At 40.5% G+C, this 72,089-nt stretch overlaps 1 protein-coding gene and 1 long non-coding RNA gene across 2 annotated transcripts; both read right to left on the bottom strand.

Moving 5' to 3' along the window:
- Positions 1-2,630: 2,630 nt before the first annotated feature.
- On the bottom strand, positions 2,631-4,777 carry LOC148195244 (uncharacterized). Its single transcript, XR_015780950.1, has 2 exons — positions 3,724-4,777; positions 2,631-3,309 (listed from the first exon to the last, which is right to left on the bottom strand). It is a non-coding gene; the product is annotated as an uncharacterized LOC148195244 (long non-coding RNA).
- An 82-nt stretch (positions 4,778-4,859) lies between these two features.
- Positions 4,860-33,919, bottom strand: LOC148195245 (uncharacterized). Its single transcript, XM_088095135.1, has 3 exons — positions 33,896-33,919; positions 26,796-29,069; positions 4,860-4,979 (listed from the first exon to the last, which is right to left on the bottom strand). The coding sequence occupies exons 1-3, from the start codon at positions 33,917-33,919 to the stop codon at positions 4,860-4,862; spliced, it is 2,418 nt and encodes an 805-aa protein (XP_087951261.1).
- Between the last annotated feature and the right edge of the window lie 38,170 nt (positions 33,920-72,089).

The following is a 72,089-nucleotide window of genomic DNA, read 5'->3' on the forward strand; positions in this document are numbered from 1 at the left end:
TTAGGCAATCATTGGTTCTTTATGTGGCCAAGGAGTTGTGGAATTTCTTGCTAAGGGTAGTTCATATCCTTAAAAAATATTATCCAGTTAAAAATATTTTACTCTCAAATCTGAACGTGTAAGGAATGTGTAATTTTGACATTGTGCTTTTCAAGTTGGAACAAATAAATACAGAAAATAAGAGAACCCGAATCTGTTGTTGACTCCATAGTTGCGTATGCAAATTTACTTTTAACTTGAGTTGAGTATGGCAACCCTAAACCGTTATCAGAGAAAGCCTGTTAATTGCCATTTTTTCAAAATAAAGGATTAATGGTGTTCATAAAGATAAAAACATAAGAAACAATATTTAAAGTTATATTTGGCTTGTATCTAACTGCAATTATTAATTTTATATCATGTTCATTTACATGTTCTCTTTATATCTTGTAAATCTTTATACTTGACTAGGCTGGAATTATATATCATATATCTACTTCGTTAAGAGTTTTTTGAGGTTCATTAGTTGGGCAGTATTAACCGATATTCTTCCAATAGGTTTTGCAAGGCTTGAGAAGGCTAAAAGGTAACAGTGACAGAAAGGCAAAAATGTCTGCTGAGACTAAGGTTGTATTTTACCAGCTAACTGAGGATGCTATGAAGCTGATGGAGAATGGTGAATACAGTTGAGTTAATCCCTCCGGGCTTTGTAGATATTATGCATTGTGTAGACATGTAATCATTTAGATAGGCTGATGAGACTCTATGTCATGCGACTTGTTTTGATTCACTGTTTCTTTAGTTGCTATGCCTACATTATGCTTAACTTTGGCTCCTTGACCTTTTTCGCAAATGTTTATCATGAAAAGCGAGAGGTTTTTGATCGTGAAGCGGGTTAGTGTTATACACTATGCTTTATTGTACTTATATTATATTTTGTTGTTTCATTATGTTTACATTGTTAACAACATGATGTAATATGTTGTTTGATTTTATAATTTATTTGATTTAACTACTTGGTTTTACTATTATAATACTGTTCAACTTATGTTGTTATTATGGTCATGATGCAAGATAGAACTTATTGTTCTATTATCAATATCATACATGGTGTTTGTTTATTCTTAGTGTTTGGAGAAACCATCTTTGGGCCTCCATATTAGTTAAGTGTTGGATTTTGGGGCAGGTTGTTTCTATTCAGTGTTGTCTTAATTTTGATAACATGTAATCCTTGAAAATTGTTTAGGTATATGATGTTGTTGTTGGAGACATTGCAATTGTAACTAACCTTACAAGGATTGTGGATTTTTCTCAGCCTTTTGCATCATCTAGCCTTGTCATAGTGGCTCCTAACAACAAATCAGGATCAAGTGCTTGGGTGTTCCTCAAACCATTTACAACAGATATGTGGTGTGCTACGACTGTCTCATTTTTTGTGATTGGAATTGTTATATGGATTCTTGAACACCGAGTCAATAGTGACTTTCGTGGTCCTCCTAAGAAGCAAATTGTAATTATGTTAATGTACGCCTTTGTAGCGTCATATGATAACCTTTTACGGCCAGTTTATTGAATTTGGTGCAGCAATAGGTGCCCCAATGTTAATCTTTTGTTTAAGATTCTAAATCCATTTAACGAGTTATTGATGATTTGAATTAATGCAGTATAGAGTAGGAAGTGACTCCTAGGTCGTCTCTCAAGTACTAATATTGCGGTTCAGTCATAGATCCCACACGAAAAAAAGGGGGGGGGTTTTTTGGATTCTAACCAGTGTTAAAACTGAATGGTGATATAAAAGACCGAACGGTCCAAAGCACAGAACGAAAGGTTGAAGTATAAATTGCACAGAAGTACAAACCGAGCTGTAATAACATTGAGACCGAGCGGTCTTCGAAAATGGATTTGAGCGAACGCTAAATACCGAGCGTCCTAACCGCACGGTTCTTATAACAAGGCCGATCGGTTAAGGCAGTAAATCAGAAATGAGCACAATAAAGCCGAACAGTAAAAGCAGCTTAAACAGTTAATGAAAAGGACGAATGATATTAGGTGACCGAACGGTATGAAGATAACAGGCAATGGAAAATGATATTGAAAACTAAACCAAACACAAAAACGATCGTTAATGACCGAACGGTACAAGAATATTCATTCATCAAGCTAAAGGTACCAAGACCAGAGCTAAACCAGAAAATAAAGAATCAACCGAACGGTTAAAGCAGCAAGGTAAAGACCGAACGTCCATACTGTGACCCAACGGTAGATGTAAGTATTGAAGGAGCCATTCGATCTCTAACAGACCGAACGATATGAAGATTAAGAACGAACGGTCGATAAACAACAAGCACGAACACAAAGACAAGCTGAACGTCACAGAGCAAATAAAAATCAGATGAAAGATGGACGAACGATCTCTAACAGTGACGTTAAAGACCGAACGGTTTGACAGGCAGAAACAGTAAACGTGCAGAATTCAAAACCAGCAGAAACGCAATTGCAGGAACAGTAAACTCGCACAATAAAGCTATCAGTACAAACGAACGTAAAAATTAAATTGCAAACAATGAACAACAAATGGCAGACACACAACAACACAGATCAGATTTCAGCAGAAATTTAATCGCATCAGTAGAATAAAATTGACAATTCAGTAACAGGAAATTAAATGACATTGTTCATTCAAATTAAAATTCATTACAATACAGAAAATTAAATTCGAACCGTACACCTCAAATTGGTAAACGTCTACTGTGCCAATCACCAACAGCTCCTACTGCCGTGACTTCTCCTCGGCTGGAACTCCCTATGCACCTCACAGCACCTCACGGCACCTCTACTCTCATACAACAATCTCACTACATTACATTATCTGGAGTTCAAAACTAATCTACTGAACTTGGAGGAGAAGAACCGAGAGCCTCCTCCCAAGCGTAACCCTCTCACTCACGGCCTCTCACTCTTTTAAAGCCAAATTCTCAAGTCTCGTTCTGGTGCTGCCTCGTGCGTTTCCAGCCAGGTTGCCATGCTGTTGTCTCCCATTAGCAACCTTTAATGAATTTCTTCCATCACTCTTTTGCTTCTCTGTCAGATAAAGCCATGTGGGGCCCTCCATTTTGTTTACACTTCTGCATGTTCTGCACACCATCGCTGCCCATGCTGGAATAAACAAGGTCTGTGTCAGCTTTCCACTTCTCTCCCATCTCAACATGTGCATCCAATTCGGCTGGACTTGAAGACGGTGTGTGTTGTCGTTGCTGCTGTTTGATGCAGCTGGACGTGAATGCTTCCAACGTTGCAGCTCCCAAGCTTCTCATGGGCGTGCTGCTGGAACTGCTAGACGGATGGGGTGTGAATGAACAGAAAACGGAAACTTAATACATAGTATTCATATTCAAGCACAATGAATTTAATTTAAACTCTCTTTAAGAAATGCCAGATATTTGAACTAGACAGGAGGTGACCAACATGACAGTAATCCCTAAATCAAAATAACACAGAATTCAATGTATAATAACACTACACCAACACAAAAACTGAAATTACATTACACCAACACAATCAACTAAAACAAAAAATTGAAAATCATAACAAACATTGTCAGCATTTGTTAAACCACGACAAAAAAGAGAACAAAAAAATAATAGTCATTTACTAATTCATATAATTTGTGCCACATAAAACAACATTTTCTAACACTCAGGGTACAGGAACAGAACTGGTACCTTAGGCAAAATAAGTGGGTACCTGGGTGCCAGTTTTTGCACACCAAGGCCAACTACGTCCATCACTCTCATTTTGGGGTGTCTTGTTTGTTTTCCCTCATTTTATCTACTTCTAAGTAATCTGGGAACAATTTCTTAACATTTTTTTAACATATTCGTGCCACATAAAACAACATTTTCTAACACTAATGGCACAGGAACAGAACTAGTACCTTAGGCAAAATAAGTGGGTACCTGGGTGCCAGTTTTTGCACACCAAGGCCAACTACGTCCATCACTCTGATTTTGGTGTGGCTTGTTTGTTTTCCCTCATTTCAGCTACTTCTAAGTAATTTGGGAACAATTCTTAACATTTTATTAACAAATTCGTCTCGCATAAAAATACATTCTCTAGGACCCTTGGTTCACCAACATTACTGCTACCAAAGCCGAATGAAGTGGGTTATTGGGTTGAAGTTTTTTGACAGCAAGGCCAACTAGGTCCATGACTACCAATCGAACAGAATTACAGCAATGTAAGATTAACCAAAGAACTTGTATAAAAATGAGTAACAGAACAACATCCACTTGGGAGACGTTTCATACATAACCAAATCAAATCCAAAAACAACATCATCCATGTATTCAACATTCATTGCACTGACAAATCAAAAAAGAAACCAACCTTGAGTGAAGACCACGTGTGGCGGTTGGAACAAAGACGATTGCCTAAGGTGTGGGTGGGACTGACAACCCGAAAAACCCCTATTTTTGGTCCACCGAACAACCCAAACTCCGGCGAGACTCCGGCGAACCTCCCGCGGCACTCCGGCGGCACTCCGGGACAGGGACGGAACCACCTGGGACGAAGCGACACCTTCAACGCCTCCCTAAGTCGCTGGGCCGGAACGGACGGAACACGATGCCCTGTTCGCTTCGAGCGCTCCACGTCGGACCTGCGGCGCCGTGAAACGGAACGGGCTGGAGGGGTTCGATCTCTCCGACACGGCCTTCAACGTTGAACGACGGCACTCCGGCAACCACTCCGTCTCTCTCTCGCTCGTGAACCCTTTCTCCAACTCTCTCGTCTCTCTGTCTAGGTCACAGCATCCGTCCCCAATGTTCACGCCGCTTCTCTCTCTACGAAGTTCGAATATGAATTTCAAATTTGAATCGCAATCACTTACTCTGCCCGTGCCTGTCCCTCGCCACGTCACAATTGAAGCAGGTTTTCTCAGATTTCAGCAGCTTTTTCCCATCAAAACGTGGACCGCTCACATGCTGACACGTGGGCTGTGTCTAAATGTTGTCAAATTCAGTTGTTCAAGTATCATTATCCTTGGCCTAAATTGATTGAATAAATTTTGCAATGGAACACATGCCACACGGCCATTCATTTTGGCAGCAAAACACATGTCTTAAGGGGCCACCATAATGCAAAGGAATTTGGCAAGGGTTCCACGTGAAAGTGGAAAATTTCTGCACAATGAATGACTTGCTTGGAAGACATCACTCACGGCACTTTGGCTTAGGATGTGCAAATTTCTTTAGCTCTTCCACTCCACACAAAGCTCATGGGTTCTTCATCCAAGAGCACAACATGAAGCTAAATTCAGCAGAGAAGAAGAAAGCCCATGGCTGAAAGGAGCTCACATGATTTAATTAGCTGGATGGAAGAAACCACAGCACACAATTCTCGGTCCAGCTGCCACCAAAAAGAGAAGAGAATGGTTATGGAATGAAAGGGAGCCCACGGCTGGAATGATATTGAAGAAGAAGACAAGATTAGTTGGCAAAATGGAGGGCCTCACCTTCTTTTCTCACGTACACAATTTGGTCAGCAAATGCAAGGAATTAATTTAAAGAAGCTACAAAACAAAACCAACGTGAAAGCTGGCTGGAAAGATGGAAGTACACAGTAGCTGGTCGAAATTTTTGGCTATAACAGAAGGGAGAATTCCAGAGAGAAGGCACGGCCTTGGAGGCCTGGAAGAAGCTCACGGCTCTTTCTCTTCCAGTAGCCTTATGGATTTTCATTTTAAACAGTGCAATGATGTAGTTTTTTATTTCTGAAAGCTTGTAGTGTGTTACAGTGTTTTGGATCAGTTTACTCGTTTTATTTTTTACCTGTACTGTTCAAGAATTTTATTTCAAGTGCTGAATCTTTGATAAATTTTATTTTCAGTTAAGTGTTTTATTTTTGTTGTCTCTTTTATTTTACCGTTTACTATTTTCTGTACCTTTAAATTCTGTCATAGTGTTTTACCGTTCGTTTTATTTTCAAACGTTTTCCATTTTTACCGTCCAGTTTTTACGGTGTTTAAAATTTATTTCAGTGTTTTTAAATTCAGTTGTGTTTAAATTCCAGTTTTAATTTATTTTTCCGCAACCAAAAACAATCACAAACCCCCCCCCCCACTTCGTGTTAGATCTGAGACTGAACCCAATTTGGTCCCTGAGAGACGACCTAGGAGTCACTTCCTAGTACTGTACTGCATTCTTTCGTGCAATCAACTTTTGTGGGAGGCGCGACACTCTCGTCAGTACGCTTCTCGACAATTGAAAGTTCATGAGAAGAATTATCCAACGCACGACCTGGAATTAGCAGCGGTCGTCTTCGCATTGAAGATTTGGAGGCACTACTTATATGGATCAACCTTCCAACTGTTCAGTGATCACAAGAGTCTCAAATATCTCTTTGATCAAAAGGAGTTAAATATGAGGCAGAGACGTTGGCTGGAGTTCTTGAAGGACTATGACTTTGAACTACTCTACCATCTAGGAAAAGTGAACGTTGTAGCGGACGCTTTAAGCAGAAAGGTAGTTCACGTCTCCTCTATGATGGTCCGAGAGTTGAGTTTGGTAGAAAGTTTTAGAGATCTAAGGTTGACGTTCGACCTAGGAACGAACGGTATCAGATGTTGTAACCTTAAGATATCCAGTGTCCTTGTCGACCGAATCAGAGAGAAACAATCAGAGGATGAAGAGCTAGTAAAGATCTTGAACGCGCTCGGTACAGATGATGCACAAATTTATGAACACCAAAATATGATGTCACGAACTTGTTTTACAATCGGCAAGTATGACCGAATCGTTCAAGTAATAAACTTGGTAAGACCAAGTATCGTTCTTCCCAAAGGACTCACGGCCTAGTTTAGTTGTGTGGTTTGTTGATTAGCTAAGACTTAAGGACGAAATAATTGAAGTTTAATATGCAAAACAGAAAATAAACATGTATGCATGAGGTTTTGATCAATGGCAAAAGAAAAAGATAAACACTTTCAATGAAATATATGTATGAATATGTTGTTGGGGGTCAATTTCATCTTATCCACTCTCATATATTTTTGGAATTCAACATTCAAATCATCATTGTTAATGCCACTCTCTAAAGTACCTTTCAAGAAGGCTTCTCCCTAATTACGAGTTCATACAATTCCTAGCATTCCTAATAATTAGTTCATAAGTGCAGGAGCTTAACGACAACCAATATAATATTGGGAGAAATTCCCCGGATCTAGACTTCCCCGTACTTGCCCGTATCGACAAAATCAATAATCATGCATCGAATGAGTTAAACAACGCAAGCATTAAGCAAAGAGGAAAAACCCTAACTAATGATGAAAGAAAGCATAAATATAAAAGATGTAAAAACAAATTCCATATATGAGAGCTTCAAAAGATTACATTGATTCCCCAACAAACATAGAGTTTAGTTCACCATATTCATGGTGAACCTAGATGAATAACAATGAAAGAATGAAAGATAAAACCCTAGAAAGGTGAAGAGGAAGCCTGAGCATCCAAGATCCTCCTTCAAAGGGGTGGAAGAGAGAGTGTTTGCTTCGTTTCTGCCAAAGATACCTAACCCTAGGAAACCCTAAAGCTTATATATTATTCGTAAATTACAGAAAATTAGGTCCAAGCCCATAAAAGTGCCGCTCAGCGGTAAGTGTGTGAGTCGTTTCTTCCCCTCAGCGGCCATTTTGCCCCTCAACAGACCTCCTGTGACTTCCTGAGTGCCGCTCAGCGGTAAACTGCCGCTGAGCGGTGACTTCGGCTTCTCCTTTTTCACTTTTTGATGTCTTTTCTGATTCCATCTCTCTCCTTCTTCACTTCTTTCACTAAATTCACCTTAAAACCTGCACAAAAACACTGAAATCAAGCATAAACCTGTCCAGCTCTCTTATTTCTGAAAATATGGATAAAAGCATGATTTCAAGCTAGTTTCTAAGTGTAAAGGTTGCTTTTTGTGTCAATTTTAAGCATGAAAATAACAGTTTTTCAACTGTTATCAATGAGCCTATTTGTGAGGTTTTGAGCTCCAGAGTTTTTATTGATTGAATGCTATTACTTTGAAAGCATGAATGATTTTGCCTAGGTTTTCTATGATTGAATCAATTGCTTGTTTTGCATCATATGATCAAGGACGTTTGTTGGAACCCTTTTTATTGGCCAAATTCATGAAGTTAGCCCACTAAAAGAGAACACTTTGTGTTCTATCCTTTGAACCCTTAGCCTTGAACATAAATTGAAAACCCTTGTTGAAAAGCTTTACCTTGAGTTAAGTAGAAAATCTTTTGTGGTATTGTTAAATGTTCAAGTTTGGGGTTGTTGGGAAAGCATGAAAAAGAAAAAGGAAAAGCATTGAGCTAAAAGTTAAGAATAAGAATGTGAAAAGAAAAGAAAAAGAGAAAGAAAAGAAAAGAAAAAGCAAAGCTCAATGTAAAGACAAGTGGGGAAAAATAAGAATAATTGTGTTAACTCAAGGATTTTGTGATCCAGAAAAACCAATTTTCTTGATTAGCCCAGCCACGTTATAAGCCATTGAAAAGTCCTTGTGATGATGCATGCTTGTAAATGTTTTGATTGTGGTTAAATGAAAGGCAAAGTTGATTCATGTGACATTGTGGTAGTGGAGTGAATGAGTGATTACCTCTTATACACTTGTGTGTGAGTGAAACACTTTACCTGGTGAGGAAGTATTCCGTGAGCACATAAACATCCATGCTTAATTGATTGATCATTCATGAAAAATAGCATTTGTTTGATATTAACTCACTTTGTGAACACTAAAGCATGTGCACATCTTGATTGAAATCTTGGTCAAAAGTTTGATTGAAGTCTTTGCTTATCTTGAAAAGAAATTTTTGAATGAGTGAACCATCATATGAATTGGTAGAAGATTGAGTTACATCTTGTTTGCTTGAGGACAAGCAAAGTTCTAAGTTTGGGGTTGTGATAACAGTTGAAAAACTGTTATTTTCATGCTTGAAATTGATACTAAAAGCAACCTTTAACACTTAGAAACTAGCTTGAAATCATGCTTTTATTCATATTTTCAGAAATAAGAGAGCTGGACAGGTTTATGCTTGATTTCAGTGTTTTTGTGCAGGTTTTAAGGTGAATTTGGTGAAAGAAGTGAAGAAGGAGAGAGATGAAATCAGAAAAGACATCAAAAAGTTCAAAAGGAGAAGCCGCAACTGCCGCTCAGCGGCAGTTTACCGCTTAGCGGCACTCAGAAGCTCACGGGGGATCCGTTGAGGGGCAAAATGGCCGCTGAGGGGAAGAAACCAACTCACGCACTTACCGCTGAGCGGTACTTTACCGCTGAGCGGAAAACTTATGGGCTTGGGCCTAATTTTTCTGTAATTTTAGAATAGGATATAAGCTTTAAGACGTCCTAGGGTTTGTATCTTTGGCAGAAACGAAGCAAACACTCTCTCTTCCACCCATTTGAAGGAGGATCTTGGATGCTCAGGCTACCTCTTCACCTTTCTAGGGTTTTATCTTTCATTCTTTCATTATTATTCATCTAGTTTCACCATGAATATGGTGAACTAAACCTTGTATTGTTGTTGGGAAATCAATGTAGTCTTGTGAAACTCTCATATATGGAATTTGTGTTTAAACATCTTTTTTGAGATACATGTTTTCTTTCATCATTAGTTAGGGTTTTTCCTCTTTGCTCAATGCTTGCTTTGTTTAACTCATTCAATGCATGATTATTGATTTTATCGATACGGGAACGTACGAGGAAGTCTAGATCCGGGGAATTTCTCCCAATAGTATATTGGTTGTCGTTAAGCTCCTGCACTAAAAGAACTAATTATTAGGAATGCTAGGAATTGTATGAACTCGTAATTGGGGATAGGCCTTCTTGCAAGGTAATTTAGAAAGTGGCATTAACAATGATGAAAGGATTGTTGAATTCCTAAAGTATATGAGAGTGGATAAGATGAAATTGATAACCCCAACAACATATTCATCCATATATTCCATTGAAGTGTTTGTATTTTATTTTAGCCATTGATCAAATTCATGCATACATGTTTATTTTCTGTTTTGCATATTAAACTCCACTTATTTCGTTTTTAAGTCTTAAATAATCAACGAATCACATAACTAAACTAGGCCGTGAGTCCTTTGGGAGAACGATACTTGGTCTTACCGAGTTTATTACTTGAAACGATTCGGTCACACTTGCCGATTGTTCAACAAGTTTGTGGCGCCGTTTTTCGGTGTTCATAAATTTGTCATCAACTTGCTCAGACCGTTCGATCATAAGTGGGTCGGACGTGTTGTATACCGTTCGGTTGGGATGCTCTACATGCTTTTTCTGATCGTTCGGTACAACACAGACCGTTCAGTGTTTCCTGTAGTAGACCGTTCGGCAGATGAAATGCAGCATGTTCAGTAGAGGCTTCCAGCAGTGCTTTCTCAACTCGTTCGGTTGTGACTTTGGCAGACCGTTCGTTGACGCTCGGTTTAAAGACCGTTCGGTCTCCATGCTTACCGTTCGGCCAAGTCATCAGAAGACCGTTCGGTCATGACTCTCAGATAGCTTCGGTGACCGTTCGGTATTAAGCTGACCGTTCGGTCAAGCCTATGTGTGCACTGAATTTTCAAACAGTAAGTGCCCCCTCTGTTGGTATCGGAGGGGGTATTTTTCGAAGAGTATAGCGCAGCGGAATTAAAACTCAGAGAGCGGAAAGCGTGTTCGATCACAATTAAAAATAATTTTGTCCTTTTAGTAAAAATAATTTTCTTTCAGAAAATTAATCAAACATTTGATATACGTAAAATAATATGAGTGTAGGGAATAAGAAGATCAACACAGAATTTTTATCCTGGTTCAAATCAAAAGATTCTACGTCCAGTCGTTAATCACTATAAATAGTGATTAACCTTTTTCACTAAAAATGGTTTAACAGATTACAAGATAATGAACAGGAATAAAATGAAAAGAACCACTCTACCAACTTGAAGAGAACTGCTCCAGCAATCGACCAACGATTCAAAAGCTTCTCCTTTCACAAGACTAGGCTGATAACAGTTGAAAAACTGTTATTTTCATGCTTAAAATTGATACTAAAAGCAACCTTTATACTCAGAAACTAGCTTGAAATCATGCTTTTATTAATATTTTCAGAAATAAGAGAGCTGGACAGGTTTATGCTTGATTTCAGTGTTTTTGTGCAGGTTTTAAGGTGAATTTGGTGAAAGAAGTGAAGAAGGAGAGAGATGAAATCAGAAAAGACATCAAAAAGTGCAAAAGGAGAAGTCGAAGTCACCGCTCAGCGGCCGTTTACCGCTGAGCGGCACTCAGGAGCTTACGGGAGGTCTATTGAGGGGCAAAATGGCCGCTGAGGGGAAGAAACATGACACGCACTTACCGCTGAGCGGCACTTTTATGGGCTTGGACCTAATTTTTTGTAATTTACGAATGATATTTAAGCTTTAGGGTTTCCTAGGGTTAGGTATCTTTGGCAGAAACAAAGCAAACACTCTCTCTTCCACCCCTTTGAAGGAGGATCTTGGATGCTGAGGCTTCCTCTTCACCTTTTTAGGGTTTTATCTTTCATTCTTTCATTGTAATTCATCTAGGTTCACCATGAATATGGTGAACTAAACCTTGTATGTTTGTTGGGGAATCAATGTAATCTTTTGAAGCTCTCATATATGGAATCTGTTTTTACATCTTTTAATTAAGACTTATGCTTTCTTTCATCATTAGTTAGGGTTTTTCCTCTTTGCTTAATGCTTGCATTGTTTAACTCATTCGATGCATGATTATTGGTTTTGTCGATATGGGCGCGTACGGGGAAGTCTAGATCCGGGGAATTTCTCCCAATTTTATATTGGTTGTCGTTAAGCTCCTGCACTTATGAACTGATCATTAGGAATGCTAGGAATTGTATGAACTCGTGATTAGGGAGAAGCCTTCTTGAAAGGTACATTAGAGAGTGACATTAACAATGATGATTTGAATGTTGAATTCCTAAAATATATGAGAGTGGATAAGATGAAATTGACCCCCAACAACATATTCATACATATATCTCCTTGAAAGTGTTTATCTTTTGCTCTTGCCATTGATCAAAAACTTCATGCATACATATTTAATTTTCGTCTTTTGCATATAAAGTTCAAATATCTTGTCTTTAAGTCTTAGCTAATCAAGAAATCACACAACTGAACTAGGCCGTGAGTCCTTTGGGAAGAACGATACTTGGTCTACCAAGTTTATTACTTGAACGATTCGGTCATACTTGCCGATTGAAAAACAAGTTTGTGACATCATAATTTGGTGTTCATAAATTTGTCCATCACAGGCAGAGCACCTTGCTAACTTGAAGAGAGTCTGCTCCAACTATCGATACATGATACGCGAGCCTCTCCTTTCACAAGACCAAGCAAGGGAACAATGAACAAAAAGCTCTCTAAGAACGTTCCTCTGACACACAGTGTTCTAAGCTTTCTCAATTCAAAAACGTTACCTTCTGATTTCTCCAAATCAAATTATATAGCCAAGTACACTGAGTGCCAAAGGTCAGCTCTCAACTGCCATGAATAATCGATTATTGTAAGTGATAATCGATTATTCAAGTCCGTTACAGGTTTTCAAAAATGTTATAATCGATTATATGAAGTGATAATCGATTATTCAAGTATGACTTGTGATAATCGATTATTGCTTAACCATAATCGATTATTCTAGTAAAAATTACAAAGATTAACATTTTCCTACTACATTCAAAATCTACAAGTTGCTTTTTTTAAATATTTTCCTACTACATCCAAAATCTATAAGTTGCAGCATCATCAAAATACATCTTCAGGTTTTACCAATACTCGTCCTCACATAGAGGGGGCAGGTCATGTGTGGGAATGGCAGGAGGTCCTAGTCCTTAGGAGTACTTTGGACTGATAGGGCTAACCTCGGGTGGCAGCTGTTGAGCGTATCCCAGTTATTACACCACCCGGGTGCATGAACGCCTGTAGATACATAGATTCATACAGTCCGGACGGTCGGTGTTATGGGAGTTTTGGATGATTAATGTTATGCTGATATAGTGTTGTATTTCTTGTATGTTGATTTGCATGTGTTGATTTGTATGTTGATTGTATGAATTAAATTACCTAAGCTTACCCTTGCGTTTCCTTGTGTTGTCTGCTGTTTATGTACGTCCGTCCTGTCAATGCAATGATCATCCGTGTGGATGTCAGCAGATGGAGATACCCTTTTGGAGGAAGTGGTTGAAGAAGAAAACCTGGTGGAAGTTGAAGTGAAGGCCGAGACTTAGATCGTCCAGTAGGCTTAGTTTACTTAAAATTTTTTGACATTCGGTTATTAGCTTTTGTAAACCGTTCGTCATCGGACCTTGGTTATTCCTGTATTAAATTTTTCTGAACCCTGTATTTGGTTAACGTTCAGCTTTTGATAGCTGATTTAGTTAAGACTGTACTGTTTAATCATGAAAATGTGATTAGTTCTAATTTATGGTAATTACTATATTTTGGGATGTTACAAAAGTCCTCTTGGTTGTTGATAGCTTTTAGAATCAACAGCTTGAGGTGTTTCTTGAAGTTCTGGAGGATAGTTCTCATTAGATACATATCTTCAAGAGCTTCCTTTAAATAATCCTCATCACCTGCAATAGGTTTGTTTGACTCAAGAGGGTTTTCCTCAAGGTCCACAATCTCATCAAAGACAACATGCATTGATTCTTCAATTGTCAAAGTTCTTCTATTAAATACTCTATATGCTTTACTGGTCAAAGAATATCCTAGAAAAATTGCTTCATCAGATTTTGCATCAAATTTTCCTAGATTATCTTTTCCATTATTCAAGACAAAGCATTTGCACCCAAATATTTTCAAGTGAGATACATTTGGTTTTCTACCATTCAACAGTTCATATGGAGTTAATTTCAGAATTGGCCTAATAAGCATCCTGTTTAACACATAACAAGCAGTACTAACTGCATCAGCCCAAAAATATTTTGGCACATTAGATTCATTCATAAGGGTTCTAGCTAATTCTTCTAATGATCTATTTTTCCTTTCAACAACACCATTTTGTTGGGGAGTTCTAGGTGCAGAAAAGTTATGTGCTATGCCATATTCTTCACAAAATTTATCAAATGACTCATTTTCAAATTCTCCACCATGATCACTTCTCAAAGTTTTGATTTTCAAATCTTTTTCATTTTGAATACGTTTAGCAAAAATTTTAAATGCTTTGAAAGCTTCACTCTTCAGAGTTAAAAAGAAAGTCCAAGTGAATCTTGTGTAATCATCAACAATTACAAGAGCATAGTAATTTCCACCAAAACTTTTAATTCTAGATGGACCAAATAAGTCCATATGCAAAAGTTCTAAAGGTTTTGATGTTGAAATCATGCTTTTGGATGAAAATGAAGATTTGGTTTGTTTACCTTTTTGAATGTAGTGCATAATTTGTCTTTCTCAAATTTCAGTTTAGGCAAACCAATCACAAGATCTTTTGAAATCAATTTATTTAAATGTTGCATATGAATATGTGCAGCTCTTTTATGCCATAGCCAAGGATTTTCTTCTTTAGCAACTAAACATGTTATACTATGATTAGATGCACTTTCAATATCAATCAAATAAATATTGTTATGCCTAACACCTTGCAAAGCAATATCAGCAGAATCTTTAAAGTAAACAGTGCATTTATCACTTTCAAAAGTTACCTTGAGACCTTTGTCGCATAATTGACTTATGCTTAAGAGGTTATGCTTGAGGCCTTCAACATATAACACATCTCTTATTGTTAATGTATTTCCTCCTCCAATGTCTCCGGTACCCTTTGATGGACAAATTTGTAAGCACCAAAATATGATGTCACAAACTTGTTTCACAATCGGCAAGTATGACCGAATCGTTCAAGTAATAAAACTTGGTAAGACCAAGTATCGTTCTTCCCAAAGGACTCACGGCCTAGTTTAGTTATGTGATTTCTTGATTAGCTAAGACTTAAGAAAACAATGATTGAAATTTTAATATGCAAGACGAAAATAAACATGTATGCATGAATTGATCAATGGCAAAGACATAAGATAAACACTTTCAATGGATTAAATGAATGAATATGTTGTTGGGGGTCAATTTCATCTCATCCACTCTCATATATTTTAGGAATTCCTCTTTCAAATCATCATTGTTAATGCCACTCTCTAATGTACCATTCTAGATGGCTTCTCCCTAATCAAATAGTTCATACAATTCCTAGCATTCCTAATGATTAGTTCATGAGTGCAGGAGCTTAAGGCAACCAATATAATGTTGTCAGTAAAATATTGGGAGAAATTCCCCGGATCTAGATTTCCCCGTACGTGTCCGTATCAACAAAACCAATAATCATGCATTAGAATGAGTTAAACAATGCAAGCATTGAGCAAAGAGGAAAAACCCTAACTAATGATGAAAAGAAAGCATATGTCTTAATTCAAAGATGTATTCAACAAATCCATATATGAGAGCTTCAAGAGATTACATTGATTCCCCAACAAACATACAAGGTTTAGTTCACCATATTCATGGTGAACCTAGATGAATAACAATGAAAGTATGAAAGAATAAACCCAATAAAGGTGAAGAGGTAGCCTGAGCATCCAAGATCCTCCTTCAAAGGGGTGAAAGAGAGAGTGTTTGCCTCGTTTCTGCCAAAGATCCTAACTAAAGGACGTGCAAGCCCTTATATACTAATCTAGAGTTACAAAAGATTACAAAAGTCCAAGCCCAAAAAGTGCCGCTCAGCGCCATTTACCGCTCAGCGGTGGTTACGCGTCTTCTTTCTTCCCCTCAGCGGCCATTTGCCCCTCAGCGGTTCCAACGCCACCTCTTGAGTGCCGCTCAGCGGTAGCTTGCCGTTGAGCGGTGCCTTCGACTTCTCCTTTTTGCACTCTTTCTTGTCTTTTCTAATGTCCTCTCTCTCATTCTTCACTTCTTTCACCAAATTCACCTCAAAACCTGCACAAAAACACTCAAATCAAGCATAAACCTGTCCAGCTCTCTTATTTCTGAAAATATAAACAAAATGCATGATTTCAAGCTAGTTTCTAAGTCTAAAGGTTGCTTTTAGTATCACTTTTAAGCATGAAAATAACAGTTTTTCAACTGTTATCACAACCCCAAACTTAGAACTTTGCTTGTCCTCAAGCAAACAAAATGTAACTCCATCTCCAACCAATTCATATGATGGTTTACTCATTCAAAATCCTCTTTTCAAGATAAGTAATAACTTCACTCAAACTTAAGACCAAGAGTTCAATCAAGATGTGCACATGCTTTAGTGTTCACAAAGTCATTTAAATTCCAACAAATGCTATTTTTCATGAATGATCAATCAATTAAGCATGGATGTTCATGTGCTTATGGAATATTTCCTCACTAGGTAAAGTGTTTCACTCAACACACAAGTGTATAAGAGGTAAAGTGTTTCACTCATTCACTCCACTATCACAATGTCACATGAATCAACTTTGCCTTTCATTTAACCACAATCAAATACATTCACAAGCATGCATCATCACAAGGACTTTTCAATGGCTTATAATATGGCTGGGCTAACAAGAAAATTGGTTTTTCTGGATCACAAAATCCTTGAGTTAAGAGAGTCATAACAACACAATCTTCTTATTCATTCCCAACTTTCTTTTGCCTTTGCTTTTGTATTTGCATTGAGCTTTGCTTCTTTTTCTTTTCTTTTCTTTGCATATTCTTACTTTTTAGCTCTTAGCTCAATGCTTTTTCCTTTTTCATGTTTCCCCAATAACCCCAAACTTGAACATTTAACAATACCACACAAGATCTTCTACTTAACTCAAGGTAAAGATTTTCAATCAAGGGTGTTCAGTGTATATTTAAGGCTAAGGGTTCAAAGGATAGAACACAACGTGTTCTCTTTTAGAAGGCTAACTTTATGAATTTGGCCAATAAAAAGGGTTTCAAAAACACGGCCTTTGATCATATGATGCAAAACAAGCAATTAATTCAATCATAGAAAACCTGGGCAAAATCATTCATGCTTTCAAAGTAATAGCATTCAACAATAATAACTCTGGAGCTCAAAACCTCACATATAAGCTCATTCACAGTTGACATGCACATCCTGCTTAATTTCACAATCACAATCATGATATTATGCATTTGTTCACAAAGCTTGTGAATCACCTGTATAAGCATTTTAATATGCACATCATCTCAATATCAATCAATCATAAGCATCATTCAGCATTACTTATCACACAATCACAGTTAATAGCAAACCATCATAACAAACCAGGTGTTCAATAGAGTACATCAAACCCTAATCTAAAAACAAAAACAAATAAGTTCAGAAAACTTAAACCATAAAAGCATAATCATATGATAGCATTCATCAGTAAATGCTATCTCAGCTCCTCATCAGTCCGAGCTCTCTGTATCTTCCTCTTCCTCTTCATCATCATCTTCATCAACTGCATCCTCCTCCTCAGCTTCATCTTCCTCCATATCTCTGGCTGAAGCTTCAGCTGCTCCAGCTCCTCCATATACTGGTTCTTCTGGCCAAGCTACCACATTATGGAATTCATCCATAGTCCACCTGTGTGCTGGAGGGGTATCATACATCCCCACTATCATCTCAGCCGTGGCCACCTGCCCTCTGTGGATGGACTGCAACTGAGCACCTATAAGAGACATATACATGTCCCTCATCTGGAATGGTTCTGCCTCATGAGTATCAGCAGAAGTCCTGCTCTGTGCTGGCCTTCTCTCTCTACGAGCCTGGCGTGGTGGAACTGGCTGGGCTGCCTCCTCACCTCCACAGTACTGTCTGTAATAGGCCTCATCTATAGCTTTTCTTGGCCTCTCAAATGGTGGAACAGAAGTGTCCACCCCAGCTAGCTTGCAAAGGTGAGTGATCAAAGAAGGATGTCCCAGTGGTGCTTTGTTGTTTGAGGTGTTAGCACACACACTAATCTCATCAGCTATCACCTGCCCAATATTAACATTCAAGTTTCTGATAACACAGTAGATGAATAGTGCCCTGCTGAGAGTAATATCTGACACATGTGAACATGGCTGAATGTTGGCATGAGAAAACGCCATCCAATACTTTGCAAGAGGAGTCAAATCTGTCCTCCTAATGTTAACCACTGAGCCAGATCTATTCCTTTGGAAGTGTCCTCCAGGTATACACAATACTCTCTCCACATCCTCATAATCAGCACCTTCCTCCATGCTAAGAGCAAACTGGCATTGCTCACCAGCCCACACAGTATCCAGAAAGTTATTTATGGAGTCAGGATCATACCTGATAGCATGGCCTCTAACATAGCCCAAATAATTCTCAGCTGGATAATCACCAATCTTCTTTGCATTGGTGTAGAATTCTTTCACCACAGCTATGTTGGCAGGTGATGGATAAGTGGCTAGCTTCCCCCAATCATTCCCTAACACTTGCTCTCCAAATTGAGGAGCAAAGTTAGGTATCATTCCAACCTTTCTCTCCATTAGAAGTCTCCTGTCCTGAACCACCCTAAAGTGCTTCTCATGTTTCCTAGAGAGGAACCTGCCATTATGGGGCTGCTCTGGTTCCTTTTCCTTTCTCTTGGTTGCCATGGTTTTCAATCTCTTTCCTGAAGAGGATGCCATTCTTGGGTGGAGATACTAGATGCAATGAGAATGCCTTCAAACTAGAATGCTCTCTTCCAACCCCAAACTTTGATGGCACACTAGTGAAAAAGTGAATAGAAGAGAGATTTTCTTAAGAGGGAAGAGTGAAAAGATGTGGAAAACCTAGGAGAAGGTGTGTGGAAGTGTTTGTGCAGAGAGAAGTCTGGAAATAAACCCTAAAACGCAGCTTGGGGTATAAAAATACCCTAATGGGCTCGGGTCCCGCTAAGGGGAACTTAAGCCCCTCTGCGATAGTACCGCTCAGCGGTAATTGCCGCTCAGCGGCACTTTCGTGAAGTGCTCCCCTCCTTCTTTTCTTGACCTACGTGCCTTCCCTACATGTCTCTCATAGGTTCCCTGCAATTCAATGTTAAAAATGCTTATGCAAATCCTAACTAAAAATAAACAAACAAAAACAATAAATCAACTGGGTTGCCTCCCAGGTAGCGCTTGTTTAACGTCACGAGCCTGACCCAAAATCCACCAACACCCATCAGTAGGTGTTTCAAACTTACCAGCACCCATCAGTAGGTGCAAAATCTTCTCACCAACACCCATCAGTAGGTGTTACAAACTTAGTATCCTTCAGTAGATACTTAACCACCTAGCATCCTTCAGTAGATGCTAGATCAAACAAAATAATATCCAGAATAATATTCACAAATTATAAATTACAAAACCCAATCAAAAGTTTGTAAATCCACTGGGTTGCCTCCCAGCAAGCGCTTCTTTAACGTCACTAGCTTGACCCTGTTAAAGCTCACGTTCCATCTTCTTTATAGTTGACGTAGTCCTTCCACCAACCTTTCAACTGCTTCCTTTGGACTGTCTTAGATTCTCTAGAATATGGAGACTCTATCTCTATCATCTCCTTCTCTTTAAAGCCTTTAATAACCCACAACTTGTTCTTGAGTCTTACAGGTGTGCCAAGTTGGAGTCTTAATTTTTTCCAGTCTCTAGGAACTTCTTCTCCTTTTCCAATCTCTTCTACCTTGGGTGCCTGAAAATACAAACAATGGTTATCAGAAACCTTAAGATTTTTATTTTTACCTCTAGTTATGGGTGCATCTCGAAATGCAGCTTTATAACTGGCTTCTTCCTCCTTTGCTTGTATCTCATCTTTGAACACATCCACCACCACTTTCTCCTCTCTGTCTTGGAGAACCACTATACCTTCATTCACATCAATGATAGCCCTAGCCGTTTTCATAAACGGCCTTCCAAGTATGAAAGGTATTCTCTCAGTTTCCATCTTCATCACCACAAAGTCTGCCAAGAACTGAAGTTTGCCAACACAAACTACAATGTCTTCTGCAATCCCACATGGCTCCTTTGAAGATCCATCAGCCATTACAAGATTAACCTTTACAGGTTTTATTTCAACATGGCCAATTTGCTCCAATAGAGAATAAGGCATCAAGTTAACACTTGAGCCTAAATCAAGGAGAGCTTTCTTTACCTTTTTCTTCCCTATAATGCAAGGAATAGAAAAACTGCCTGGATCTGCTGCTTTTGGTGGGAATGATTCTTTCTTAACAGTTATACACTTTTCTTCCTCATCCTCTTTACGTCTTCTTTTTGTAGAGGTTCCTTCATCTGATTTGGTGTAAACTGCTATTTTCTGTAGAATTTGTTCCCAAGGAGCTTCATTATCAACCATTTTGAATAAATCTGTGAAATTCATTGGTTTCTCCTGATTTGTTAGAAAAGGAAAAGTGTCCTTTCTTTCTTCTTCTCTTCTCTCTTCTGTTTCATCTTCTTCCAACTCAATGATCTCTTCATTTACACTCTTGACCACTTTGCACTCTTCTCTGGGGTTAACCTCAGTATTAGCCCCAAAGTTTCTGTTGGGTCTTTCTTCCAATTGCTTGGTGATCTGACCCATCTGAATCTCCAGATTCTTTATAGCAGCTTCAGTGCTCTTTTGAGAAGATTCAGTTTTCTGGATGAATTGCTGAAGAGTTTCTTCCAACTTTGTTGATCTGTCATTAAGCATAGATAATTGTTGCCACAAAGTTGGTTGCTGCTGCTGCTTATTAAACTGATTAGCCTGCCCAGCTTGTCCTTGGCCAATGCTTGGATGTGGTTTCCAACCCTGATTATAATTCCCTTGACGGTATGGAAACTGATTAGCCATGAAGTTAACATCCTCCAAGGCCTTTACTGGAAAAGCACACTGGCCATTGATGTGATAACCTCCACACAATTCGCACAACTGGGTTTGTACCTGTGCAGCAGATTTTAACTCTTTAGGTAGTGAAGCAAGAGTTTTGGTCAGAGTTTCCAGCTGTTGAGTTAGAATCTTATTCTGTGCTAGCAGAGCATCATGGGTTTGTAATTGAAGAACCCCTTTCTGTTGCATAGGGGCGCCTCTTTCATTGTGAAGCTCATTATCACTTGTAGCCATATTTTCAATAATTTCAGTTGCTTCCTCTGGAGTTTTCCATTTGATATTGCCTCCAGCTGAGGCATCCAGCATCATCTTGGTTTGTGAACCAAGCCCTCCAAGGAAAGTTAGGACTACTTCTTGATCTTCAAAGCCATGCGTGGGAGTTTTACGTAACAAGCTTTTATACCTATCCCATGCATGTCCAAGTGATTCTTCCATGCCCTGCTTGAATGAAGATATCTCTTGCTTTCCCTTAGTCACTTTAGATTGTGGGAAGTATTTATTCAAAAACTTTGCAACCACTGCTTCCCATTCTGTGAAACTTTCTTCTGGAAAAGAGTTCAACCAAAGCTTAGCATTGCCTCCCAATGAGAAAGGAAACAAGCTAAGTTTGATAGCTTCGTCTGGCACCCCATTGATCTTGACCGTGTTGCAGATCTCATTAAATGTTGTAAGGTGCTCATATGGGCTTTCATGTGATAACCCAGTAAATTGATTACTCTTTACCAGTTGAATTAATGCTGGTTTGACCTCCATGTTGGCTGCATTGACTCTAGGTCGAGCTATGCTATTGAAGTGCTGAGGTCCAGCAAGATTAGTATAATCTGCAAGAGTTCTTCTAGCATTATTATTGTTCTCCATACTCCCTGTGCTGTGAACAGAACCTTGTGGTGATGATTGTAGGAGAGTTTCAGGAGAAGGGAAAAGTTCTCTGGACGTTCTGATTCTTCTCCTCCTTCTACTCTCGTCTAGTCCTTCAAGTAGTGGTTCTGTTGTTTTCTTACTTCTAGTTCGAATTGCCTTCTGCATGCACAAGAAAACAAAACCCTAGAAAAGATTTGTTAGCACAAAAAGATATAGAAGAAAATAAAGATTGAAAAGATATAAGAAGATAAAAGATTTAGAAGATAGAATCAAATAAAATATAATAAAACCTAATCTAAAAAATAAAATCTAATCTAAAAGATAAAATAAAATAAAATCTAACCTAACCTAAAAGATAGAATAAAATCTAATAAAATAAAATCTAACCTAACCTAAAAGATAAAAATAAAATCTAATAAAATCTAACCTAAAAATAAAAAACAGAAAACAGAAAAACAGAAAACAGAAAAATAAAATAAAAATTCGAAAATAAAATAAAATCTAATCTAAAAAGATAAAAATCAAATCTAAAAAGATAAAATCTAATAAAAACAGAAAAAATAAAAACAGAAATTCAAAATCAAAGTCAAAGGTAATCAATAATCACACAAATTAACCAGTTAAACCACGAGTCCCCGGCAACGGCGCCAAAAACTTGATGGACAAATTTGTAAGCACCAAAATATGATGTCACAAACTTGTTTCACAATCGGCAAGTATGACCGAATCGTTCAAGTAATAAAACTTGGTAAGACCAAGTATCGTTCTTCCCAAAGGACTCACGGCCTAGTTTAGTTATGTGATTTCTTGATTAGCTAAGACTTAAGAAAACAATGATTGAAATTTTAATATGCAAGACGAAAATAAACATGTATGCATGAATTGATCAATGGCAAAAACATAAGATAAACACTTTCAATGGATTAAATGAATGAATATGTTGTTGGGGGTCAATTTCATCTCATCCACTCTCATATATTTTAGGAATTCCTCTTTCAAATCATCATTGTTAATGCCACTCTCTAATGTACCATTCTAGATGGCTTCTCCCTAATCAAATAGTTCATACAATTCCTAGCATTCCTAATGATTAGTTCATGAGTGCAGGAGCTTAAGGCAACCAATATAATGTTGTCAGTAAAATATTGGGAGAAATTCCCCGGATCTAGATTTCCCCGTACGTGTCCGTATCAACAAAACCAATAATCATGCATTAGAATGAGTTAAACAATGCAAGCATTGAGCAAAGAGGAAAAACCCTAACTAATGATGAAAAGAAAGCATATGTCTTAATTCAAAGATGTATTCAACAAATCCATATATGAGAGCTTCAAGAGATTACATTGATTCCCCAACAAACATACAAGGTTTAGTTCACCATATTCATGGTGAACCTAGATGAATAACAATGAAAGTATGAAAGAATAAACCCAATAAAGGTGAAGAGGTAGCCTGAGCATCCAAGATCCTCCTTCAAAGGGGTGAAAGAGAGAGTGTTTGCCTCGTTTCTGCCAAAGATCCTAACTAAAGGACGTGCAAGCCCTTATATACTAATCTAGAGTTACAAAAGATTACAAAAGTCCAAGCCCAAAAAGTGCCGCTCAGCGCCATTTACCGCTCAGCGGTGGTTACGCGTCTTCTTTCTTCCCCTCAGCGGCCATTTGCCCCTCAGCGGTTCCAACGCCACCTCTTGAGTGCCGCTCAGCGGTAGCTTGCCGCTGAGCGGTGCCTTCGACTTCTCCTTTTTGCACTCTTTCTTGTCTTTTCTAATGTCCTCTCTCTCATTCTTCACTTCTTTCACCAAATTCACCTCAAAACCTGCACAAAAACACTCAAATCAAGCATAAACCTGTCCAGCTCTCTTATTTCTGAAAATATAAACAAAATGCATGATTTCAAGCTAGTTTCTAAGTCTAAAGGTTGCTTTTAGTATCACTTTTAAGCATGAAAATAACAGTTTTTCAACTGTTATCACCCTTGATTCTACGTTTGTTGTTATCCCCATAAGTCACAAATCCTTGCTTCTTCTTCTCAAAAGAAATGAATCTTTTCTTGTCACCGGTCATGTGTCTTGAACATCCACTGTCAAGATACCACAATGACTTCTTTGACTTTGTAGATTCCTACAAAACAAATTAGCAAAAGTTTTAGGTCCCCAATCTAATTATGGGTCCTTGAGGTTAGTTCATGCAAGTATAAATCATTTTACAACTTTAACCCATGCATATTTACCATTTGGAACACCAAAATGTTTAATGTTGCATTTGTTTGATGTGTGTCCATGCTTCATACAGTAAAAACAACAAGCATTGCTTACTTTGTTTTTAATAAAAGTCCCTTTTTCAACCCAAACTCTACGAGTTCTTGATGGAAGCTTATCCATGCTTGAATGACCTGGCCTTGCAGACAAAACAGATGCAGCGGATGAAAAACAGTATTGGTGCAGTGAGTGAAATACAGCAGAGTGGATGCAGTAGCAATTGGGTGAGATTTTGGTGTATTTGAGTGGAGTAAGTATGTGTGGGAACCTCACAGCTCAGAAGGCCTTCCTACAATGGAAGGAAGCTAGAGGAAAGGGAAGAGAAAGTAGAGAGAATTAGTGACTCAAGAGCAATAGGGCTGGCAATGAATTTCAGCAGCAATTTACTAAGCTCAAAAGTAACCCAAAACAAAGAAAAGGCCCTCTTATTTATAGGTGAAGAGGAGCCTAAATTCTGTTTGTAATTCCCTCCTAAAATTCAAATTATTCAGATTTTGATCAAGCAAAATCCATGCCTCATTCCAGCTCATCCAGCAAGGTGTGTGCTTCCTTCCAAATCAGCCAACATTCACGTGGAAAATGCTGGTGCATGCCGTAAGCACCTCCTTTGCTTTTTGGCTCCTTTTCTTGGTTCTTTCTTGGATGGCTCAATCATATTCTCCAAGATTTATTAATTCCTGCAAAACAAAATATAAGTGCTTTAGTTAAGAGAAGAAGGATTTTTATAAGTAACCTTCCATAGAAGTAAAATGTTAGATGATCCTTCTTCTTCTTGAATCTTCCTAGCCATTGCTCTAGTAAGAGGTCCAATGTGATTTCTTGATGGTTTTCCATCAGACCCTCCCTCTTGAAAAAGATCTGTCCTCAGATCTGCTTCCTCCTGTTGATCATCTCCTGTGAAAGGAATTAAATCGCAGATGTTAAAAGTAGGACTGACACCATAACTTTCAGGAAGGTCTAATATGTATGCATTATCATTTATCTTTTTGAGCACCTTGAATGGACCATCTCCTCTTGGACTAAGTTTGGATTTCCTTTGAGAGGGAAATCTTTCCTTTCTCAAATGAAGCCAAACTAGGTCTCCTTTTTCAAAAACTATTTTCTTTCTCCCTTTGTTGTTGTATTCTGCATATTTTTGAGTTTGTTTTTCAATTTGGATTTTAACTTTCTCATGTAACTTCTTGATAAACTCCGCTTTAGAAGCACCTTCTTTATGAAGAAAAGAAGATGATTCTGGAAGAGGTAGTAAATCAAGAGGTGTGATAGGGTTAAAACCATAAACAACCTCAAAAGGAGAAAGATTAGTAGTCTTGTGGACTACTCTATTATAAGCAAATTCAATATGAGGTAGATGTTCATCCCAAGATTTGTTATTTCCTCTTAATATTACCCTTAATAATGTAGATAAAGATCTATTTACTACTTCAGTTTGCCCATCAGTTTGTGGGTGACATGTAGTAGAAAATAGAAGTTTAGTTCCAAGCTTTTCCCATAAAGTTTTCCAAAAATGGCTTAGAAACTTCACATCTCTATCAGACACTATAGTTTTGGGTAAACCATGCAATCTCACTATTTCTTTAAAGAAGAGTCTAGAGATATAGCTAGCATCATCTACTTTGTGGCAGGGTATAAAATGAGCCATTTTACTAAAACGATCTACTACCACAAATATAGAATCATACCCCCTTTGAGTTCTTGGCAATCCTAAGACAAAGTCCATGCTTATGTCCTCCCAAGGGGTATTACCTATAGGAAGAGGTGTATAGAGTCCATGAGGCATAATTTTGGACTTAGCTTGCAAACAAGCTATACATTTAGAACAATGCCTTTGAACATCTATTCTCATGTGTGGCCAATAAAATTTACTTTTCAAAATGTTTAGAGTTTTATCAACTCCATGATGGCCCATGAGTCCTCCTCCATGACTCTCTTTGATAAGAAGTTTTCTAATGGATCCTTGGGGTATACAAAGTTTTCCTTTATTTAAAAGATACCCCTCAGAAAGATAGAATCCATCAAAAGGCTTCTTAAGACATGATGAATAAGTGGATGCAAATGTTTCATCATTTTCATATAACTCTTTTATGTCATCAAATCCTAATATTTGAGATCCTAGGGTTACTAATAATGCATGTCTTCTAGATAAAGCATCCGCAACAACATTAGTACTCCCCTTTTTGTGTTTGATGACATCGGGAAATTGCTCAAGATATTCCACCCACTTTGCATGTCTTTTGTTTAGCTTTGCTTGCCCTTTAATGTACTTGAGAGATTCATGATCAGTGTGTATGATGAATTCTCTAGTTACCAAGTAATGCTCCCAAGTTTTCAAAGCTCTAATGAGGGCATACAACTCTTTGTCATAGGTAGGATAATTTAAGGTAGGCCCCCTAAGTTTTTCACTAAAGTAAGCTACGGGATGTCCTCCTTGTATTAAAACAGCTCCTATTCCTACCCCAGATGCATCACATTCTAGTTCAAAGGCTTTGGAAAAATCAGGCAAAACTAGAATAGGTGCATGTGTTAACTTGTGTTTCAAAGTCTCAAAAGACAACTCTTGCTTATCACCCCAAATAAAAGGCATATCTTTCTTGACTAGCTCATTTAAAGGAGCAGCTATGGTGGAGAAATCTTTCACAAATCTCCTATAAAAACTTGCTAGCCCGTGAAAACTTCTCACCTCTCCTACATTTTTAGGGGTTGGCCATTCTTGTATAGCCTTGATCTTCTCTGGATCAACATGTACACCTTCTTTTCCCACTTTGAATCCAAGGAAAATCACACTTTCTTGACAAAAAGTACATTTGTCAAAGTTGGCAAAGAGATGATGTTCTCTAAGAAGAAGCAAGACTTTTCTGACATGGTTAAGATGTTCTTGAAGGCCTTGACTATAGATTAAGATATCATCAAAGTAGACCACTACAAATCTACCTATGCATTCCCTAAGCACATGATTCATTAATCTCATGAATGTACTTGGAGCATTGGTCAAGCCAAAGGGCATGACTAACCATTCATACAAACCAAACTTGGTCTTGAAAGCAGTTTTCCATTCATCTCCTTCATGAATTCTTATTTGATGGTATCCACTTTTAAGATCAATTTTGGTGAAGAGATTTGCCCCATGTAATTCATCCAACATGTCATCTAGCCTAGGAATGGGATGCCTATACTTGACAGTTATGTTGTTGATGGCCCTACAATCTGTACACATTCTCCAAGACCCATCCTTTTTAGGGACCAACAACACAGGCACAGCACAGGGACTTAAACTCTTTTGGATCCACCCTTTGTTCAACAAGTCATTAACTTGTTTCTCTATTTCTTTTGTTTCCATAGGGTTGGTTCTATAGGCTGGCCTATTGGGTAGGCTTGCCCTAGGCACCAAATCTATTTGATGTTCTATTCCCCTCAAAGGTGGTAATCCACTTGGTACCTCTTTGGGAAATATATCATCAAATTCCTTTAAAAGTTTTTGCAACCCCTTTGGTAGAGAACCAAGTTCATGAGTGATTGAAACAAATGCCTCTTTGCAATAAAGAAGGAAATGAGGTTGTCCAAGAAAAAGATTTTTGGAAATATTCAAGGTTTGAGGTTGGACAACTTCATGGGCTGAGGCATGGGTTACCAAATTCTTTTTTTCTTTCTTATTTTCTTTTTTCTTTTCTCCATCCAACTTCTTTTTAAGAATTATTTGGTCCTCTCTTACTTGTGAAGGTGTAAGAGGACACAAAATAATTTTCTTTCCCTTGTGTTGAATGGTGATTTTGTTGGTGACTCCATCATGTAAGGCTTGTTTATCATATTGCCAAGGTCTTCCAAGTAATATGTGCCCAGCTTCCATTGGTACTATATCACAAACAATTTGATCTTCATATTTGCCAATGGAAATAGGTACACTTACTTGTTCTTTAACTACTATTCCATCATCCTCTTTGATCCATTGAAGTTTGTAAGGTTTAGGATGAGGAGTAGTGGTTAAACCAAGCTTCTCTACCATTCTAGAACTACAACAGTTGCAACAAGAGCCACTATCCACTATCATTGAACATGTCTTTTCTAAAACTTTGCATCTTGTGTGGAATAGGTTCTCTCTTTGTGACTGTTCTAATTCTACATGTTTACTTTCTAGGAGTCTCCTTACCATAAGTAAGTCACCATCACAAGGTAAAGCTTCTTCTTCTTCAGAAGTGGATATTTCAGACTCACTATATGAAGAACCCTCACTTTCACTCTCATGTTCAAGGATGTAAGTTGACCTTCTATTGCGACACTCAGATGCATAGTGCCCTTTTTCCCCACATCTAAAGCACTTAGTCTCCTTACTCTTATGATCTTTTGAAGGTTCTTTGACTTTTTCTTTTCCTCTCTCTCTCTCTCTGTCTTCATATCTTGGCTTGGTTTGACTACCCTCCCTCTTATACTCTTTCTTATGGTAAGAACTATGAGGGTAATCTTTCTTGGTGGAGCTTTTCCTCTTTAGTTGTTGCTCAACCCTCACACAAAGTTGGACTAACTCATTGAGATCATTGTAGGGTATAAGTTCAACCCTATCTCTTATGTCATAGTTGAGTCCACTTTGAAACCTAGCAATTGTTATCCTAGGTTCTTCTCTTATCCCAGCTCTCAACATGAGTAACTCCATTTTTTGTCTATATTCCTCAACACTCATGTTCCTTTGTTGGAGTTTATGGAGTTTATCCATTATCTCTCTATCATAGTAGGCTGGTACATGCCTCCTCCTCAAGGCAGCTCTCATTTCATTCCAATACCTAATGGGAGGTAAGTGTCTTAGCCTATGGTCCTTGACTAAGGCTGTCCACCAAATTAAGGCATAACCTTGAAAGCTTAGAGAAGCCATGGTGACTCTCCTTTCATCATCTATTTGGTGGCACTCAAACAATTGTTCAACTTTCATTTCCCACTCTAGATATTCTTCCACATCATCCTTTCCATGAAAAGAAGGTAGATCAATTTTAGGCTCTCTTGGGTAATGTTCTCTAACTCTATGTTGTCTTCTAGGAGGCATTTGGTAGTGGTCATCATTGTGATGACTACTATTTTGCTCAATTTCACTTGGAGAAGATGATGATTCTTCTCTTCTCCTATGGGAAGACCTCTCTTTCTTTTTATCTTGATTAATCAAAAGTTGACTAATCATATCTTTGAGCTCACTAATCTCTTTATCCCTTTGTTCAAATCTTTGCTCAAATTCTTCCCTTAAAGACATTTCACTATTGGGTTTCAAACTTCCTTGCACACTTGATTGACTCATTCTTGTCAAAGGAAAAGGTTTTCACAAGTTTTCAAAATATTTGACAAGTAATAAGTGAAAAGATTTTCACAAGCTTTCTTTGTTTTTTTGGTGAAAAATTTCTAAAGAGATTCTAGAAGCAAAAGATGTTTCTAAGTAGCTCCCAGGAAGAAGAGGTGAGTCACAAATGGACAAGCTTAGAAACCAAGTTCTTCCTTAGCCAGAGTTTCCTTAGAATGTTCTTTTACTTTAGTTTCTAAGTAGAAATTCTTCAAATTCTTTTTAAATGTTATGAACCTACAAACCAAAGAAAGGTTTACTATATGCTATGCTATCCTAAATACCACGGAGACCTAAAAACAAAAGGATTACTCAAGACATTTAAGGAAAGCAATAAAGATGCAAGAATGTAAATGCTAGACGGCCCTAAGTGAAAGTGCAAGTGACACTTGGAGCCCCTTGACACACTTCCACACTCAGAAAACGAAATTGGACTATTACAATGTTCAATTGTGAACTTGGAATTGCTTCAATAGCATTTTTCCAAGTCACTTGGCTCAAAAACAGCAAAGAAAAAAAATATACAATTTCTAACAGCAAATTCCGTGATATTTGATGTAAATAAACTTGAAATGAGGCCTAGAAATAATGTGAGCTTTGTCTTCTTGCTGCTGCAGAAAGCCACTCAAAATGTAGGTGTGAGTTGCTCTTTTTCCAGGGTTGAAATGCTGCTGTAACAGAAGTTTCCAGCTGCTGGACAGTGGTGTTTGGGCTGCTGTTGAGTCTTCCTTCTTGCTCCACTTTCAATGCTCAAACCACTTCCTAGGAGGCTACCAAAGTAGGAGAAGGATTCTGGTGCTGGATGCCCCAAACAGCTTGCACATACACTCCAAAACTCAGCAAAATCACACCAAACAGATTAAAAATCTGCACCAAATTTCTGCACACTGCACTAGTATAGGCTGCTGTATTGAACACTTTAGATGCCAAAAAAATAGACACAAACAATTGGACAACACACAAATGAAAGTAGGTACACAAAATGAACTTATCAAAGGCACTAGAATGGATGAAGAAAGCAAGAAAAACACAAGCACAGCTCAGAAATTATTCCAAATGCAAACTGTTTGATAAATTTCAGAAGTGTTTGATAAAATGCCCCAATGAATTTCAGATTTTGTTTTTGATTTTTTTTCAGGGCCTGTAATCTGGATTGGTTGGTTCTAACAGCTTTTTAACACTTGATACTTCTTCTTTTGATCATGTATTTTCATTTTTAAACATTGAACCAGCTTTTTCACAATCCAACAATGAATTTTACACTAAAATTACCAAACAGTGGCTGGAAAACAGAAACTGCACTAGAAAAATGAACTAAAATGGTGGTTTTGGAACCCAAAATGAGTAGCAGTGTTTCAGCAGCTTGGATGAATGTTCAAACAACTTTTATTCATGATATTAAACATGTTTAAACTCTTAAACAGCTGAATTAATGCTTACTACTCAAATTCACTGGTCCACTTCCAATTTTAACTCAAAATTGATGGTTTAAGTATCCAATCTGCATATAACTTCAATTTTGACCAAATGAACAGTATTAGCAACTTTTAATCATCCATTTAGACTTGTTCAAACTGTCCAAACACACAGAAATAGCAGGATTCGAAAATCACCCTTGCTATGGCCAAATTATGCAGCAAAAACCATCAATGAACCAACCAAATTTAGCTTTTCATGGAATCAAAAACTGGACAGCAAAGGAAATGACTCTAAGAAGTGTAAAAACATAGATCTAAGCTAGATTTAATGTGCTTAGCATGACCAAACTCAGATTATACAATTCAAGGAAACTTAGCACGGTGAAAAGCTTGGATTAAAACAGTAACAGTAATTTGAAACCAGATTTCAAGCAACTCAACCACTCATTTTTCAATTCTGTGATTATTAGAAGTTGCTATCACTTCAAACACATGTAAAAACAGTAAACAAACTTGTACAAAGCTTGAAAATAAAGAAATCTGGACTGCATCAGCTGATATCAAATTAATCCAGAAATGATGTTTTATGCAGATTTTTCTACTGGAATCAATATTTGCAATGCTAATTGGCTCAAATGATCAAAGCTGGACATGTTGCCATTGCTTTATATGATCAACATAGAGCTAGCAATTGCTCAGGACACACTTAAAACGAAAATGAAAGCTAGAACAGAATCAAATACTTGATGACAGAGTTGAAAAACTGCACAACAGGACATGACCATGACATTACTGGAAAATGAAAAAAATAAAGGTAGAAATGACTCAAACAAATAAAATTCACCGTTTAAAATGAAAGATGGACATAAAGCACTGTAAGAACACATAATTAAAGGCTGGAACAGGATTACAGAAGCAAAATTAAAACTGAAACAGAAATAGAAAACAGAAACAGAAAACAGAAACAGAAAACAGAAACAGAGATGGAATTCAGCAGAATTAAATTGCAGAATGAGAAGAAATGCTTAGCTCCTTGGTGCGTGGAGAACCTAAGCTCTGGATACCACTTGATGGAAGCTTATCCATGCTTGAATGACCTGGCCTTGCAGACAAAACAGATGCAGCGGATGAAAAACAGTATTGGTGCAGTGAGTGAAATACAGCAGAGTGGATGCAGTAGCAATTGGGTGAGATTTTGGTGTATTTGAGTGGAGTAAGTATGTGTGGGAACCTCACAGCTCAGAAGGCCTTCCTACAATGGAAGGAAGCTAGAGGAAAGGGAAGAGAAAGTAGAGAGAATTAGTGACTCAAGAGCAATAGGGCTGGCAATGAATTTCAGCAGCAATTTACTAAGCTCAAAAGTAACCCAAAACAAAGAAAAGGCCCTCTTATTTATAGGTGAAGAGGAGCCTAAATTCTGTTTGTAATTCCCTCCTAAAATTCAAATTATTCAGATTTTGATCAAGCAAAATCCATGCCTCATTCCAGCTCATCCAGCAAGGTGTGTGCTTCCTTCCAAATCAGCCAACATTCACGTGGAAAATGCTGGTGCATGCCGTAAGCACCTCCTTTGCTTTTTGGCTCCTTTTCTTGGTTCTTTCTTGGATGGCTCAATCATATTCTCCAAGATTTATTAATTCCTGCAAAACAAAATATAAGTGCTTTAGTTAAGAGAAGAAGGATTTTTATAAGTAACCTTCCATAGAAGTAAAATGTTAGATGATCCTTCTTCTTCTTGAATCTTCCTAGCCATTGCTCTAGTAAGAGGTCCAATGTGATTTCTTGATGGTTTTCCATCAGTTCTTCTTACTTTGGACTTATTTATTTGATGCATATTTCTATTTTCAACATTGCTTTTCTTAAGGTTTATCTTAGCATGTGAATTATTCTTGGTTTCCTTTGCAAGTAAGTTTTCAAGTATATCAATATCAAACATATGATTCTTACAAGACAAGCATTCAACAGGTTCAACAGTAGCATTTGCATCAGATAATTTTGTTTCTAAAGAACTAACTTTATTTTTTAAGACAACTTCATCATCAAGCAACTTTTCATAATTCAATTTTAATTCATTGTGCTCTTTCTTAAGTTTTTTATGTGCAGCATCAAGTTTTTCAGATTCAATCAACAATTCACAGAAGGCCTTTTGCATGTCTAATTCACTAGATTCAAAGCTGGAATCACTTACTTGGCTTCCAGTATCTTCTGAGTCAGCCATTAGACAAATATTGGCTTCTTCATCTGAATCACTTGAGCTTGTTGAGCTAGATGCATTGTCTTCCCAAGCTATGTATACTTTCTTTTTCCTTTGAAATTTTCTTTCTTTCTTGTCTTCACTTTTCTTGCTTTTTGGACACTCAGATTTTACATGCCCTCTTTCTCCACAACCGAAGCACTTTACGTTTGATGGAGATTCTGAATTTTCTTTCCTATCTTTGTGAAACTTGTCCTTTCCCTTTGCTTTCATGAACTTTGCAAATTTTTTTATCATCAAGCTCATGTTTTCTTCATCATCAGAATCATCTTCTTTGATCCTCTTAGAGCTTTTTCCTTTAGATATTTCAGACTTGAAAGCTAGAGTTTTCCTTTTGCCTTGATCCTCTTCAGCAGTCAATCTTCTCAGCTCAAGTTCATGCTCATGGAGCTTTCCAAACAAGATTGGCATTGACATTTGAGTAAGATTTTGAGATTCCGATATGGCAGTCACCTTTGGTTGCCAAGACCTGTCCAGAGATTTCAGAATTTTCACATTAAGTTCATCAGTATCAAAAGTCTTACCCAACCCTGTTAAATGATTCAATATATGAGTGAATCGTTTTTGAACGTCAGAGATAGTTTCTCCAGGTTTCATTCTGAACATCTCATATTCCTAAATGAGAGTGTTCTTCCTAGCGCGCTTCACATCCTCTGTTCCTTCATGAGTGACTCTGAGGACTTCCCACATTTCCTGTGCTGTCTTACACACTAAAATTCTATAAAATTGCGAGCTTTAATATCAAACTGAGCTCGTCTATTTTCTTCAGCAGTCCAATTAAAATAAGGTTTTTCAGTCTCTACACCATCAACAGTATTCATAGGAATATAAGGGCCATTTTGTACAGCTTCCCAGATACCTCTATCAACAGACCCCATAAAAATCTCCATTCTCACTTTCCAAAAAGCATAGTTATCACCAGTAAACAATGGAGGTCTGTTAATGGAAGCACCCTCAGCATATACATGGTTTTGATTGTGACCAGCCATTTTCGCAAATGTTGAAAAACAATCAAAGCAAGCTCTGATACCAATTGTTGGTATCGGAGGGGGTATTTTTCGAAGAGTATAGCGCAGCGGAATTAAAACTCAGAGAGCGAAAAGCGTGTTCGATCACAATTAAAAATAATTTTGTCCTTTTAGTAAAAATAATTTTCTTTCAGAAAATTAATCAAACAGTTGATATACGTAAAATAATATGAGTGTAGGGAATAAGAAGATCAACACAGAATTTTTATCCTGGTTCGAATCAAAAGATTCTACGTCAAGTCGTTAATCACTATAAATAGTGATTAACCTTTTTCACTAAAAATGGTTTAACAGATTACAAGATAATGAACAGGAATAAAATGAAAAGAACCACTCTACCAACTTGAAGAGAACCGCTCCAGCAATCGACCAACGATTCAAAAGCTTCTCCTTTCACAAGACCAGGCAGAGCACCTTGCTAACTTGAAGAGAGTCTGCTCCAACTATCGACACACGATACGCGAGCCTCTCCTTTCACAAGACCAAGTAAGGGAACAATGAACAAAAAGCTGTCTAAGAACGTTCCTCTGACACACAGTGTTCTAAGCTTTCTCAGTTCAAAAACGTTACCTTCTGATTTCTCCAAATCAAATTATATAGCCAAGTACACTGAGTTCCAAAGGTCAGCTCTCAACTGCCATGAATAATCGATTATTGTAAGTGATAATCGATTATTCAAGTCCGTTACAGGTTTTCAAAAATGTGATAATCGATTATATGAAGTGATAATCGATTATTCAAGTATGACTTGTGATAATCGATTATTGCTTAACCATAATCGATTATTCTAGTAAAAATTACAAAGATTAACATTTTCCTACTACATTCAAAATCTACAAGTTGCTTTTTTTAAATATTTTCCTACTACATCCAAAATCTATAAGTTGCAGCATCATCAAAATACATCTTCAGGTTTTACCAATACTCCTTATTGGTAACACCCTCCGCTTGTTGGACCACTTCTTTTTGCTGGACTCTCTTCTTTCAATTGCTGGACCGTGCGCTGTCTGTGTTTCTTCTTTTCACGCACCACCCCTTTTCTGGAACGTTCTCATGGGCCACCGCACGCTCTCTTTCTTTCCAAGCCACCTGGACAATCTTGGACTTGCAATCCTGGACTTATGCTTCTGCGTGCACCTCCACTTCTTTGGTACCAATTTCCATTTCTCATTTAATCTCCAAATGTCCCAAAATTTATCCAACAATTTCCCTACAATTAATAATGCAAATAATTAGCTCAAATAATTCAAATTAATTAAAATAAGAATTTCTGATCAAATTAAGCACAATTAGGAAAAATGGGAAAATACTGGACATTTAAGCACAATTCCCTAATTAAATTCGGTACAATAAGCTAAGTGAAATTGAGAAAATATTGACTCATCATGGAGGAAGTGGTGGAAGTGGAGAAAGTGGACGAAGTGGCCAAAGTTCACGGAGTTGAGGAAGTGGACGAAGTGGATGAAGTTGAGGAAGTTGAGGATGCGGATGAAGATGAGAAAGTTGACGAAGTGGAGGTAGTGGAGGAAGTGGACGAAGTTGAAGAAGTGGACCAAGTTTACGGAGTTGAGGAAGTGAAGGAAGTGGAGGAATGGGACGAAGTTGGCGAAATGGAGGAAGTGGAAGAAGTGGACGAGGTGGACAAAGTTGACGAAGTGGACGAGGTAGACGAAGTTGACGAAGTTGAGGAAGTGGACGAAGTTGAGGAAGTGGACGAAGTAGACAGAGTGGACGAAGTTGAGGAAGTGGAGGAAGTGGACGAAGTGGACGAAGTTGATGAAGTCTACGAAGTCGAGGAAGTTGTGGAAGTGGAGAAAGTGAACGAAGTTGATAAAGTTGACGAAGTTGACGAATTGGACGAAGGTGAGGAAGTTGAGGAAGTGGACGAAGTGGACAAAGTGGACGAAGTGGACAAAGTGGACGAAGTGGACGAAGTTGAGGAAGTTGAGGAAGTTGAGGAAGTGGAGGAAGTGGAGGAAGTGGAGGAAGTGGAGTAAGTGGACGAAGAGGACGAAGTGGACAAAGTTGACGAAGTTGAGGAAGTTGAGGAAGTGGACGAAGATGACGAAGTGGACGAAATAGCAGAAGTGGAGGAAGTGGAGGAAGATGAGGAAGTGGAGGAAGTGGACGAAGTTGACGAAGTTGAGGAAGTGGATGAAGTGGACGAAGTGGACGAAGTTGACGAAGTGGACGAAGTGGAAGTAGTGGAGGAAATGGAGGAAGTGGACGAAGTTGAGCAAGTGGAGGAAGTGCACGAGGTTGACGAAGTCGACGAATTGGACGAAGTGGACAAAGTGGACGAAGGGGACGAAGTTGAGGAAGTGGAGGAAGTGGACAAAGTGGACGAAGTTGACGAAGTTGAGGAAGTGAAGGAAGTGGAGGAAGTGGAGGAAGTGGTGGAAGTGGAGAAAGTGGACGAAGTGGCCAAAGTTCACGGAGTTGAGGAAGTAGACGAAGTGGATGAAGTTGAGGAAGTTTAGGATGTGGATGAAGATGAGGAAGTGGAGGAAGTGGACGAAGTTGAAGAAGTGGACCAAGTTCACGAAGTTGAGGAAGTGAAGGAAGTGGACGAAGTGGAGGAAGTGGACGAAGTTGGCGAAGTGGAGGAAGTGGAGGAAATGGAGGAAGTGGAAGAAGTGGACGAGGTGGAGAAAGTTGACGAAGTGGATGAGGTAGACGAAGTTGACGAAGTTGAGGAAGTGGACGAAGTGGAGGAAGTGGACGAAGTTAAGGAAGTGGACAAAGTGGACGAAGTGGATGACGTTGATGAAGTCTACGAAGTGGAGGAAGTGGCTGAAGTGGAGGAAGTGGAGGAAGTGGAGGAAAAGAAGGAAGTAGAGGAGTGGATGACGTGGACGAAATGGACGAAATGAACAAAGTGAACGAAGTGGACGAAGGGGAGGAAGTGGACGAAGTTGACGAAGTTGACGAAGTGGAGGAAGTGGAGGAAGTGGAGGAAGTGGACGAAGAGGATAAATTTGACGACGTTGAGGAAGTGAAGGAAGTGAAGGGAGTGGACGAAGTTGACGAAGTGGACCAAGTGAACGAAGTTGACGAAGTGGACCAAGTGAACGAAGTTGACGAAGTTGAGGAAGTGAAGGGAGTGGAGGAAGTGGAAGAAGTTGAAGAAGATGACGAAGTGGACGAAGTGGAAGAAGTAGCGGATGTGGAGGAAGTGGCTGAAGTGGACGAAGTTGAGGAAGTTGAGGAAGTGGAGGAAGTCGACAAAGTTGGCGAAATTGAGGAAGTTGAGGAAGTGGACGAAGTTGAAGAAGATGACGAAGTGGACGAAGTGGAAGAAGTAGCGGAGGTGGAGGAAGTGGCTGAAGTGGACGAAGTTGAGGAAGTGGAGGAAGTCGACAAAGTTGGCGAAATTGAGGAAGTTACGGCAGTGGACGAAGTGGACGAAGTTGAAGAAGATGACGAAGTGGACGAAGTGGAAGAAGTAGCGAAAGTGGAGGAAGTGGTTGAAGTGCAAGAAGTGGAGGAAGTGGATCAAGGGGACGCAGAGGACGAAGTGGAAAAAGTTGACAAAGTTGACGAAGTGGACGAAGTTGAGGAAGTTGAGCAAGTGGAGGAAATGGAGGAAGTAGACGAAGTGGACGAAATTGAGGAAGTTGAGGAAGTTGAGGAAGTGGACGAAGTTGAAGAAGATGAGGAAGTGGACGAAGTAGAAAAGGTGGAGGAAGTGGCTGAAGTGTAGGAAGTGGAGGAAGTGGAGAAAGTGGACGATGTGGACGAAGAGGACTGAGTGGACAAAGTTGACGAAGTTGAGGAAGGGGACGAAGTGGACAAAGTGGACGAAATTGTGGAAGTTGAGGAAGTTGAGGTTGTTGAGGAAGTGGATGAAGTTGACGAAGTTGACCAAGTTGACGAAGTTTAGGAAGTGAAGGAAGTGGAGGAAGTGGACCAAGTTGACGAAGTGGACGAAGTGGAGTAAGTGGAGGAAATGGAGGAAATCGACGAAGTTGACGAAGTTGAGGAGGTGGAGGAAGTGGACGAGGTGGACGAAGTCGACGAATTGGAAGAAGTGGACAAAGTGGACGACATGGACGAAGTTGAGGAAGTTGAGGCAGTGGAGGAAGTGGAGGAAGTTTACGAAGTGGACCAAGTTGACGAAGTTGAGGAAGTGAAGGAAGTGGACGAAGTGGAGGATGTTGAGGAAGTGGGGGAAGTGGTGGAAGTGGAGAAAGTGGACGAAGTTGAGGAAATGGACGAAGTGGACGAAGTTGAGGAAGTAGACGAAGTGGACGAAGTTGAAGAAGTTGAGGAAGTGGAGGAAGTGGAGGAAGTGGACGAAAAGGACGAAGTTGACGAAGTTGACGAAGTTGAGGAAGGCGAGGAAGAGGACGAAGATGACGAAGTGGACGAAGTAGCAGAAGTGGAGGAAGTGAAGGAAGAGGAGAAAGTGGACGAAGTGGACGAAGTTGACGACGTTGAGGAACTGGACGAAGTTGACGAAGTTGAGGAAGTGGACAAAGTGAACCAAATGGACGAAGTGGTGGAAGGGGACGAAGTGGAGGAAGTGGAAGAAGTGGACGAAGGTTACGAAGTTGAGGAAGTCGAGGAAATGGAGGAAGTGGACGAAGTGGACGAAGTGGAAGAAGTGGAGGAAGTGGAGGAAGGGGAGGAAATGGAGGAAGTGGAGGAAGTGGACGAAGTTGAGGAAGTGGAGGACGTGGAGGAGGTGGATGAAGTCGACGAATTGGACGAAGTGGAGGAAGTTGAGGAAGTTGAGGAAGTGGAGGAAGTGGAGGAAGTTGAAGAAGATGACGAAGTCGACGAAGTAGCGGAAGTGGAGTAAGTGGCTGAAGTATAGGAAGTGGAGGAAGTGGACGACGTGGACGAAAAGGACGGAGTCGACAAAGTTGAGGAAGTTGAGCAAAATGGACGAAGGTGAGGAGGAAGTGGAAGAAATTGAGGAAGTTGAGGTTGTTGAGGAAGTGGACGAAGTTCACGAAGTGGACCTAGTTGACGAAGTTGAGGAAGTGAAGCAAGGGGAGGAAGTGGACGAGGTTGACGAAGTCGACGAATTGGACGAAGTGGACAAAGTGGACGAAGTGGGGAAGTTGAGGGAGTGGACGAAGTGGAGGAAGTGGAAGAAATTAAGGAAGTTCAGGAAGTTGAGGAAGTGGACGAAGTTGAAGATGACAAAGTGGACGAAGTGGAAGAAGTAGCGGAAGTGGAAGAAGTGGCAGAAGTGCAAGAAGTGGAGGAAGTGGACGAAGGGGACGACGAGGACGAAGTGGAAAAAGTTGACAAAGTTGACGAAGTGGACGAAGTGGACAAAGTTGAGGAAGTGGAGGAAGTCGACGAAGTGGACGAAATTGAGGAAGTTGAGGAAGTTGACGAAGTGGACAAAGTTGAAGAAGATGACGAAGTGGACGAAGTAGCGGAAGTGGAGGAAGTGGCTGAAGTCCAGGAAGTGGAGGAAGTGGAGAAAGTGGACGACGTGGACGAAGAGGACGGAGTGGACAAAGTTGACGAATTTGAGGAAGTGGACGAAGTGGACGAAGTTGAGGAAGTTGAGGAAGTGGAGAAAATGGATGAAGTGGAGGAAGAGAACGAAGTGGACGAAATTGTGGAAGTTGAGGAAGTGGAGAAAATGGATGAAGTGGAGGAAGAGGACGAGGTGGACGAAATTGTGGAAGTTGAGGAAGTTGAGGAAGTGGAGGAAATGAAGGAAGTAGACGAAGAGGACGAAGTGGACAAAGTTGACGAAGTTGAGGAAGTGGAGGAAGTGGACGAAGATGACGAAGTGGACGAAGTTGACGAAGTGGACGAAGTGGACGAATTTGACGAAGTTGAGGAAGTGGACGAATTGAATGAAATGCACGAAGTGGCAGAAGTGGAGGAAGTGGACGAAGTTGAGGAAGTGGAAGAAATGGGGAAGTGGACGAAGTGGACGAAGTTGACGAAGTGGAAGAAGTGGAGGAAGTGGAGGAAGGGGCGGAAATGGAGGAAGTGGACGAAGTTGAGGAAGTGGAGGAAGTGGAGGAGGTGGACGAAGTCGACGAATTGGACAAAGTGGACAAAGTGGAAGAAGTAGAGGAAGTTGAGGGAGTGGAGGAAGTGGACGAAGTGGACGAAGTTGACGAAGTTGACGAAGTTGACGAAGTTGAGGAAGTGAAGGAAGTTGACGAAGTCGAGGATGTTGAGAAAGTGGAGGAAGTGGTGGAAGAGGAGAAAGTGGACGAAGCGGCCAAAGTTCACGGAGTTGAGGAAGTGGACGAAGTTGAGGAAGTTGAGGAAATGGACGAAGTTGAGGAAGTTGAGGAAGTGGAGGAAGCGGAGGAAGTGGAGGAAGTGGACGAAGTTGAAGAAGTGGACCAAGTTCACGAAGTTGAGGAAGTGAAGGAAGTGGACGAAGTTGATGAAGTGGATGAAGTGGAGGAAGTGGACGAAGTGGACGAAGTCGAGGAAGTGGAAGAAGTGGCGAGGTGGACGAAGTTGACGAAGTGGACGAGGTAGACGAAGTTGACGAAGTTGAGGAAGTGGACGAAGTGGAGGAAGTTGAGGAAGTGTAGGAAGTGTACGAAGTGGAGGAAGTGGACAGAGTGGACGAAGTTGAGGAAGTGTAGGAAGTGGACGAAGTTGACGAAGTGGATGAAGTTCATGAAGTCTACGAAGTGGAGGAAGTGGCCAAAGTGGAGGAAGTGGAGGAAAAGAAGGAAGTGGAGGAGTGGATGACGTGGATGAAGTGGATGAAAGGAGCGAAGTTGATGAAATGGAGGAAGTGAAGGAATTGGAGGAAGTGGACGAAGAGGATAAATTTGACGAAGTTGAGGAAGTGAAGGAAGTGGAGGGAGTTGACGAAGTGGACCAAGTGAACGAAGTTGACGAAGTTGAGGAAGTGAAGGGAGTGGAGGAAGTGGACGAAGTTGAAGAAGATGGCGAAGTGGACGAAGTGGAAGAAGTAGCGGAAGTGGAGGAAGTGGCTTAAGTGCAAGAAGTGGAGGAAGTGGACGAAGAGGACGAAGTGGAAAAAGTTTACAAAGTTAACGAAGTTGACGAAGTTCAGGAAGTTGAGGAAGTGGAGGAAGTTGAGGAAGTTGAGGAAGTTGAAGAAGTCGACAAAGTCGACGAAGTGGACGAAATTGTGGAAGTTGTGAAAGTGGACGAAGTTGAAGAAGATGACGAAGTGGACGAAGTAGCGAAAGTGGAGGAAGTGGCCGAATTGCAGGAAGTGGAGGAAGTGGAGGAACTGGAGGAAGTGGAGAAAGTGGACGATGTGGACGAAGAGGACGGAGTGGACAAACTTGACGAAGTTGAGGAAGTGGACGAAATGGACGAAGTTGAGGAAGTTGAGGAAGTGGAGGAGGTGGATGAAGTGGAGGAAGTGGACGAAATTGAGGAAGTTGAGGTTGTTGAGGAAGTGGACGAAGTTCACGAAGTTGACAAGGTTCACGAAGTTGACCAGGTTCACGAAGTTGAGGAACTGAAGGAAGTAGAGGAAGTGGACGTAGTTGACGAAGTGGACGAAGTTGACGAAGTGGACGAAGTCGAAGAAGTGGAGGAAGTGGAGGAAGTGGAGGAAATGGACGAAGTGGACAAAGTTGAGGAAGTGGAGGAAGTGGAAGAAGTGGACGAAGTTTGCGAAGTGGACCAAGTTGACGAAGTTGAGGAAGTGAAGGAGGTGGACGAAGTGGACGAAGTGGAGGATGTTGAGGAAGTGGAGGAAGTGGTGGAAATGGAGAAAGTGGACGAAGTTGACAAAGTTGAGGAAGTTGAGGAAGTGGACGAAGTTGAGGAAGTTGAGGAAGTGGACGAAGTTGAGAAAGTTGAGGAAGTGGAGGAAGTGGACGAAGAGAACCAAGTGGACAAAGTTGACAAAGTTGAGGAAGTGGACGAAGTAGCAGAAGTGTAGGAAGTGGAAGAAGAGGAGGAAGTAGAGGAAGTGGAGGAAGTGGAAGTGGAAGAAGTGGACGAAGTGGACGAAGTTGACGAAGTTGAGGAAATGGACGAAGTGAACGAAATGGACGAAGTGGCGGAAGGGGACGAAGTGGAGGAAGTGGAAGAAGTGGACGAAGTTGACGAAGTTGAGGAAGTGGAGGAAATGGAGGAAATGGAGGAAGTGGACGAAGTTGACAAAGTGGACGAAGTGGAAAAAGTGGAGGAAGGGGAGGAAATGGAGGAAGTGGAGGAAGTGGACGAAGTTGAGGAAGTGGAGGAAGTGGTGGAAGTGGAGAAAGTGGACGAAGTGGCCAAAGTAGACGAAGTTGAAGAAGTGGACGAGCTAGACGAAGTTGACGAAGTTGAGGAAGTAGACGAAGTGGAGGAAGTGGACAGAGTGGACGAAGTTGAGGAAGTGGAGGAAGTGGATGAAGTTGATGAAGTCTACGAAGTGGAGGAAGTGGCCGAAGTGAAGGAAGTGGAGGAAAAGAAGGAAGTGGAGGAGTGCATGACGTGGACGAAGTGCACGAAATGAACGAAGTTGACGAAGTTGAGGAAGTGGAGCAAATGGAGGAAGTGGAGGAAGTGAAGGCAGTGGAGGAAGTTGAGGAAGTGGAGTAAGTGAAGGAAGTAGAGGAGTGGACGATGTAGACGAAGTTGACAAAATCGACGAAGTTGAGGAGTGGACGAAGGGGACAAAGTGGACGAAGTTGACGAAGTGGAGGAAGTGGAGGATGTGGCTGAAGAGGACAAATTTGATGCAGTTGAGGAAGTGAAGGAAGTGGAGGGAGTGGACGAAGTTGACGAAGTGGACGAAGTGGAGGAAATGAACGAAGTTGACGACGTTGAGGAAGTGGAGGACGCAGACGAAGTTGAAGAAATTGATGAAGTAGACGAAGTGGACGAAATAGTGGAAGTGGAGGAAGTGGAGGAAGTGGAGGAAGTGGAGGAAGTGGCTGAAGTGCAGGAAGTGGAGGAAGTGGACGAAGTACACGATGTGTACGAAGTGGACGAAGTCCACGAAGTGGAGGAAGTGGACGAAGATGGGGAAGTTGAGGAAGTGGAGGAAGTAGACGAAGTGGACGAAGTAGACGAAGTGGAAGAAGTGGACGAAGTAGACGAAGTGGAAGAAGTGGACGAAGTGGAGGAAGTGAAGAAAGTGGAGGAAGTGGAGGACGTGGAGGAAGTTGAGGATGTGGAGGAAGTGGACGAAGTTGAGGAAGTTGAGGAAGTAGAGGAAATCGAGGAAGTGGAGGAAGTGGAGGAAGTTGAAGAAGTGGACCAAGTGGACGAAATGGATAAAGTAAAGGAACTTGACGAAGTCGAGGAAGCAGAGGAAGTGGAGTAAGTGGAGGAAGTGGAAGAAGTAGACGAAGTGGACGAAGTTGAGGAAGTGGACCAAGTTTACGAAGTGTAGGAAGTGGACTATCTTCAAGAAGTGGACAAAGTTCACGAAATGGGCGAAGTGGAAGAAGTGGACGAAGTGCAAGAAGTGGACGAAGTGCACGAAGTAGGTGTAGTGGACGAAGTTGACGACGTTGACGAAGTGGACGAAGTGAACGAAGATGACGAAGTGGTGGAAGTAGACGAAGTTGACGAAGTGGAGGAAGTGGAGGAAATGGAGGAAGTGGAGGAAGTGGAGGAAATTGAGGAAGTGGAGGATTTGAAGGAAGTAGAGGAGTGGACGACGTGGACGACATCGACGAAGTTGACAAAGTTTAGGAAGTAGACAAAGTGGATGAAGGGGACGAAGAGGACGAAGGGGACGTAGTGGACGAAGTTGACGATGTGGAGGAAGTGGAGGATGTGGATGAAGAGGACAAATTTGACGAAGTTGAGGAAGTGAAGGAAGTGGAGGGAGTGGACGAAGTTGACGACGTGGACGAAGTGGAGGAAGTGAACGAAGTTGACGAAGTTGAGGAAGTAAAGGAAGTGGAGGAAGTGGACGAAGTTGAAGAAATTGATGAAGTGGACGAAAAAGTGGAAGTGGAGGAAGTGACTGAAGTGCAGGAAGTGGAGGAAGTGGAGGAAGTAGACGAAGTGGACGAAGTGTACGAAGTGGACGAAGTTGAGGAAGTGTAGGAAGTGGAGGAAGTGGATGAAGTTGACGAAGTAGACGAAGTGGAAGAATTGGACGAAGTAGAGGAAGTGGAGGAAGTGGAGGATGTAGAGATATTGGAGGAAATGGACGAAGTTGAGGAAGTTGACGAAGTGGAGGAAGTGGAGGAAGGGGACGAAGTTGAAGAAGTGGACGAGGTGGGCGAAGTGGACAAAGTTGAGCAACTTGACGAAGTCGAGGAAGCGGAGGAAGCGGAGGAAGTGGAGTAAGTTGAGGAAGTGGAGGAAGTGGAGGAAGTGGACCAAGTTCACGAAGTGGACCAAGTTCACGAAGTGGACGAAGTTCACGAAGTGGACGAAGTTCACGAAGTGGACGAAGTGGAGGAAGTGGAGGAAGTGGAGGAAGTGGAGGAAGTGGAAGAAGTTGAGCAAGTGGAGGAAGTTGATGAAGTGGAGGAAGTAAAGGAAGTAGAGGAGTGGACACGTGGACGACGTGGACTAAGCGACGAAATCGACGAAGTGGACGAAGTTGAGGAAGTGGACGACGCGGACGACGTGGACAAAGTTGACGAAGTTAAAGAAGTGGAGGAAGTGGAGGATGTCGATGAAGAGGACAAATTTGACGAAGTTGAGGAAGTGAAGGAAGTGAAGGGAGTGGACGAAGTTGAAGAAGTGGACGAAATGAAGGAAGTGAACAAAGTTGACGAAGTTGAGGAAGTGAAGGAAGTGGAGGAAGTGGACGAAGTTAAAAAAATTGATGAAGTGGACGAAATAGTGGAAGTGGAGGAAGTGGCTGAAGTGCAAGAAGTGGACTGAGTCCACGAAGTGTGCGAAGTGGGCGAAATGGACGAAGTGGACGAAGTTCAGGAAGTGGAGGAAGTGGACGAAGTTGACGAAGTTGACGAAGCTGACAAAGTGGAAGAACTAGAGGAAGTGGAGGAAGTGGAGGAAGTGGAGGATGTAGAGGTATTGGAGGAAATGGACGAAGTTGAGGAAGTTGAGGAAGTGGAGGAAGTGGAGGAAGGGGACGAAAGTTGAAGAAGTGGACGAGGTGGGCGAAGTGGACAAAGTTGAGCAACTTGACGAAGTCGAGGAAGCGGAGGAAGTGGAGTAAGTTGAGGAAGTGGAGGAAGTGGAGGAAGTGGAGGAAGTGTAGGAAGTGGACCAAGTTCACGAAGTGGACAAAGTTCACGAAGTGGAGGAAGTGGAGGAAGTGGAGGAAGTGGAGGAAGTGGAGGAAGTGGAAGAAGTGGACGAAGTGGAAGAAGTGGACGAAGTGGACGAAGTTGACGAAGTGGACGAAGTGAAGGAAGTTCACGAAGTGAAGGAAGTGGACGAAGTGGAGGAAGTGGACGAAGTTGACGAAGTTGACGAAGTTGAGGAAGTGGAGGAATTGGAGGATGTGGAGGAAGTGGAGGAAGTTGAGGAAGTGGTGGAAGTTGAGGAAGTGGAGGAAGTTGAGGAAGTGGAGGAAGTAAAGGAAGTAGAGGAGTAGACGATGTGGACTAAGCGACGAAATCGACGAAGTGGACGAAGTTGAGGAAGTGGACGACGCGGACGACGTGGACGAAGTTCACGAAGTTAAGGAAGTGGAGGAAGTGGAGGAAGTGGAGGATGTCGATGAAGAGGACAAATTTGACGAAGTTGAAGAAGTGAAGGAAGTGAAGGGAGTGGACGAAGTTGACGAAGTGGATGAAATGAAGGAAGTGAACAAAGTTGACGAAGTTGAGGAAGTGAAGGAAGTTGAGGAAGTGAAGGAAATGGAGGAAGTGGACGAAGTTAAAAAAATTGATGAAGTGGACGAAATAGTGGAAGTGGAGGAAGTGGCTGAAGTGCAAGAAGTGGACTGAGTCCACGAAGTATGCGAAGTGGGCGAAGTGGACGAAGTGGACGAAGTTCAGGAAGTGGAGGAAGTGGAGGAAGTGGACGAAGTTGGCGAAGCAGACAAAGTGGAAGAAGTGGAGGAAGTGGAGGAAGTGGAGGAAGTGGAGGAAGTGGAGGAAGTGGAGGAAGTGGAGGAAGTGGAGAAACTGGAAGAAGTGGAAGAAGTCGACGAACTGGACGAAGTTGAGGAAGTTGAAGAAGTGGAGGAAGTGAACGAAGTGGAGGAAGTGGAGGAAGTGGACGAAAAGGAGAAAGTGGACGAAGTTGAGGAAGTTGAGCTACTGGAGGAAGTGGACGAAGTTGAGGAAGTTATGGAAGTGAAGGAAGTGGAGGAAGTGAAGGAAGTTGACGAAGTTGACGATGTTGATGAAGTTGACGAAGTAGAAGAAGTGGAGGAAGTGGAGGAAGTGGAGGAAGTGGAGGAAGTGGAGGAAGTGGAGGAAGTGGAGGAAGTGGACAAAGTTGACGAAGTTGACGAAGTGGATGAACTGGACGAAGTTGAGGAAGTTGAAGCAAGTGCAGGGAGTGGACGAAGTTGACGAAGTGGACGAAATGGAGGAAGTGAACAAAGTTGATGAAGTTGAGGAAGTGAAGGAAATGTACGAAGTGGACGAAGTTGAGGACGTGAAGGAAGTGGAGGAAGTAGAGGAAGTGGACGAAGTTGACGAAGTAGACCAACTTGACGAAGTTGAGCAAGTGAAGGAAGTGGAGGAAGTGGAAGAAGTGGAGGAAGTGAACAATGTAGACGAAGGGGAGGAAGCGAATGAAGTGGATGAAGTTCAGGAAGTTCAGGAAGTGGATGAAGTTGAAGAAGTTGACGAAGTGGAGGAAATGGAGCAAGTGGACGAAGTTGAGGAAGTTGAGGAACTGGAGGATGTGGCAAAAGTAGACGAAGTGGACGAAATGGACGAAGTGGAGCAAGTGGACGAAGTGGAGGTAGTGGACAAAGTTGAGGAAGTGGAGGAAATGGAGGAAGTGGACGAAGTTTAGGAAGTGGACCAAGTTAACGAAGTTGAGGAAGTGAAGGAAGTGGAGGAAGTGGACGATGTTGACGAAGTGGAAGAAGTTGAGGAAGTAGAGGAAGTGGACGAAGTTGAGGAAGTTAAGGAAGTGGAGGAAGAGGAGGAAGTGGACGAAGTTGAGGAAGTTGTGGAAGTGGAAAAAGGGGACGAGGTGGAAGAAGTGGAGCAAGTGGAGGAAGCGGACGAAGTTGATGAAGTTGAGGAAGTGGAGGAAGTGGAAGATGTCGATGAAGAGGACAAATTTGACAAACTTGAGGAAATGAAGGAAGTGGAGGAAGTGGACGAAGTTGACGAAGTGGACGAAATGGAAGAAGTGAACGAAGTTGACGAAGTTGAGGAAGTGAAGGAAGTGAAGGAAGTGAACGAAGTGGAGGAAGTAGACGAAGTTAAAGAAATTGATGAAGTGGACGAAGTGGACGAAATAGTGGAAGTGGAGGAAGTGGAGGGAGTACACGAAGTGGTTGAAGTGCAGGAAGTGGAGGAAGTGGACGGAGTCCACGAAGTGTTCGAAGTGGGTGAAGTGGATGAATTGGACGAAGTTGACGAAGTGGAGGAATTGGACGAAGTTGACGAAGTAGACAAAGTGGAAGAAGTGGAGGAAGTGGAGGAAGTGGAGGAAGTTGAAGAAGTGGAGGACGTGAACGAAGTGGATGAAGTTGAGGAAGTGAAGGAAGTGGAGTAAGTGGACGAAGTTGAATAAGTTCACGAAGTGGAGCAAATGGAGGAAGTGGATGAAGTTGAGGAAGTTGAGGAAGTTGAGGAAGTTGAGGAAGTTGAGGAAGTTGAGGAACTGGAGGATGTTGAGAAAGTAGACGAAGTTGACGAAATGGGCGAAGTGGAGGAAGTGGAGGTAGTTGACGAAGTTGAGGAAGTGGAGGAAATGGAGGAAGTGGACCAAGTTTAGGAAGTGGACCAAGTTGACGAAGTTAAGGAAGTGAAGGAATTGGAGGAAGTGGACGATGTTGACGAAGTGGAAAAAGTTGAGGAAGTGGAGGAAGTGGAGGAAGTGGAGGAAGTGGAGGAAGTGGAGGAAGTGGACAAAGTTAACGAAGTGGAGGAAGTAGAGGAAGTGGAGGAAGTTGAGGAAGTTAAGGAAGTGGAGGAAGTGGAGGAAGTGGAGGAAGAGGAGGAAGTGGACGAAGTTGAGGAAGTGGAGGAAGTGGACGAAGTTGACGAAGTAGACAAAGTGGAAGAAGTGGAGGAAGAGGAGGAAGAGGAGGAAGTGGAGGAAGTGGAGGAAGTGGAGGAAGTGGAGGAAGCGGAGGAAGTGGAAGAAGTGCGCGAAGTTGACGAAGTGGACGAACTGGACGAAGTTGAGGAAGTTGAAGAAGTGGAGGAAGTGAACGAAGTGGAGGAAGTTGATGACAAATTTATGAACACCGAAAAATGGCGCCACAAACTTGTTTAACAATCGGCAAGTGTGACCGAATCGTATCAAGTAATAAAACTAGATAAGACCAAGTATCGTTTTCCCAAAAGACTCACGGCCTAGTTAGCTATATGATTTGTTGATTATATAAGACTTGTAAACAATTGATTTTAGGTTTTAAATGCAAAAGACAATAATTAAACATGTATGCATGAATTTGATCAATGGAAAAGAGGAAAACAAACACTTTAATGAATTAGATGGATGAGTATGTTGTTGGGGTTATCAATTTCATCTTATCCACTCTCATATAATTTCAGGAATTCATCATTCTTTTCATCAATGTTAATGCCACTCTCTAATTCACCTTGTGATGGACAAATTTATGAACACCAAATTATGATGTCACAAACTTATTTTTCAATCGGCAAGTATGACCGAATCGTTCAAGTAATAAACTTGGTAAGACCAAGTATCGTTCTTCCCAAAGGACTCACGGCCTAGTTTAGTTGTGTGGTTTGTTGATTAGCTAAGACTTAGAGACGAAATATTTGGGTTTCTATATGCAAAAGACGAAAATTAAATATGTATGCATGAAGTTTTTGATCAATGGCAAAAACAAAAGATAAACACTTTCAATGAAATATATGAATATGTTGTTGGGGGTCAATTTCATCTTATCCACTCTCATATATTTTAGGAATTCAACATTCAAATCATCATTGTTAATGCCACTCTCTAAAGTACCTTTCAAGAAGGCTTCTCTCTAATCACGAGTTCATACAATTCCTAGCATTCCTACTGATTAGTTCATAAGTGCAGGAGCTTAACGACAACCAATATAATATTGGGAGAAATTCCCCGGATCTAGACTTCCCCGTACGCGCCCGTATCGACAAAACCAATAATCATGCATCGAATGAGTTAAACAACGCAAGCATTGAGCAAAGAGGAAAAACCCTAACTAATGATGAAAGAAAGCATAAATCTTAATTAAAAGATGTAAAAACAGATTCCATATATGAGAGCTTCAAAAGATTACATTGATTCCCCAACAAAGATACAGAGTTTAGTTCACCATATTCATGGTGAACCTAGATGAACAACAATGAAAGAATGAAAGATAAAACCCTAAAAAGGTGAAGAGGAAGCCTCAGCATCCAAGATCCTCCTTCAAAGGGGTGGAAGAGAGAGTGTTTGCTTCGTTCCAGCCAAAGATACCTAACCCTAGGAAACCCTAAAGCTTATATATTATTCGTAAATTACAGAAAATTAGGTCCAAGCCCATAAAAGTGTCGCTCAGCGGTAAAGTACCGCTCAGCGGTAAGTGCGTGTCACGTTTCTTCCCCTCAGCGGCCATTTTGCCCCTCAGCGGACCTCCGTAAGCTCCTGAGTGCCGCTCAGCGGTAAACTGCCGCTGAGCGGTGACTTCGGCTTCTCCTTCTACACTTTTTGATGTCTTTTCTGATTTCATCTCTCTCCTTCTTCACTTCTTTCACCAAATTCACCTTAAAACCTGCACAAAAACACTGAAATCAAGCATAAACCTGTCCAGCTCTCTTATTTCTGAAAATATCAATAAAAGCATGATGTCAAGCTAGTTTCTAAGTATAAAGGTTGCTTTTAGTATCAATTTTAAGTATGAAAATAACAGTTTTTCAACTGTTATCACAACCCCAAACTTAGAACTTTGCTTGTCCTCAAGCAAACAAGATGTAACTCCATTTTCAACCAATTCATATGATGGTTCACTCATTCAAAAATCTTCTTTTCAAGATAAGTAAAACTTCAATCAAACTTATGACCAAGATTTCAATCAAGATGTGCACATGCTTTAGTGTTCACAAAGTCATTTAAATTCCAACAAATGCTATTTTTCATGAATGATCAATCAATTAAGCATGGATGTTCATGTGTTCATGGAATATTTCCTCACTAGGTAAAGTGTTTCACTCACACACAAGTGTATAAGAGGTAATCACTCATTCACTCTACTATCACAATGTCACATGAATCAACTTTGCCTTTCATTTTACCACAATCATAAACATTCACAAGCATGCATCATCACAAGGACTTTTCAATGGCTTATAATGTGGCTGGGCTAACAAGAAAATTGGTTTTTCTGGATCACAAAATCCTTGAGTTAAGAGAATCATAACAACACAATCATCTTATTCATTCCCAACTTTCTTTTGCCTTTGCATTGAGCTTTGCTTCTTTTTCTTTTCTTTTCTTTTTCTTTGCATATTCTTACTTTTTAACTCTTAGCTCAATGCTTTTCCTTTTTCATGTTTTCCCAACAACCCCAAACTTGAACATTTAACAATATCACACAAGATCTTCTACTTAACTCAAGATAAAGATTTTCAATCAAGGGTTTCAATGTATGTTCAAGGCTAAGGGTTCAAAGGATAGAACACAAAGTGTTCTCTTTTAGTGGGCTAATTTTACGAATTTGGCCAATAAAAAGGGTTCCAACAAACGGCCTTGATCATATGATGCAAAACAAGCAATTGATTCAATCATAGAAAACCTGGGCAAAATCATTCATACTTTCAAAGTAATAGCATTTAACAATAACAACTCTGGAGCTCAAAACCTCACATGTAAGCTCATTCACATTTGACATACACATCCTGCTTAATTTCACAATCACAATCATGATATCCTGCATTTGTTCACAAAGCTTGTGAATCACCTGTATAAGCATTTTAATGTGCACATCATCTCAACATCAATCAATCATAAGCATCATTCAGCATTACTTATCATACAATCACAGTTAATAGCAAACCATCACAACAACCCAGGTGTTCAATAGAGTACATCAACTCCTAATCTAAAAACATAAAATACTTACAAAATACTGGGTTGCCTCCTAGTAAGCGCTTGTTTAATGTCACAAGCCTGACCCAAACTTTCAAGGATCAACCAACAACATCATTGTGGAAAATTGTTGCACCTCTCCCCCTAGATAGGGTTTGAGACGTTGACCATTCACCACCCAACTTCTCTGTGGATCATCAGCAGCTGGATTAAATATTTCAATTGCTCCATGCGGATGCACTTCTTTTATCACATATGGTCCTGACCATTTTGACTTCAGCTTCCCAGGAAATATCTTCAATCTTGAATTGAACAATAATACCTGTTGTCCTGGATTGAAAACTCTATTCACCAACTTCCTGTCATGGTAAAATTTAATCTTGTCTTTGTAAGCCTTGGATGAATCATATGCATGTAATCGCATTTCTTCAAGCTCCAAAATCTGCCTTCTGCGTGTGCATTGAGTTTCATAAGGATCAAAATTCAAGAATTTCAAAGCCCATAATGCTTTATGCTCCAATTCTACTGGCAAATGGCATGCTTTCCCATAGACTAATTGAAATGGTGACAATCCCATAGATGTCTTCATTGCTGTCCTATAAGCCCAAAGAGCATCATCCAATTTGAGAGACCAATCCTTTCTTGATGAAGTCACTGTTTTTTCCAGGATCCTTTTTATCTCCCTGTTAGACACCTCAGCTTGTCCATTGGTTTGTGGATGATAAGGTGCAGCTACCTTATGTTTTACTCCATAGTGTTTGAGTACTTTTTCTAGCTGATAATTGCAAAAATGAGATCCTCCATCATTGATCAACACTCTTGGAGTGCCAAAGCGTGAGAATATCTGCCTCTTCAGGAATTTAATTACAGTGCTAGCATCATTTTTAGGACAAGCTAATGCTTCCACCCATTTACTCACATAATCCACTGCTACCAGAATATATTCATTGTTGAAAGATGGAGGAAAAGGTCCAACAAAATCAATACCCCAACAATCAAAAACCTCAACCTCTAAAATACCTTGTAAAGGCATCTCATGACGTTTAGTGATTGTTCCTGCTCTTTGACATTTATCACAATTTCTAGCATGATTATGGGCATCTTTAAATAAAGTTGGCCAATAAAACCCTGATTGCAGGACTTTTGCTGCTGTTCTTTCTCCATTAAAATGTCCTCCATAAGGTGAATCATGACAATGCCAGAGAATTCCTTCTGCCTCTTCATTTGTAACACATCTCCTCAGAAGATTATCTGCTCCAATTTTGAACAAATAAGGATCATCCCAAACAAACTGCTTGGCATCATGCAGAAATTTCTTTCTTTGTTGCCAAGTTAAGTCTTCTGGCATGACTCTTGCAGCTTTGAAATTCGCCATATCAGCAAACCATGGCCTCTGCTGAATATACATGAGTGATTCATCTGAAAAAGATTCCCAGATTTCAGACTCCTTGCTAGTGACTTCATTGTTGACCAACCATGACAAATGATCAGCAATTAAGTTCTCACTTCCTTTCTTATCACGGATTTCTACATCAAATTCTTGCAATAATAGTACCCATCTAATCAGACGTGGCTTAGAATCTGGTTTCGTCAACAAATATTTGATAGTTGCATGATCTGTATAGACAATCACCTTAGACCCAATAAGATAAGGTCTAAATTTCTCTAGAGCATACACAATGGCAAGAAATTCTTTCTCTGTGGTAGCATAATTCAATTGAGCATCGTTCAGAACCTTGCTGGCATAATAAATTGGATGAAACTTTTGTTCTTTCCGCTGACCAAGGACAACTCCTATTGCATAATCACTTGCATCACACATTAATTCAAAATTTTGATTCCAATCTGGCGCTACAATTACTGGAGCTGACACTAACTTCTTCTTCAATATGTCGAAAGCTTTCAGACAGTCTTCATTCATCACAAAAGGAGCATCCTTCATCAAAAGATTACTCAATGGTTTAGCAATTTTTGAGAAATCTTTGATGAATCTTCTATAAAACCCAGCATGACCAAGAAAACTTCTAATCCCCTTTACATTTGTTGGTGGAGGTAGTTTCTCAATGACTTCTACTTTAGCTTTGTCTACCTCAATTCCTTTAGCAGAGATTTTATGCCCCAATACAATTCCTTCAGTTACCATGAAATGACATTTCTCCCAATTAAGAACAAGATTTGTCTGAACACATCTTTTGAGGACAGTGTTCAAATTAGCCAAACATCTTTGGAAAGAATTTCCAAAAACTGAGAAATCATCCATGAATACTTCAATGCATTTTTCTAAGAGATCTGCAAAAATTGCCTGCATACACCTCTGGAACGTAGCTGGAGCATTACATAATCCAAAAGGCATCTTTCTATATGCAAAGATACCAAAAGGACAAGTAAAAGCCGTCTTCTCCTGGTCTTTTGGATCTACCACAATTTGATTGTATCCAGAATATCCATCTAGAAAACAATGGAAAGCCTGCCCTGATAACCTTTCTAACATCTGATCCATGAAAGGAAGAGGAAAATGATCTTTCCTAGTAGCTTTATTCAGCTTCCTGTAATCAATGCACATACGCCAGCCAGTAACTGTCCGAGTAGGAATAAGTTCATTTTTATCATTATAAATTACTCTCATCCCACCTTTCTTTGGAACCACTTGTACTAGACTCACCCATTCACTGTCAGAGATTGGATTGATGATGCCTGCTTCTAGCAGTTTCAACACTTCTTTTCTGACCACCTCCTTCATAACAGGATTTAACCTTCTCTGTGGTTGAGCACTTGGTTTATAATCTTCTTCCATAAAAATTTTGTGCATGCAGTAAGTTGGGCTAATACCTTTGAGATCTGATATTGACCACCCAATTGCTTCTTTGTTGGCTTTCAGAATTTCTATCAATTGCTCTTCTTCTTGTAAAGATAAAGAGTTATTGATGATGACTGGCTTTGTTCCATCTTCTTCTAGAAAAACATATTTCAGATGTGATGGCAATCTTTTTAATTCTGGTGTCTGTGCTTTGACTACTTCTTCCTTATCAATTATTTCGAATATTGGATCTTCCTCCGGACTCTTTTTCAATGTTTCCAAGTCCATCAGACATTCATCAATCAATTTCTCTTCTTCTTCATCTAAATCTTCACATGCATCAATGAGAGTTTTTTCCAATGGAGAAATATTTCGCACCATCCTTTCTTGCACCATACAAACTTCATCAAGTTCATCAAATTGAAAACATGCTTTGTCATCATTTGGATATGTCATGGCCTTGGATATGTCAAAAGTGACTTCTTCATCATCAACTCTCAATTTAAGCTTACCATTCTCTACATCAATCAAAACTCTAGCAGTCTTCATGAAAGGTCTCCCAAGAATAAGAGGAACATCACTATTTCCTTCCATCTCCATCACAATAAAATCCACTGGGAATACAAATTTTTCAACCTTCACTAGAACATCTTCAACCACTCCATATGGATATTTAAGAGATCTGTCCGCCAATTGAAGAGCCATTCTGGTTGGTTTAATTTCCAGCCCCTGAATTGTTCTGCACATGGATAGCGGCATTAGATTAATGCTAGCTCCCAAATCAATCAATGCTCTTCCAACTTTCACATCTCCTATGGTGCATGGAATAGTGAAGCTTCCTGGATCTTTAAGTTTAGGAGGAAGTTTCTGTATGATTGCACTGCAGTTACCCTGTACATTGATAGTTTCCTTTTCAATGTACTTGTGTTTCTTTGTGAGGAGTTCCTTCAAAAACTTTGCATATGCTGGCATCTGTTGCAATGCTTCAGAGAATGGTATAGTGATCTCCAGCTTCTTAAACAACTCCATGAATCTTTCCAACTGCTTTTCTTTCTCCTTCCTTGAATAACTCTTTGGATAAGGAAGTGGCTTTTCAAACTCTTTTTCTTTTTGTCTCTCCTCTTCTTCTCTCTCCTTTTTTTCTCTCCTCTCCTCTTCTTCTTTTTTCTTTTTCTCTCTCTCAACTCTTTCTTTCCACTCACATGTTTCTTTTTCACTCTCACTCTCATTTTCTTTTTGTCTCTCCTCTAACACTCTACCACTTCTGGTCACAACAGTTTTGCACTCCTTTCTGAGATTATCATGTTTCATCTCATCAACTATTCTCTCAACATAAACCTCCATATTTTTAAATACAGCATCCACATTATGACAATAAGACGCATTTGTCTTCAAAAATCTTTGGAAAGTCTCTTCAAGTTTTGTTGTTTTCTCAACTGGAGTAAATTGCATTTGCCATTTTTGTTGTTGCACTTGAACCATTGAGACCTGTTGTATTTCCTGTGGTATTTGAGAAAGTTTCATAGTTACCTCTTCAAGCTGTTGAGAAATAATTTTATTTTGAATAAGCAAAGCATCATTTGATTGTAACAACTCCTTCTGACTAAGATCTCCTCTTTCAATGTTAAGTTCGTTGTCACTAGTAGCCATATTTTCAATGATTTCAGTTGCTTCCTCTGGAGTTTTCCATTTAATGTTTCCTCCTGCTGAGGCATGAAGCAGCATCTTAGTTTGTGAACCAAGACCTCCAAGGAAAGTTAGGACTACTTCCTGTTCTTCAAAGCCATGCGTGGGTGTTTTTCTTAATAGACTTTTGTATCTATCCCATGCATGCCCCAGTGATTCTTCCATGCCCTGCTTAAATGAAGAAATCTCTTGCTTGCCTTTTGTCACCTTTGATTGTGGAAAGTACTTGTTCAAGAACTTTGTTACCACTGCTTCCCACTCTGTGAAACTTCCTTCTGGGAAAGAATTCAACCAAAGCTTAGCATTGCCTCCCAATGAGAAAGGAGACAAACTAAGTTTGATAGCTTCATCTCGCACCCCATTAATTTTGACTGTGTTGCAAATCTCATTGAATGTAGTAAGGTGCTCATATGGGCTTTCATGAGATAACCCATTAAATTGGTTGCTTTTCACCAGTTGGATCAGTGCTGGTTTGACCTCCATATTAGCTGCATTGACTCTAGGTCTAGCTATGCTGTTAAAATGCTGAGGCCCAGCTATATTGGTGTAGTCAGCAAGAGTTCTTCTAATATTGTTATTCTCCATATTTTCTGTGCTATTGTCAGAACCTTGTGGTGATGGTTGTAACAGAGTTTCCGGAGGAGGGAAAAGTTCTCTAGATGTTCGGATTCTTCTCCTCCGTCTACTGTCTTCTAATCCTTCAAGCAGAGGTTCTGTTGTTTTCTTGCTCCTAGTTCGAATTGCCTCCTGCATACACAAGAACACAAAACCCTAGAAAAGATTTGGTTAGCACAAAAAGATATAAGAGAAGATATAAGATTCAGAAAATAAAAATAGAAAACAGAAAAACAGAAAACAGAAAAATAAAATAAAATCAAATGAAATACAAACTGAAAAATAGAAACAAAAAATAAAATAAAATCATAAAAATTCGAAATTTAAATTAAAAATAAAAAATAAGTCAAAGATAATCAATAATCACACAAATTAACTAGTTAAACCACGAGTCCCCGGCAACGGCGCCAAAAACTTGATGGACAAATTTATGAACACCAAATTATGATGTCACAAACTTGTTTTTCAATCGGCAAGTATGACCGAATCGTTCAAGTAATAAACTTGGTAAGACCAAGTATCGTTCTTCCCAAAGGACTCATGGCCTAGTTTAGTTGTGTGGTTTGTTGATTAGCTAAGACTTAAAGACGAAATATTTGGGTTTCTATATGCAAAAGACGAAAATTAAATATGTATGCATGAAGTTTTTGATCAATGGCAAAAACAAAAGATAAACACTTTCAATGAAATATATGAATATGTTGTTGGGGGTCAATTTCATCTTATCCACTCTCATATATTTTAGGAATTCAACATTCAAATCATCATTGTTAATGCCACTCTCTAAAGTACCTTTCAAGAAGGCTTCTCTCTAATCACGAGTTCATACAATTCCTAGCATTCCTAGTGATTAGTTCATAAGTGCAGGAGCTTAACGACAACCAATATAATATTGGGAGAAATTCCCCGGATCTAGACTTCCCCGTACGCGCCCGTATCGACAAAACCAATAATCATGCATCGAATGAGTTAAACAACGCAAGCATTGAGCAAAGAGGAAAAACCCTAACTAATGATGAAAGAAAGCATAAATCTTAATTAAAAGATGTAAAAACAGATTCCATATATGAGAGCTTCAAAAGATTACATTGATTCCCCAACAAAGATACAGAGTTTAGTTCACCATATTCATGGTGAACCTAGATGAACAACAATGAAAGAATGAAAGATAAAACCCTAAAAAGGTGAAGAGGAAGCCTCAGCATCCAAGATCCTCCTTCAAAGGGGTGGAAGAGAGAGTGTTTGCTTCGTTCCAGCCAAAGATACCTAACCCTAGGAAACCCTAAAGCTTATATATTATTCGTAAATTACAGAAAATTAGGTCCAAGCCCATAAAAGTGCCGCTCAGCGGTAAAGTACCGCTCAGCGGTAAGTGCGTGTCATGTTTCTTCCCCTCAGCGGCCATTTTGCCCCTCAACAGACCTCCCGTAAGCTCCTGAGTGCCGCTCAGCGGTAAACGGCCGCTGAGCGGTGACTTCGACTTCTCCTTTTGCACTTTTTGATGTCTTTTCTGATTTCATCTCTCTCCTTCTTCACTTCTTTCACCAAATTCACCTTAAAACCTGCACAAAAACACTGAATTCAAGCATAAACCTGTCCAGCTCTCTTATTTCTGAAAATATCAATAAAAGCATGATTTCAAGCTAGTTTCTAAGTATAAAGGTTGCTTTTAGTATCAATTTTAAGTATGAAAATAACAGTTTTTCAACTATTGTCACCTTGCAAGAAGGCCTATCCTTAATTACGAGTTCATACAATTCCTAGCATTCCTAGTAATTAGTTCTGAAGTGCAGGAGCTTAAAGGCAACCAATATGGTATTGGGAGAAATTCCCCGGATCTAGATTTCCCCGTACGTTCCCATATCGACAAAATCAATAATCATGGCAATGAATGAGTTAAACAAAGCAAGCAATAAGCAAAGAAGAAAAACCCTAACTAATGATGAAAGAAAGCATGTATCTTAATATAAGATGTTAAAACAAATTCCATATATGAGAGTTTCACAAGACTACATTGATTCCCCAACAACAATACAAGGTTTAGTTCACCATATTCATGGTGATACTAGATGAACAATAATGGAAGAATGAAAGAGATAGAAAAACCCTAGAAAGAGAAGAGGAGAGTCGTCACCATCTCCCAATCTACCCCCAAGGGGTGGAAAGTGTGTTTCTGCTTCCTCTCAGCCAAAGATACAAACCCTAAGACATCTAGGTCTTTAAATAGGACATAAAAATAATAGAAAACAGGTCCAGGCCCAAACAGATCATAAAATCGCAGAAAACTGGCCCAAAACTCGTCTGGTTGACTTTTTTCGTATTCTGGTTGACTGGTTGACTTTTATGGTTGACTAGTTGACTTTTCTGGTTGACTGGTTGACTTTTCTGGTTTTTGGTTGACTTTTCAGCATTGCAATCATTCGGTACTTCAATTCTTCTTTCAAATCATTCAATTAGCCTACAAAATCAAGGGAATCTTGCACAAAATCATTAAATTCACTTTTAACTCTCTTATTCACAAAACTAAAGCAAAAATATGAGTTCAAGCTAGTTTCTAAGTCTTAAAGGTTGCTTTTGGTATCAATTTTAAGCATAAAAATAACGGTTTTTCAACCGTTATCATAGACAAAGTGGAAGAAGTCGAGGAAGAGGAGGAAGAGGAGGAAGAGGAGGAAGTGGAGGAAGTGGAGGAAGCGAAGGAAGTGGAAGAAATGCGCGAAGTTGACGAAGTTGACGAAGTGGACGAACTGGACGAAGTTGAGGAAGTTGAAGAAGTGGAGGAAGTGAACGAAGTGGAGGAAGTGGAGGAAGTGGACGAAAAGGACAAAGTGGACGAAGTTGACGAAGTTGAGCTACTGGAGGAAATGGACAAAGTGGACGAACTTGAGGAAATTGAGGAAGTCGAAGGAAGTGAAGGAAGTGGAGGAAGTGGACGAAGTTGACGAAGTGGACCAAGTTGACAAAGTTGAGGAAGTGCAGAAAGTGGAGGAAGTGGAAGAAGTGGATGAAGTGAACGAAGTGGACGAAACGGACGAAGCGGACGAAGTGGATGAAGTTGAGGAAGTGAAGGAAGTGAAGTAAGTGGACGAAGTTGAAGAAGTTGACGAAGTGGTGGAAATGGAGGAAGTGGACGAAGTTGAGGAACTTGAGGAACTGGAGGATGTGGAGAAAGTGGACGAAGTGGACGAAATGGACGAAGTGGAGGAAGTGGACGAAGTGGAGGTAGTGGACGATGTTGAGGAAGTGAAGGAAATGGAGGAAGTGGACAAAGTTTAGGAAGTGGACCAAGTTGACGAAGTTGAGGAAGTGAAGGAAGTGGAGGAAGTAGAGGAAGAAGAGGAAGTGGACGAAGTTGAGCAAGTTGTGGAAGTGGAAAAAGTGGAGGAAATGGAAGAAGTGGAGGAAGTGGAGGAAGCGGACGAAGTTTACGAGGTTGAGGAAGTGGAGGAAGTGGAGGATGTCGATGAAGAGGACAAATTTGACAAAGTTGAGGAAGTGAAGGAAGTGAAGGAAGTGGAGGGAGTGGACGAAGTTGACGAAGTGGACGAAATGGAGGAAGTTGACGAAGTTGAGGATAGTGAAGGAAGTGGAGACAGTGGACGAAGTTAAAGAAATTGACGAAGTGGACGAAATAGTGGAAGTGGAGGAAGTGGCTGAAGTGTAGGAAGTGGAGGAAGTGGACGGAGTCCACGAAGTGTTCGAAGTGGACGAATTGGACGATGTGGAGGAAGTGGACGAAGTGGACGAAGTGGACGAAGTGGACGAAGTGGACGAAGTGGACGAAGTGGACGAAGTGGACGAAGTGGACGAAGTGGACGAAGTGGACGAAGTGGACGAAGTGGACGAAGTGGACGAAGTGGATGAAGTTGACGAAGTTGACGAAGTGAACGAAGTGAACGAAGTGGACGAAGTGGAGGAAATGGACGAAGTAGGGGAAGTGGACAAAGAGGACGAAGTGGACAAAGCCGACGAAGTTCAGGAAGTCGAGGAAGTGGACGGAGTTGAGGAAGTTGAGGAACTAGAGGACGTGGAGGAAGTGGACGAAGAGAACAAATTTGACGAAGTTGAGGAAGTGAAGGAAGTGGAGGGAGTGGACGAAGTTGACGAAGTGGACCAAGTGAACGGAGTATACGAAGTTGAGGAAGTGAAGGGAGTGGAGGAAGTGGACGAAGTTGAAGAAGATTACGAAGTAGACGAAGTAGCGAAAGTTGAGGAAGTGGCTGAAGTGGAGGAAGTGGACGAAGTGGACCAAGAGGACGAAGTGGAGGAAATGGAGGAAGTGGACAAAATTTAGGAAGTGGTCCAAGTTGAGGAAGTGAAGGAAGTGGAGGAAGTGGACGATCTTGACGAAGTGGAAGAAGTTGAGGAAGTGGCGGAAGTGGACGATGTGGAAGAAGTGGACAAAGTTGACGAAGAGGAGGAAGTAGAGGAAGTTGAGGAAGTTAAGGAAGTAGAGGAAGTTGAGGAAGTTGTGGAAGTGGAAAAAGTAGACGAAGTTGAGGAAGTTAAGGAAGTGGAGGAAGTGGAGGAAGTGGTAGAAGTGGAGGAAGTGGAGGAAGTGGACGAAGTTGAGCTATTGGAGGAAATGGACGAAGTGGACGAAGTGGACGAAGTTGAGGAAGTTGAGGAAGTCGAGGAAGTGGAGGATGTAAGGAACCGCACGTTCCTTATATTTTAAGAAAAGAAGAAGTGGGGAAGGGGGGGCGGCTGCACGTTTGTGAGAATGGTGGAGGAAGGGGCTTCCAGTGGGCAGCAGCAGATGGTGGTGGGTCCCTCCACCTTGAAGTGCTCCAGCCACCACCAGGAAACCTCCATCAGCATTATCTTCTAGTGGGCAGCAGCTGTGAGTGGTGGGTCTCTCCACCAAGAAGTGCTTCAGCCACCATGAGACCACCTTCATCACCTTCTTAAGTGAGCTTGGCGCTGAGGAAGCAAGGGAGATGGCTAAGGTTCGTCCGGCAGAACACATAAGGAGATTCACTTCTTCATTTTAAGGATTTTTGAAGGAGGAAAGAAGTAGAAGAGAGGGAGAGCTAGACACGGTAGCAAAGGACTAGAACAATAGAGGAGGAACACAGTGCAGAAATTGATTCAAGGTTTGCAAGGAAGTCTTCAAGAGGTAAGGAGAGCTAGATCCATTTGTTTGATTGTTGAATTATATTGTGTTGATGCTGTCAGACCTCGAAAATTTAACCCAAAACCCCTACTCAGATTCATTTAAAACGCACCCAAAACTCTGTAAACTGACGTCAGGTGTCAAGAATGGAAGATTAGAAAACCAGTAGTGAAGGACAGATGTCTACAGGAGAGTGTACGTCCGTTGGACATGGTGCTGAGAGGGTCGCACCTCACACAAAAATTGATTGCAAAATTAATGCAGTATAAACTAGGAAGTGACTCCTAGGTCGTCTCTCAAGGACCAAATGTGGTTCAAGTAATAGGTCGAACATTTTCTGGTGGGGGTTTTGAAAGTGTTTCATGTGATTCAAAATGAACTAAATTAAAACACCGATAAGCAAAGCAGAACAAACACAAGAATAGTTCGAAAATCTCAAGAAAGCAATGTAATATCTCTAATGACCAACCTAACTTACTTAACCTAACATTAGAACTAAAATATCACAACCTAACAAAATAGATAACATTAAAGTAAAAGAAAATATTAAACCGAACTCTACAATAAATAAATATCCCAACACAATTTGGTCTATTAAAATGTAACACTCAATTGAAAAGATGACAAGCAATTCCACATATAAGGTAAAATATCCTAAGACAAAAGAAATAAGAAAACATAAACTTTTTCTACCATTTCACGTGACACTTCTTCCTAAACATTACTCACAGCTTTTGCATATTCCAAAGTGAAAACAACTCCTCTTTTCTTTCATTGAAAACAAGCCAAAAGATGAAATAAAATCCCCTCTCCGTGGGACGTGTCTGCTGCTCACAAATGGGATGCACTTTTCATTTCACAAATGGGATGCACTTTTCATTTCTAAGCCATCACCGTGATGGGACAATGCTGGGCTTTAATTGATAAAATGAAAAATTCAATAAATAAAATGCTTGAACCAAAAGAAACGCAAGGGACCATGTGTAATCAGCAACATAGAAAGTAACACTTTTTCATCCATAAAATAGCGTAAAAGCTTTCATTCAAAAATATGCCTCCGTGAATACCATTCAAAAACTCCATAAAACGTTCAAAGCAAAAGCCTCTAAAACCCCATCCGAGAGAGTGGCGGTTAATTTCTTAAATCCAAAAGAAAAAAAATAAAAGCTCCACGCTTCCTCACGTTCGTCTCTCCCCTCATTCACCGTGCTCAAAACAACGCTCAAGAAAGCTCCTCAAAAGAAACGTTCAAAAGTAAAAAAAAAAACCTCAAAACAGGTGGCGGGTGGAGCTTAAATCCAAAGACTCCCCCGAGAGATTCATACAAAAAAAATGCTTTCCAAAAGAAAAGCTATCTCCGTTGGCGGCTGCTACCTAGTGCCTTCACCCGTAGCCTTCCATACGTCCCAGCTCTAGACCTACATATTTTTTAAAACCAAAGACCCTCCTCCTAGGTGGCGGCTGGAGCACACTTTAATTCCCACCATTCTTTTCTTCAGCCGTAGCCCTCCATGCTTGCCTCTCCGTTCTTTCCCTCTAGGTCCCTGCTGCGTGCCCTTAAATTGAAAAATGAATCCCCTCCGTCCAGCTCAACGTCTCAGCTCTCTTCACACGTCCAGCCCAATTCCTGCTGCCAGCGTGTCCAGTCCCCCTGCACCCATTTCTCTCCCAGCACCCCCTCAAATCCAAGCTGCTGCCGTTGGACGCTGGACTGTGAGAGTCTCCCAGTTGAATCCAGCCCATTGCCATTTGAAGCTCCTCTCACGTGGATGCAGTGCGTGTGTGGCAGCTGGACGTGAAGGCTTCCTCAAAGCTTGCTGGACCGTGAGCTGCTGTGCGTGCCAAGTGTGGGCCGCTTTCTTGGACTAAGATTGTGACACATGCTGACCACGTGCAGGTGAGGTGTTGCTGCCGTGAGCATGTGAAGTGCTGCTGCCAAAATTAAATTACTGTGCACCCTCTTCTACTGTTGGGCCAATTGTCTTGTGCACCTCTCCGTGGCTTCTTCGTGCACCTCCATCTTTGCTTGATATAACCCGTGTTTGGTGCTTGCTGCTATGTGCACCCCATAATTTAAATCCACACCTCCTCACTCATTTTAGTTTAAAGTATATTGATGTGGCATTTTCTTTTGACCTCCAAATGTTCCAAATTGTATTTCCAACATTTTTCCTGAAATTAATAATGCAAATAATTTGCTCAAATAATCCAAATTAATTAAAATTAGAATTTTTGGTCAAATTAAGCACAATTAGTAAAAATGGGAAAATACTGGACAATTAAGCACAATTCCCCGATTAATTCTAGCACAATAAACTAAGTGAAGTGAACAAAATGTTGACTCATCACATGGGGTAGCCAAAAATGATTTTTCTGAAAAACCCTTCTCACTCTCCTCTGCATGCACCTTCTCCTTCCAAACTCTGACTTTCCATTTCTCCTTCTTCTCTCTAGAAACTTCCCTTCTCTCTACTGTAACTCACCTTTTCTCTGCTCCGATCACCGTTCAGGCACCGTAGGAGCATTTCCGGCGTCCCAAGCTTCCTCTTAAACCGAACAAGTTTCAAGTTTGAGCTGGTAAGTTTCTCCCCTTAGTCGTTCGTTCTTTTGTTACATGCAAAACCACGTTTTGGTTGCATGCAGGGGTGTAGTCTAAGTTATTTTTGATTTTCATGTGGTTTGGTTTAGTTGGAAGAGTTAAGTGACCATGAGGGTAGAAGTTGTAGTTGACGAACCAAGTTGCAGTCTGTAGGGCGTTCTTTCACGGATCCAGGTAAGGGAAGCTTATTTAATTTAATTTGATTTGTTTGCTGTTGAACTGTCTGAACGTTCGTTTAGTTGACTGAATGATTTTGATGCATGATGGTTGATATGATTGTATGGAATGAACGTTCGTTTATTGGATAAGATGAAATGAAATATGAATGAATTAGGTTATAATGTATGAAATATGTTAAACTTATATGATATGTGCTGTATGAGATATGAAAATTGATTATGATAGAAATTTTATAAAGTTCTGAAGTTATGAAGTTATAAGTTAAGAAAAATGAGTTGGAATGTAAAAGATTCTGTATATGAGATTTCACTATGAAAAAGTACGTTCGTTACTGAACGGTCATTGACCGTTCGGTTTTCCTGGTAAACATAGTAAAAATGGGATTCCTTCATTTGGAGAGAACCCTAGTTGAGAACGAGCGTCCTCGTGTGGTAATACTATGTTTGAGCGTTCGGCCAAGCATAGTTGTATCCGTATATCCCTTGATAAAGTAATATATAAAATCTTGTACTTTAAGATTAGTAGTGCTCGGTCTTATACCAAGCGCTCGTACTAAGTAGTGCTCGGTCTTATACCAAGGGCTCGTACTGAGTAGTGCTCGGTCTTATATCAAGCGCTCGTACTGAGTAGTGCTCGGTCTTACACCAAGTGCTCGTATTCGATTCTTATATAATCAATCTTGGTAAAATAGCGCTCGTCCAACTTCAGTAATATTTTTCCTTTACCATGTTCGGTCATTTACTGGCATTGGATTTCTGTATGTGAACTATTCTAAATATAGTTCCTTAACATCTTGACTAGTCTTCTTTCATTGGATCCGGCCTAGGGCCTCCATACTGGATTTATTCCTTGAGTATTGGTTTAAACTCAAGAGAGTCGGTTCATTCAACTGACTCACGTGGTAAATAACGTTCGTCACATATGGTATTATTGTACTCGGTTCATTTCTTAAATCTAAAAGTAACTCTCTTGGTCTTATTCTGTTCTGGAACGGGAGATTTATCGGTGTCGTTCTTAGCGTTCGTCCTCGTTCTAAAGAGGTCTGAACGTTCAGTATTTTATGTTCTTAGAACTGATGATAAAATTTAACTTATTGGTAATGAAAGATGAATTTGAGAAAAATGATAATGAAAGATGAAATTGAGAATGATTACGAATGAAATGGGAAGGGAATGTGATATGAACGAAATGATGTGGATTTAAACGAGCGTTCCAGGGAGGAACGACTCATGGATGAATATTGGAATTGGTAAAGTATGACTGTGGGCATGCTAATGCTGGCAGTTCATCCTGATGTTCCGTGAGTACTCGTCCTCACGTAGAGGAGGGTAGGTCATGTGTGGGAACGACAGGAGGTCCTAGTCCTTAGGGGTACTTTGGACGGAACAGACTAACCTCGGGTGGCAGCTGATGAGAGTATTCCAGTTACTACATCACCTGGGTGCACGAACGCCTGTAGCTACACAGATTCATGCAGTCCAGACAGTCGGTCTAGTATCAGGGTTTGATTGAATTGTTTATTTGAATGTATTTAAATGTGCTTGCATATGAAAACGTATGTTATTTCTTGAATTAAATTACATAAGCTTACCCTGTGTTTTTCCTTGTGTTGTCCTATATGTATGTTCGTCTTGTCGTTGAAATGATCATCCGTGTGGATGTGAGTAGATGGAAACGCACTACTTGAAGAGGCGTTGGAAGAAGAAATTTTGTAAGATGCGAACCTCGTTGAAGTAAAAGTTGAACCGTAGGACGTTCGGTCTGTAGTTAGTAGTTTAGCATGAAGTGATCATTCGGTCACTTCCTTTCTTTTTTTTGTTATTTGACCGATCGGTAATTTGACTTTTGTAAGTCGTTCGGTCAATGTTTCTCTAAATCTTGTACAGTTTACTTTTGGTAACCCTATGTAAGGCCGTTCGGCCAAAGTTTGTTAGTTTGTTTAGTATAAAACTGAACTGGTTTATCATTAATGTAATTAATTCTATTATATGGTTTTTAGTGTATTTTTGGGATGTTACAGATGCAAATTTGGGAAGAAGGGGATGAAAAAAATGGGGTTTCTGGGTTTCTGGAAAATCTGGTGCGATTCTGCAGAATTCTGCAGAACGTGCGTTCGTCCATACAGTGCTCGACCAATTAGTGGTCGGCCAAATTGAACGTTCGATTTTAAATTCTCATGTGACGAGCGTTCGTCCTTGGGCAAAAGTTAGTAATATATTCAAAGTTCGTCCAAACAACATTCAATAATTAGAGATTTTAGGCGTCCATCCTTAATTTAGTATTCTCTTGAAGCAATCTCGAGCGTTCGGTCTTGGTAGATTAGTGATCGTGAACGTTCGTTCTCAAATTTGGTATTTTAGGTTTCAATCTTGAGTGTTTGGTCTTAAATTGGAATTCTGAGGTTTCAATCCTGAGCGTTCGGTCTTCATGTTTAGGTTTCAAATCTTAAACGACCGGTCTAAATTTAATATTCTTAGGTTTCAATTTTAGCGTTCGGTCTTGTATTCTCAAGTAGCGAGCATGGCGTTCGTTCTTGATCATGTATTAAGTGAGTGTACCGTTCGGTCGTTAATTGTTACTGTGGGGTTAAGCCTTGATTTTGGTACCGTTCGGTTAGGTGTTGATTTATGTCGTTTGGTCAAGGTATTTTATACCGTTCGGTTGAGTTTTGATTCTATAGTTTTCGGTTAAGTACTGATCTGTTACGGTTCGGTCTTGAACGTTTAGTACCGATCGGTCAGGCTTTGTTTTAATACTCTCCGGTTTAATAGAGTTTGATCTTGAGTGTTCGGTCTCAGTGTACTACGGATTGTAAGCGTCCGGTATTGAGATGGTATTATTAGGTTTCAATTTCGAGTGTTCAGTTTTGGTGTAATAGTGATTATCAGCGTTCGTCCTAAGTTGGTATTTTTAGGAACTGATCTTGAGCGTTCGGTATTGGTGAATTAGTGAGTGTAGTCGTTCGTCTTTAATTTGGGATTCTAATGTTTGGATCATAAGCGTTCGGTCTTGGGTATTAGTGATTGTGAGCGTTCGGCTTTAATTTGATATTCTAAGTTTGAATCTTAAACGTTCGGTCTTGTGTATTGTCACGTCTCATTAAATGAACCCAGAGCCGCCTGTTTGCTCTCATAAATGCACCCACGTCACTTGCTCAGATGCATTAAAAATGCACTTAACATTCCATGCATTAACGCCAAGTGTCACAGTAGAAACTTCAGAAGTCAGTTAGTGGAGTGCAGGTGTCAACAGGAGAGTGCACGACCGTTTGAGAGTAGGGTAGACAAAAATGATTTTCTGAAAACGCTGCTCACTCTCCTGCACGCACCTTCTTCTTCCTAACTTCAGACCTCCATTTTCTCCTCCTTCTCTCTAGAAACCTCTTCCTTCTCTCTACTGAAACTCACCCTTTTCCTTCTCCGTTCATCACTCAGAAACCATAGAAGTACTCCCGACGCCTTAAGCTTCAAATTTGGACCGAACAGATCCAGATTCTGAAACTGGTAAGTTCTCGTTTCGGGTCGTTCGTTCTTAGATTACATGCAAAACCCAGTTTTGGATGCATGTAGGGATAACATCTAAGCTCTTCTTTATTTTATGGTTAGACTTAATCGTTGAGGGTAGAAAGTTGTAGTTGGACGAAACAAAATCATACTCTTAGGACGTTCACCACTGATCCAAGTAAGGGAAGCTTATTCAATTTAATTCGTATGTTGTATTGTGCTATATGGATGTTCTGTGATTTGCATGAAGCATGATATGTGATATTTGATTTTGATATATGGTCATAAGTATGAACTGATGTATGGTGAAGATGTGATGAACTATGGTATGAGTATTTGGAAGTATGAAATGTATATGCTGAAAATGAGTAAATGTAAATGAATCTTTAAGTATGAAATTCCCTATGATAAAGTACGTTCGTCATTGAACGGTCCTTGACCGTTCGGTGTTGTTATTAAACTTTATTTGAAATTTGATTCTTTCATTCGGAAAGAATTCCAGTTGAGGACGAACACCCTCTTATATTAGTCCTACGTTTGAGCGTTTGGCCAAACGTAGATGCCCTGAGTGTTAAGTGAGGAGTTGAGAAGCTTGAAAATATACATTCGGACACTTAGTCATTCTTAAAAATCTAACTTTATCATCTCGTCTTATATAAATTTCTATTTTTAATTCGAATCAGTGATGGGTCTCGACCCAAAGCGTTCGTTATGAGTGGCGCTCGGTCTTATACCGAACGCTCGTCCTGGCCTTTAATTACCAAATGGTTGGAAATAGCGTTCGTCCAAACTTTCAGTAAGTACGTACCGCGTTCGGTCATTGACTGGCAGTCAGTGTCTATAATTACATTGTTCTCAGTATGGTCGCTCACTCGTCTAGTGGTGTTTCTATCCATCTGGATTCGACCTAGAGCCTTGATACTTAACTTATTCTGAGTATTGATCAGATCTTCCTAGAGTCAGTTCATTTAACTGATTCAATTTGTAATGACGTTCGTCAAATAATATGTGTCGATTTTGTTCTGTTCTGAAAAGAGGATTCCTCGGTCTCGTGTTTTTACGTTTGTCAGTGTTATGAAGCGGGCTGAACGCTCGTCATTTTATGAACTTGGATCTGATGATGGAAATGATATTAAATTGAAAGGTTATAAAGGATGAACAGTATATGAGATGAAATAATGGCTGTGTATTTTGAACGAGCGTTCCAGGGAGGAACGACTCTTGGATGAAAGTTGCAATTGTAAAGTATGAATGTGGACAAAGCTTAGCTGGCGATTCATCCTGATGTTCCGTGAGTGCTCGTCCTCACGTAGAGGGGAGTATGTCATGTGTGGGAACGGCAGGAGGTCCTAGTCCTTAAATGTACTTAGGACGGAACGGACTAACCTCGGGTGGCAGTTGATGAGGATGCCAGTTACCACACCACCCGGGTGCACGAACGTCATAGCTACACAGAATTCATACAGTCTGGACAGCCAGTCTAGTATTAGGAATTGATTGAGTTATAGAATTGATTGAATTATATGTGGTGAATTATTCGTTATGTTTGATGTATTATGAAATGCATGTTATTACTTGAATTAAATTCAATAAGCTTACCCTGTGTTTTCCTTGTGTTGTCTCTCGTCACTGTACGTCCGTCCTGTTAATGCAATGATCATCCGTGTGGATGTGAGCAGAAGGCGAGGCATTGCTAGAAGATGTTATTGAAGAGGAGAATTTGGGAGACGTGGAAGTCAAGGCTGAGCCCTAGAGCGTTCGTTTATTTAGATGTTAGTTATTAGTTTTGATTTTTGAACGATCGGTTATTTGGTTTTGTAAAACCGTTCGTCCCTGACTCTTATTATTTCTGTAGTTTTGTAGTAAATTTCTGTACTCAAAGCCGTTAGGTTTATGAACATTATTTATAGTGTAAAGACTGCACTGTTTGAATTATGCAATGTAATTAATTCTAATTTATGGTTATTACTGTATTTTGGGATGTTACATGTATTAGTGAGTATAATAGCGTGTTCGACCTAATGGNGAAGGGAGGAATTGGAGGAAGTTTGAAGAAGATGACGAAGTCGACGAAGTAGCGGAAGTGGAGTAAGTGGCTGAAGTTATAGGAAGTGGAGGAAGTGGACGACGTGGACGAAAAGGACGGAGTCGACAAAGTTGAGGAAGTTGAGCAAAATGGACGAAGGTGAGGAAGTTGAGGAAGTGGAGGAAGTGGATGAAGTGGAGGAAGTGGAAGAAATTGAGGAAGTTGAGGTTGTTGAGGAAGTGGACGAAGTTCACGAAGTGGACCTAGTTGACGAAGTTGAGGAAGTGAAGCAAGGGAGGAAGTGGACGAGGTTGACGAAGTCGACGAATTGGACGAAGTGGACAAAGTGGACGAAGTGGGGAAGTTGAGGGAGTGGACGAAGTGGAGGAAGTGGAAGAAATTAAGGAAGTTCAGGAAGTTGAGGAAGTGGACGAAGTTGAAGATGACAAAGTGGACGAAGTGAAGAAGTAGCGGAAGTGGAAGAAGTGGCAGAAGTGCAAGAAGTGGAGGAAGTGGACGAAGGGGCGACGAGGACGAAGTGGAAAAAGTTGACAAAGTTGACGAAGTGGACGAAGTGGACAAAGTTGAGGAAGTGGAGGAAGTCGACGAAGTGGACGAAATTGAGGAAGTTGAGGAAGTTGACGAAGTGGACAAAGTTGAAGAGATGACGAAGTGGACGAAGTAGCGGAAGTGGAGGAAGTGGCTGAAGTCCAGGAAGTGGAGGAAGTGGAGAAAGTGGACGACGTGGACGAAGAGGACGGAGTGGACAAAGTTGACGAATTTGGGAAGTGGACGAAGTGGACGAAGTTGAGGAAGTTAGGAAGTGGAGAAAATGGATGAAGTGGAGGAAGAGAACGAAGTGGACGAAATTGTGGAAGTTGAGGAAGTGGAGAAAATGGATGAAGTGGAGGAAGAGGACGAGGTGGACGAAATTGTGGAAGTTGAGGAAGTTGAGGAAGTGGAGGAAATGAAGGAAGTAGACGAAGAGGACGAAGTGGACAAAGTTGACGAAGTTGAGGAAGTGGAGGAAGTGGACGAAGATGACGAAGTGGACGAAGTTGACGAAGTGGACGAAGTGGACGAATTTGACGAAGTTGAGGAAGTGGACGAATTGAATGAAATGCACGAAGTGGCAGAAGTGGAGGAAGTGGACGAAGTTGAGGAAGTGGAAGAAATGGGGAAGTGGACGAAGTGGACGAAGTTGACGAAGTGGAAGAAGTGGAGGAAGTGGAGGAAGGGGCGGAAATGGAGGAAGTGGACGAAGTTGAGGAAGTGGAGGAAGTGGAGGAGGTGGACGAAGTCGACGAATTGGACAAAGTGGACAAAGTGGAAGAAGTAGAGGAAGTTGAGGGAGTGGAGGAAGTGGACGAAGTGGACGAAGTTGACGAAGTTGACGAAGTTGACGAAGTTGAGGAAGTGAAGGAAGTTGACGAAGTCGAGGATGTTGAGAAAGTGGAGGAAGTGGTGGAAGAGGAGAAAGTGGACGAAGCGGCCAAAGTTCACGGAGTTGAGGAAGTGGACGAAGTTGAGGAAGTTGAGGAAATGGACGAAGTTGAGGAAGTTGAGGAAGTGGAGGAAGCGGAGGAAGTGGAGGAAGTGGACGAAGTTGAAGAAGTGGACCAAGTTCACGAAGTTGAGGAAGTGAAGGAAGTGGACGAAGTTGATGAAGTGGATGAAGTGGAGGAAGTGGACGAAGTGGACGAAGTCGAGGAAGTGGAAGAAGTGGCGAGGTGGACGAAGTTGACGAAGTGGACGAGGTAGACGAAGTTGACGAAGTTGAGGAAGTGGACGAAGTGGAGGAAGTTGAGGAAGTGTAGGAAGTGTACGAAGTGGAGGAAGTGGACAGAGTGGACGAAGTTGAGGAAGTGTAGGAAGTGGACGAAGTTGACGAAGTGGATGAAGTTCATGAAGTCTACGAAGTGGAGGAAGTGGCCAAAGTGGAGGAAGTGGAGGAAAAGAAGGAAGTGGAGGAGTGGATGACGTGGATGAAGTGGATGAAAGGAGCGAAGTTGATGAAATGGAGGAAGTGAAGGAATTGGAGGAAGTGGACGAAGAGGATAAATTTGACGAAGTTGAGGAAGTGAAGGAAGTGGAGGGAGTTGACGAAGTGGACCAAGTGAACGAAGTTGACGAAGTTGAGGAAGTGAAGGGAGTGGAGGAAGTGGACGAAGTTGAAGAAGATGGCGAAGTGGACGAAGTGGAAGAAGTAGCGGAAGTGGAGGAAGTGGCTTAAGTGCAAGAAGTGGAGGAAGTGGACGAAGAGGACGAAGTGGAAAAGTTTACAAAGTTAACGAAGTTGACGAAGTTCAGGAAGTTGAGGAAGTGGAGGAAGTTGAGGAAGTTGAGGAAGTTGAAGAAGTCGACAAAGTCGACGAAGTGGACGAAATTGTGGAAGTTGTGAAAGTGGACGAAGTTGAAGAAGATGACGAAGTGGACGAAGTAGCGAAAGTGGAGGAAGTGGCCGAATTGCAGGAAGTGGAGGAAGTGGAGGAACTGGAGGAAGTGGAGAAAGTGGACGATGTGGACGAAGAGGACGGAGTGGACAAACTTGACG

Source organism: Vigna umbellata, chromosome 7 (genome assembly GCF_029865625.1).
Source record: "Vigna umbellata cultivar VRB3 chromosome 7, Vumbellata_1.0, whole genome shotgun sequence".
NCBI classification, from domain to species: Eukaryota; Viridiplantae; Streptophyta; class Magnoliopsida; order Fabales; family Fabaceae; genus Vigna; species Vigna umbellata.

Bases quoted from the DNA above. Each gene is read 5' to 3' on its own strand.
- LOC148195245 (XM_088095135.1), bottom strand. From the start codon at position 33,919: ATGGCTGGTCACAATCAAAACCAT. The intron at 29,070-33,895 runs GTATATGCTGAG...CAAGATAAAAAG, and splicing joins CTGGTCACAATCAAAACCAT to AAAGAGAGGTCTTCCCATAG. The intron at 4,980-26,795 runs GTCTTGCTTCTT...GACAACATTTAG, and splicing joins ATCTTAACCATGTCAGAAAA to ACACAGCCCACGTGTCAGCA.